General features: G+C 37.4%; 1 long non-coding RNA gene across 1 annotated transcript; it reads right to left on the bottom strand.

Moving 5' to 3' along the window:
* Window positions 1-11,683: 11,683 nt before the first annotated feature.
* On the bottom strand, window positions 11,684-60,145 carry LOC123379844. Its single transcript, XR_006584758.1, has 5 exons — window positions 60,090-60,145; window positions 26,073-26,198; window positions 15,215-15,361; window positions 14,011-14,106; window positions 11,684-12,262 (listed from the first exon to the last, which is right to left on the bottom strand). It is a non-coding gene; the product is annotated as an uncharacterized LOC123379844 (long non-coding RNA).
* Window positions 60,146-72,089: the final 11,944 nt, after the last annotated feature.

The following is a 72,089-nucleotide window of genomic DNA, read 5'->3' as shown; positions in this document are numbered from 1 at the left end:
CTTTCATTTCTACCCATTCACGGGGTGAAAACTTAAGCTTATCTTTCTTGTCCTACTCAGTACCCAGGACTGTGCTCATTTATCTGTTAATTCAACTTACATTTATTGAGTGCCTCCTAAGTGCTGGGAATATGACATGACCCAGACAGAAACAGTCACCACTTACATGAAGTTTATAGTTCAACAGGGAAGAAGATATTAATAAAATAATCAGATGTGCAAGAAGCATTATGAAAGAGGAGGTGGTGTGCCTTAACACAGTCTTCTATGAGGAGATGATGTTTAAGCTGACATGTGAAGGATGACGAGGCATTATCCAGAAGAAAGAAAGAAAAATAGGGGTTGGGATGAGGGGTAAGTTTCCAGCAAAGAAATGAGGGCTAAGTTTTCTAGGGGAAAAGAAGAGGGGCACTTCCAAGGAAGTAAAAGAAGAAGACAGGAAGGAAAGATGTGAAGGAAAGAGATCAAGCTAGGCCCCCTCGTTCCAACAGTGGAAAGCCTTCGAAGATCTTCACAGTGGAAGAAGGCAAGCTTAATAAGAGATAATCGCCATACTCCAGGTAGAAGATGGCAGAATTGTGCAGCGCTGGAAATAGATCTGCAGATGAATGGAAAAATGAGAGAGAGATTTAAGTAAACAATGAAAATGGATGATTTTGTGGGGGATGATGAGTCTGCTTTGGAGAAGTAGGTGATGAATGATCATCAATGTAAGATGTCAAAACTATAAGTCACAGTGACCCTTTCAATCCTACATCAAGGACAGATTGCCTAAAAAACAAGTCCATACTCCTTAATATATCTATGCCAAGTTTTCTCAGCACTATTGCTATTTGGCACCAGATAATTCTTTGTTATGGGGATATGTCCTGTGCACTGTAGAATGATTAGCAGGATCCCTGGCCTCTACCCACTGGAAGCTAGAAGCAGCCTCCTCACCCCAAGTTGTGACCACCCAAAATGTCTCCAGACATTGCCAAATTTCCTTGGGGGTAACATTACCCTGTTGAGGACCATTAACCTGTGCTGATACCCCTTACCTATCCAACTTCTATCACCCTTTCCCCAACACATCCCCTTCCCCCATATCATCACATTCTTCTCTCTATTTCCTACATATGTCAAAAGACAGCAAGAAATTTTGTTTAATAATGTTTTGGGCATCATACAGACCTGGGTTATTCTAGCCCTCCAATTCACTAACTGTAGGAACTGAAATAAGTTACTTAACCATTTTTGGTTCTTCGCATGTAAAGCAAGGATAATATCAGTTCCTCCTCAAGAAGTCATTCTGAAGATTGTCACAGTCCAGTGATACATGCAAAGCATAATACATTTTCAGTTCTCAATGCATTTTAACACTATGAAAATATGTTTATTCCACACTTCATGTCTTCATCCATGGCATTTGAATGGTCTGAAGTGATATCTATCTTCCTTGACTTCCATACACCCATCCAATTCAAATGTGACTTATCTTTCAAGACCTTCATTGGCATTTCCTCCCCATGGAAGACTTATATCAATTATTTTAATATACACTGATCAGTACCATTTCCAAACTCTATTGGAACTCATATTATGTAATTTAAAACTTTAGTACATATTAACATATTTTCTATTTGTTTTGTCTATGCAAGTTTTCAAACCTCCTAATACATACAAATTCCATGATGTTACAGAGATGATATATTGTTGTGGGCAACAATAGATGTTGAATTGATGCCAATAGACTGAAGTCTCCCACATGTGGGAGGAAAGTCAACTTCTCATTATAGCTAAGTAGCCACAGGAGTACCCTATGCAAGAGCGGCTGGATGGGTAAGATCAACTTATTCCTTCTGATCTTTTTCATGCACATGGATGCCAATCTGCATGAAATATAAATGAATTCTCTGCAAGAGTGAGCTTGTCTAGGAGGCTGACATTTTCTCCTGTGTTTGACAAGATTGAGAGTTCCAGAAACTCAGGGCGAATAAATGGCATTGCCACATACCTTCACAGGAGGTTCTGGCTGCGAGCTAGGATCTCACCTGGCTTTGAACTCAGCATGAACCCAACTCTCAGATCCACTGTAGAAATCAAGACTTTAAAATTATTCTTATTCTTATTCTTTGACCTTGACTTTACCAAGTCACAGAACAGACTTAAGCGAAATGGAAGTATTGACCATGTAACCATCTAAACCATGAGGCTGACTTAGAAAATGTGGCTTCTGTTGATATCCATATCAAGAGTCTTGCTGTATCTATTATTAGCTGACCTCACTTACAGTAGGTGCTCAATAAGTGTTTATAGAAATAGATTCTCTCACTCTGTATCTATGTGGCTTTGGATAAGATATTCTAACTTTAATTTTCCTATCTATAGATGTTGAGTTGACTCAGCATCAAAGGGTTTCAAACTAAGTGTCTAGCATTTCATAGAGGTATCCCAAGGTCTACTCAGGGAGTTGGAGACTGATCAGGAGACATTAAGTAACCCAAACTCTGAACTTGACATTCTCAATTCAGCCAGAACATCAGCTTTTTGTTATTGTTGCTGTTTTATAGTTTTGTTCTCTGCGTAAGGTTTCATTTGAATAAAGGAGTCAGCTTCTTAAAATAAACAAAAGCTTTCAAATCACTGACCTAGACAATCTTTAAGGTCCTTCCAACTGTGTTATGTGATCTATGATCTTCATTATGGATAAACAAGAAAATTGAGGGGAAAAACACTTTGAGAGGGATTCGGGTTATATTCAGGAAAGAGTTTAACTGGGAAGTATAAGGGCTCTTGATGGAATAAGGAAATTAGGCAATTCCTCTTGACTAAATAATTTAAAATTTGGCCAAGAGCTATTGTTGTAAATAGACATTCTAGGGAGAAAGATCAATTTCACTTAACAAACAAACATTAATACCACATTGAATATAATCCTGTATTGGGCACTTTAGAAGAAATAATTGTGACTCAGACATGGTTCCTGTCCTCAGGGTGTTCACAATCCAAAATGGGAGCTAAGGCATCTAAAACAATTAACTGAGATAAAAATAGGAAATTATGAATGTCATCTAAGATACATGGGGGAAGTACAGAGGAACAGAGGAGTTTTAAGATATATCCAAGATGGAATAATTAATTTTGATGAGAAACATCACAAAAATACTTCACTGAGAAGTGTTTTTTCCAGCACAAGAGAAACTTGGAAATACAGATGTGGAGGAAAGGTCAGGCAGGTGGAGAAAATAGCAGGAAGACAGTTTGTTGAGGGAAGAACTTAGTCCTCATTTCTGCTCTGCACCAAATATTTCCAGTTTTTTGTTTGGTCATCAGGTATCAATATCCTTCCCAGGTTCCTTAGAGGTAGCCATGTCACTTTCTTCAACCACAGAGATTTAAGTAAAAGCAAGATTTGCTACATTTTATTTCTCCTACCTTGGCAATAGTGGAGTGTGAAGTTGGCGGCTTCCTCACACTGGTTCCCTGCCAAATATGCAGAGCCAAGGCCCTCAGCCAATCTTTAATAGACACAAGCCATTGTTGCTTTAAGGAACTAAAATTTAGGGATTGTTTGTTATCACAGTGCAACAGGCAGAATTCTAAGATGGCCTCCAAGATTCCTGCCCCTGGTATCCACATCTTTGTGTAATCCCCTCCCCTTGTGTAGTGACCCACTTCTAACCAATAGAATGTGGCAAAAGTGATGGGGGATAAAATCACTCCTGTCATTACATTACGTGATGTAAGACTCCATCTTGAACAGATTCTCCCTTTGGCTTTGAAGAAGAAAGCTTCCATGGTATGAGAAGGTCACATGATAAAGGGCTCTTTAGAAACTAACAGTGACCTCTGGCTGACAGCAACAGGAAAGACAGGAACCCCTTCACCTACAATTGCAAGGAACTGAATTCTTCCAGTATCCATGCAAGTTTGGAAGATTCCCCCAAGCTCCAGAAAGAATGGCAGTCGAGCCTACACTTAGACTATACCCTTTGAGACTCTGTGAAGAAGATCCAATTAAGCTATGCCCAGATTCCTGACCCACAGAAACTGTGAGATAATAAATATACATCACTTTCATTTCTGTTACATTCCTGGTAATTTGTTATACAGCAACAGAAAAATAAAGCACAAAACATAAACTAACCTCTTCTGATACAAAAGTGATGGGAATTAAGTCTAGAAAAATATTTGAGATCTCTTCTTCAGAAGTCCTTAGAGGCTACTGAGTCTGATCTTTTCTGTGGACACAGAGAGCCTTTGAAGGTGTTTGAAAAGAGGGACAGCTTGGTTAGAACAGTGCATTCAGAGACGTGATTTGCAGGCATATGGAAGAAACATAAATTTGAACAAAGATGGCCATTTATAATTTTTAAGATATCTAGGAATCAGGTATATAGAGAATATCAAGTTCTCTTATCAAATTATTCACATGTAGAAAGTAACCTGTTCAAAGGAATAATGTTGGCATTCTTTCCTGTATCAAATATGATGCTGTTTCTACCTGTAATTCTACTTTAGCGTGATTAAAATACCTCAAGTCAGCCCCTGGAGTTAAAATGACAAATGTACCCAGTCGCACGCCTCCATCTTGTCACCAGGGGACTGTTCCATTTGTTAATAGGCATTGCTTTTTGCCAGAATCTCATTTTCAGCCCAGAGTAAATTGCCTTTCATCTACACCAGAATTTGAAGCATGTACAAAAGTGGTTTATGTTTTATTTACCGCTTGGTCTGTCAGGGAGATGGGTTTAAGAGAGCTTAGATTCACTTTCTCAAGGTGTGGGCCGCAATAAGAAACTGTACTACAGGCTTTTATTTTCCATGCTATAATGCTCATGGGGATAAAACTATTTGGCTTATGGGTATCCCAATACAAGTACTTCCAGATATGTATCCAAACATGAGACTTTTTATTTTGTGAAAAAGAAAGAAAATCCTCTTCAAAGAAGTATAATCTGGCTGGTCTTGAGTTTCCAGGACTTTAGCGGTCACTCTTCCCTTTGAAACATTAGAGTAGACATCTATTGTTCTTGAGCCCATTGTTCATTCTTCCTACTTCATGTTTCTTCTGGAAAGACACCCACAACCCCACTTCTAGTCTATATGGCTTGGGTGGGTCATTATCACTAACTTGAGGGTCACTTGGATCTAAGCTGAAAAGTATCTTCCTCCTGAGACCAACTTAAACCAGGCCAAACAGGGGGAATATCTTTGAGGAAAGTACTAGAAAAGGAGCTCCTTCTCCTCAGCTTATTTGAACATAAAAGAATGTGAACCCAGAGCTGCTGTGGCCATCTTACTGCTATACGAGTCTGCAAAACTGGTTAATAGAGGGAGGATGGCAGCTTCTCAGGTCCTCATGACAGTGTTTGAGCCTTGAACTCCAGCAGAGCCTGAAGTCAGTTGTACCCTTATGTTCAGCTGTTTTTATCTGAGCCAATAATTTCCCTTTTGGTATAATCAACTGCTAGTTGGGTTTTCGTATACTTACAACTAAGCCATCATCCCACAGGTTTCCAGAGGTTCATTTTTCTACCAGAATCTTTCTTCTCACATCCCAAATGATTTCTGCTTTTTCTGAGGAATGCACACTGGGCATTTGTCCCTTCTGTTGATGAACTTTGTTTTTATCCACAGTTGTTTCAGCATTATGTGTATCAGCTCTTTTCCTCTCAGATACATGTCTAATCCCAGTTGCTCCTGCTATCCCAGAACCCTTTCTTCCAAATGTGCACATATAACATCCCATAATTCTCCAAAGAGAACAATCCAGGCAATAAGCCATCATAGTAGTTGATGGTGTTATCTCCCAAGGTCTGCCCCGGAATAGTCAATTCACAGATCACAGACACTCAAGTGTGCTAGGGTAAGACAGACTAAAGACTGCCATTTTGTACTCTGCTTCACTGATTAAAATCACAAGAGTACTACCAGATTACCTTGTGCTCTATTGGCAGAAACTGATTTAAAAAAAAAAGCAACAAAAACCCTTATTAATTGGTACTTCACCAATAGGGAACTAAACAGTTATACATAAAGAGTTGGGAAGCTAAATGAATCATCTGCCTATCATCTATTTATCTATCTATCTGTCTGCATGTATGTGTGTATGCATGTGTATAAATAGTGACAAGAGATGCTGAAGAGAAAAAACTGTTAGCTGTCTTCCCAAAAAGCCCTCCTACCCCTTCCTTGCTGACAGAAACCCTCTACACACATAGTTGAAAATGCCAGATCCTTAAATTCTTAGCTTCCTCTACAGGAAGCAAAGTTTATCTGGCTAATCTAGTCAACGGAGCCTGAGAAGAACTGGGAGCTCTGAGAAATGTTCCCTCTCTTCTCTTAAAGAAAGAAGAGAACTGAAGAGAAACTACACCATTTCTGTAAATGGAACCCATTGTGAGATTATGAAGCTTAGAGCTGCAGCAGCCAACTGGCAGTCCTGTCGTGACTGAGTTAAAAAGGAAAGCCATCACACAGCAGAGGCAGAGACAAGAGGAGAGAATTTGGTCCTAATGACATTAATGACTCAACAGGATTGATATGGAACTACTCTGGCTCTGGACTTCTTAGGTGAAATAGGAAACATCTCTATTGTTTGAGCCATGTGTAAGTCTATTCTCTGCGGCTTGAAAGCGCCTTTGCTGATGGAAATGAAAAAGGCCAATCAGAGATATTGAGAGACCAATCTGAAATGCAAAAGAAAAAAATGTGTGTAGAGAAAAAAAGTTTATCCTCAAAGTCAGGCCAACTATGGAGGAGCATAAATATATGGCAAATGGATTTAATGCAAAGTGCTATAAAGAAAGGAACTAGGGGTGTTCTTATAGAATACCAGATTTGGAATGAGACTATCTGAAATTAGGTCCTATTCTTTCCAGTTACAGTGGAGTATTGGGCAAGAGACATAACCACTTCAGGATCTTTATTTAACTTTTAAAACAGAGGGAATAACACCAACATTAACTTTTTTTTTTTTTTTTTTTTTTTTTTTGGTATTTTCAGTGGCAGTCGTGATTGTGGTGTGTATATGGGTATTTGTGTGGGGACCAGATGAAAAATACAAGTGAAAATACTTTTAAAGATGAATCTCAAATACATGTGAGAGTGATGAGAAGGCAAGGGACATTGTCTTCGTCATACTGTCCTCATTATCACCATGTGTTACAGATTGCTGGTACTCTATCCAGAACCCCTTACCTTGCATGTGCATCCATCCTGTAGCTACCAAGAATCTAGGCTGGTAATGGCTCACAGCTGCCCCCTGCTCTAGGTCCTAGCTGACAGGACCTGCCTTCCCAGAAAAGTCATGCTTTTTCTGCAGGTAGCCTACAGCCAGAGACTGCCTCAGAGAGGAGGTCCAAGTGGTCACCTTACTCTATGGTACAATTCACACTCCAGAGCTCTCCATGGGAGCAAGGTGAAGCTAGACCCCAGGTGAAAACCACATCTTTGCCTGGCTTCTTCCCTTTTCCTGCCCTGCTTACCTCGCTCCTTTATATGCTCCTGCTGGAAGCACAGCCTCTGCAAATCCCCATTGCAGGCTCTAGTTTTAGTAAATTTGCCCTATGACACCTCTCAAATACATCCAGAGATGGCTCTTAGAAATTAGGGAGGAAAGAGGTGGAGAACAAATGTCTTCAAGTTACAGAGGGAAGTTTAGAGGGTTCCTAAAATTGATAGAGAACAAAAGACAAATGTGCAACTGTATCCTTTAAAAGTTAGAAAAAAATGAGTAATTGAAGAAATAAAAATAATAATACAAGTATTAAACACTGGGAGGAAACAAGAGGCTAAGAAGAAAGACTAGTGGAACAAATTAATCTTTGATTCTTACATAATGGAGTAAAAAGATATTTCCTACTATTAATGAATCAAGAAATGCGTACAATTTAGACAAGAGTACCCTCAGAAAAAAAGAAAAACAGTAAAGAGAGGTTTCCTCCAAGAAATGTGATAAGGAACAGAAAAAAGGCAAGCAGGGACTATAGCCTTTCATCCTTAACTTCCATTTACTAGTTGGTATTTTGCTTTATACCTGCACCTGTGTGTCCAAACACACCACACACACGCACACACAAGCAGCAGCCATTTACTTCTGGAATTGACTGCAGTATATCTCTTAATCAATATATATAATAATATTGGTTAAAATTTTAAAAGATTCAGGTCTTGAGCTAAAAGCTCTATACAGTCTGTTTGAATACCCAGAGACACCCCATGTTGTTACTGTAATCCCCATATCAAAGGCTGGAAGACCGAGTGTCATAGAAGTTAAATAACTTTCCCAAGTTCATGAAACTAGCTTTTCAGGTTAGAAATGAGACTCAAAACTGAAAACCCACACCATTAACTTGTGGGCAACACTGCCTCCCAGATCATTCACAATGTCCAAGCTTGTCTGGGGAAAGGCCTACCCTGAAAGCTAACATCACTTGGACTCTGCCCAATGATTTTATCTGCAGTGATGGTGTTCATTTCTTGAGATGTAATAGTGAAAAAAGAATGAGTTTTAAAACAGTTCATGCACACCCAAATGTCAGTATGCAAATACTTTGCTGTGTTTGAATTCATACAATAGGAATGAACTCTTTTAGTGGATGAATTGAGTACTTTGCTATTTTCCATTAGTCGCTGAATTCCTGGCTTTTCAAATCTGTTTCACAGCCTTGGTTAGCTTGCATATAGACTATTGAGTGGTTTCATGTAAGCATCAAATAATACTCTGAAAAATCTTAAATCATTATCTATTGAATAATACTAAACATACATCATGTGAATTTTTCCAATTAGTTACCTGTGTGTGTGTACATTTTAAAAAAGCAAATTTTGTCCCTATTATATCCTACTAAAGGGTTATTTTTTGCTTTAGAAAGAACTACCAGTATCCCCCAAATAAATCTTGTCATTCTTTTTGTACATTCATTTTCATTTTTCTCTAGCTGAGAGGCCATAAAAACCATCCAGCTCAACATTAGAAATTGAAAATGATGCTGGAGCATGATAATGGCTAAGAATAAGAGGAGACTATCCTGGAATCATAGTTGTTTCTTGCAAACAAGCCAAAAATTAAAAAAAAAGATAATTTACTGCTGTGTGAAGGCCCACAGCTAGCTTAGTTGATGTATTTTTTTTTTTTTTTTACTTTTCTGAGAAAAAAATGAACAACTGAATATTTGAGTATTTTCTAGCCCCTCTCTGTGGAGAATCTGGACATGGTCTTCTTCACGATGTATAGAAGAATGGCTCCAACTATGAGTTTTCATGAGGTAAATAAACAGGGTGCATTCAGCACATGCAACCTCAGTACCAACCCATCCCAGTCAGGCATTCTGAGAGCACCCAAAGGTCCCTGATGATCTGTCCCTGCCTTCCAGCCTGACCTCATCTCCTACTTCTCTTTTCTTGCTCACTGGGCTTTAGACACACACACTTTTTTTTCCCTCAAATCCCAAGCTGTCTACTGCTTTTGCTACTGCTTTCCTCCAGCTTGAAGAGCTCTGAGTTCTTGGCATGTTCTGGGTAAATTTTAAATGTCAACTCCTCAGAGAGACTTCTCAGGACTCCTCTCCGAGGTATCTAGGCTCCTCTCCAACACATATTCTCTTATCTCAATTCCTATCTCACTCCTATAACATGGACTGTGGGAGGGGAGTCTGAGACCTGGCCCAGTTAAATGTCTGCAGTGAAAGTGCTGTGTGGCTTGTAGCAAGATTTCACTTGTAAATTGGTGTCTTGGATTATGAGATCCAAACTTGTCTATCCCCACACAGTTTACTGTTTACTCTGATATGGCTTACCAGTTCCCTGTCTTCATCAGCATAGATTTCCAGGAAATTTTATCCAGAAAGATAAAAGTTGCAAATAATTTAATTGTGAATTTTAAGATGTTTCTGAAAGACCCATCAACTCTTCATAGGAAAATGGGTGACTATTCCTCAAGACTTTCAGCCCCTTGCCTCAAAATCCTGCCCTCTTGTGTTTACTAATTCTAAACTGTTGAATCATGATCCTCATCCAATCCTAACAACACCTCCCTATTCCCTTGAAGGATGCTCCTTAAACCAGACTTCAAGGTCTCAACAAATACCCTGACTACTCTTGGCTTCCAAGATGCAATCAAGACTTTCTAGGTAGGTAGTGTTTTCTCTTACCATGGTAGTTGACAATCTCAGTTTTGACTAATCAGCAGGTTGTTCTGATGAATTTGGGAGAGTCTGCTATATGGTTTACACTAAATCTTTCCTGTCCTTAGGGTTTCTATAAATTAAGGAGGTTGGACTCGATAATCACTCAGAGACCATCCAGCTTTGATATTCTTTAAGACCTTTTGGGAAGATAATCCCTTTCCCTCTTGGTGGTCTCTTTCTAAGCTTGCAGCTTCTTAAAGAAAAGGACAATTGCCTCCTGTGGTTGTCAGAAAGTAGATTCAGGTCAGGTTCTTGGGGTGGCAGGGAGTTCAATGGTTGAGTTTTCAAAAGCTAGCTTTATACTTTCCTTCTGCTTGTCACCTCCAGGAGAGAGGAGGTGGCCATTGTTTGCTTTTGTCTTGCTACACAAAAAAGGACCTGAGTGGGAGGGTAGAAAGAGGCGCTGCCTCCTTGGCCAAGAGCTACACTTGATGCCTGAATGGAGCTTCCTCCTAGGGATACCACTTCTCATCCCCATGGGGGAGACCCTTGGCTGCAGCCACAGCAGCGAGGAGCTAATTGTCTCCAGTGCTCCCCTGGCTGCTCAAACAGAATCACAAAGCCTTGTGAAGGTGAGAGCTGAACTGACCCCATGTCTCTTTGAACAATGCTAAGATGGATGATGAATGGGTATTTGGGAAACATAACAACTACAATGATTTATATTCATGATGGGCTAATCCCAGAGGGACTTCTGGAATGGGCATAAAGCATAGTTCTTTGATCTTTCATAGTGTGAACTGAGTGAAAATGATTTGAAAAGCCGTTCCCTATGAAGTCCAGAGACAAGAGGCTTGGGCTCTGTATAAAGAGAATTTGCTTTTCAATCAAACCTAAGATTTGGAAGGTTGAAAGAAGGGCAAAGTAAGTACTCAAATGTAATTAAACCATTTGGGGGGGGGGGGTGAAAAAAAAACACCTTTGAATTTGAAAATGAATGTTTTTGTTGTCATTACTATTATTATGGGAAATTTAAATTAGGTAACTAAATATATTTTAAGTTGCACAAGCACTTGTTTGGTTATCTGATTCAATCATTGTGAAATCCAGTTTGGGAGTTTAGGTACTTGGTTTCTTTGAGGCTAATACAATATAATCCTAGCTCCATGTTCCCACCACTAACCCCATTCCTCTATTCAATTTTTCCCCTTATCTCTTAATGTGTCCCCTTGGTATATTTCTAGATGTGACAGGTGTATTAACTATTCTTTCAGTTCCTGTCACAGGAGGAATCAAGTCAAGAGCTCCTTTCATCTGTAAAATGGGAGTACAAGTAGTTGCTCCCCAGAGATTTCTGAAGATTCAGTTAAAGAATGGGTGTGAGTGATCCTAATATAATGCTTTACAGAGTCACACTCACTGAATGTTTTCTTTATCCCTCCCTCCTTTTTTCTTTACCTGAATGAAAGATAATCCAGAATCCACCACATAGAGGAAGGCTTGACAGAGTTCCCTTTGCTACATTGGTGGCAATCTGCCTTTCTATGTTCACCAAAAGATCACACACCTTCACCTATTTACAAAGAGTATGTGCATTTATAAGGGGGGGCGGAGGTGGAGGGAAGCAGTGCATCAAAATCAAATTATCCAGTGTGATTACTTTTTCTCCCACTCTGAAAAAAATAGAGTTTTCATTTAGCCTGTTTTCACTCAGCCAGCATCTTGAGCATTGTTGCAAATTAACACAGTTGACAATAGGAAAGAAATGCACAGCCAAGGCTCTGAATACTCTCATTACATATCTCTCAACAATTAAGTGCATTAATTAAGCCCCTGTATCAGAGGGGATGTTGGTGAAGTGGCTCATATTCAGTCACATCTTTCCGTGCTTCCTGTTGGCACAAGGTTTTGGATAACTCTTCATCGCACGTCAAAGGGTTTGGGATAATTACCAACAACATGGTCCTGGATTATTCTGCATGAGTGACTGTCAAAATCCCAGATGTTTTTCTTTGACTTCTCTTTGCAGCAAGAAGGACTACAGTATAGTAGTGTACAGTTTAGTTTCAGAGATCAGAAAAACCTGGGCTCACATCTTGGCTGACCCATTTATCAGATCTCTGATATCTCCATGTCTGTTTCTTCATCTGTCATAAAAGAGCAATAGAAGTATCAACTCAGTGAGGTTGTTGTGATGATTAACTGATCTAATTAAGAGAAGACACCTAGCTCAGGGCTTGTTATGTAGTAAGTGCTCAATAAACCCTAGATCATAGAAGTAGCAGTAGTGAGAGTAGTAATAGCAGTATAGTTTTTACAATAGAGGCCTTGTGGTCTATCAATAGAGCAAGGGGCTGGTAAACAGAAAATTTGGGCTCTGATCCTGATTGACTCCTATTAGCTCTTTCGACCTCCTTATGTCAACTCTCCTTTGCTGTGCACAATTGTGCAAAATTGTTTTAAGAATTAACTGTGATAATAGATGCAAAGGGACTTCGTAAACTATAGAAATGTACACGATTAATGCCATTACAAAGCCATCTGTGAAAGTCATTGTTTTTTTCCAAGACTATCAAGAGCATAATTGCCAAAGCACCTAAAAAGTATAAGTTTCTGTGGAGAGGGGAAAGCTTTTAAGCCAACATGTGAAGGAAGAGCCCAAGGAAAGCTTTGCAGGTGGAGGGGAAGCATCTTCCAAGTCTATAAAACAGGAAAAAGCTTGGCAAACTGGAGAAAGGAGTGATATTTAGTGTGGCAGGGGCTTGGTTCAAGATGAATGGCTTAGGTCTGGGCAGGAGACACAAATCCAGTATATTTGTTCACTCACGCATTCATTTAGCACATATTTACTATCTACTTCGTGTCAGGTACTGCTCTTGACCAGATAGTGAAGATTGCCCAAGGTGACTGCCCTACTCATTCAAATAAGGAATTAGACAATTAAAAAATATATATATATTATATATTATATATATATTTATATATATTTATTTAGATATTTAAATATATTTCTCTATATTGTATATAATATATAATAATTATAATATTACATATAATATATATTATATAATAAATATATATTTTTAATTGTCTAATTATATATTATATCTAATACATAATTGTCTAATTATATATATATTATGTATATATATATATATATATACATAAAAACTTAAGATATATTAGCATATAATTAGTGTTAAACTGAGATCATCTAATGAATATGTCTCAGTCCATTCAGGCTGCTAGAAGAGAATACCATAGATTGAGTGGGTTATACACAACAGACATTTATTCCCCGCAGTTCTGGAGGCTGAGAAGATCAACATGCTGGCAGGTTCAGTGTCTGGCAAGAGCTTGCTACCTGTTCTGAGACAGTTGTCTTCTTCCTGTGTCCTCCTGTGGTGAAAGGGGTGAGGAAGATTTCCAGTTCTTTTTTTATAAAGGCATGAATTACCTCACAAATGTCCCCAATTCCAAATACCACCATACTGGGGATTAGATTTCAACATATAAATTTCAGGGTAGGGCACAAACATTCAGTCCAAAACAGGAAATGTGAATAGAAAAGAGAAGGGAACTAACTACATTTTGAGATCAAGCATAGGAAAAAAAGCCAACATAGGAGACAAAGAAGTGTTCTGAGGGCTAAGAAAATAATTAGAATGATGCCATAGATCTATTTAAAAAAAAAAGTCAAGGAATGAGTGATCATTCCTTGTACATGTACAACCACTCTGCCTAACTCCAGGGACTGGAACATCAGGAATAGATACTTTTTTGTTTTTCTGGGACACTGCATGGTTATTTCCACTTTCCTATTTCCATTAGCAGATTGACTTCCTCTGGTGACTCCTGGCTACCAACTTAGAACTTAGGTTTGCAAGGCCTTTACCTGTGTCTCCTGCCACCTCCATTCAGCTCCATTTCTATGTGAGATTTAGTTCCAGTGCTGCTATCAGACACAGCTTCTCACCGTCGTAGTTCAGAACTTCTGGGAGAGAGAATCCAATTGTTTGTCTCAGACCAGGTGTTGGCTTCTGCTCTATCCATCTGTGACCAACATAAGGCTAGTCTCATAAAGTACCTAGTGCTATCTAGCTAACTCCTCCCCCTTCTGCAGGGCTGTGGATAGGAAGAGCAAATAATTTTGAAGAATTGAGTATGACCTGGGCAGGTATCCCAATATGAGCTACTCTAACACATAGCTCATAGAGTGGAGTAGCTACTCTACTCTAATGTACTGTGTTACACGACATTCTCTCAAATTATTAGTGGATGCACAAATTATTAGTGGATTAGTTTCTACTAACCTGCTCATGATTGCTGTTGCCAGACAAATCACACTGAAACATGATGTTACATTCTCGGCACCATATCAAGGGATGACAGATGCAAATACCTACTCAAATACTGAAGGCAACACACATGAAGTAAAGTAGTGCAAAAGCAAGACAACAGAGAATGGTGGAGACTGTGGCAAAGGGATAAGCCATTCACTTCCAAATGATGACTGTTATGCAGGAGTGTGGGCTTGGTATGTGCCAGATGTTCTGCTATTTCAAAACATTTCAAGAAATGTAGATTATAATGCCAAAAAATGCCTTTAAAAAATATTGCCAAATAACAGCAACAAAAAAAGCAACCTGACCACAGCTATAAAGGGCAGACAAAATAAGTCTGCAGGTGGAATCCAGCCCATAGGCTATCTGTTTGACACCTTTGCTCTATCCAATTACGAAATTTTTCAAATGTTACTGTTATTATTATTGTTATATAAACTAAGACATTGTTCTGGGAATCATCCCAAATATTCTAAATGTGAAATCTACTTCATTTTATCTTCACCAGAACCCTAAGATAGACGTAGATATCCTTTTAACACTAGAGGGCAAAGAGGATTCGAAATGTGAGGTAACTTGTCCAAGGTCACCCATTTAGTTAACAAATTTGATTTATGATGAAGCAGGAATCTAAGCTATGCCTATTCCTCTCCAGAACCTATGCTTGTTACCAAATTAGTTAGGTGTCATTACATAACATTTATGATACCTTCCCTAAGACTTTAGGATTTTCTTAATCATAACGCTGAAGCTTACACAATCTTCAAGTTCTTTTCAGGTTCAAAGTGGTCATGTCAGTCATTGGACCCTCCATCTAATAAGCAGCTCTCAGTGCCAGCCCCATCATTTAAGGATCCCCTAGAATCCTCCTCATGGGGAAGTCTTCCAAGTAATTTCGAGCACCTGTGATTTCAAAAATGAAACATTTTAAGTATGACAATCACCACAAAATCCCTAGTTCCTTCATTTATTCTTTTCAAACGATGATTGGGGGGGGGGCGAGTGTCTATGAAAGAGGGGGTGGGGATTGTGGCATGAAATGGGAAGGAAGTGATTCATATACACGTGTATGTATGATTCAGACAGAAGCTGACAGATGCTTAGAAAATCCTTCAGCAAATGGACAAAATCATAGACTCCCAAGCACATTTGTTTAAAAAAGCTAAAGCTCTGCATATCAGAGACTCAAGAAAATACGTCAACAGGAAATGTAGTGGTAAAGTTCAGAAGACTTGTCCTCCCCAGAGCTGGCCAATCTGCCCTTTGTCCTGATTCTGTGATGCTGGCTCCAATTTTGCCTCTGATGTAGCCCATCAGTAATTAAATCACTGTCCTGGCTCTCTGTTGCTAAAAAGGACTGGGTTTTAAAATAGAACTGTTCTGGGCAGTCTTGTGGGTCTGAGCTTTTCATCCATTTCCGATAAGCTTTCTGCCACCTACTGCTCCCTCTCTTATAGTTTATTAAATGGGGAGTTCCATTCTTTGGAGCTCCTTGGTACAACTCACAGCACTGAGTCATGTAGGGGAGCTAAAACACATTCCTACATTCCTAGGATGTTTGGACCAAGAAGGAATGAGTTCAACCTTTTCACTGGACAAATGTGTAAACTGAGGCCCAGTTAAATATATGATGGCCACATTTGCAACAGTGACAAAAAGAACCTACACCCAGTCTTCCTAATTTTTCCAACTGCCTCACCCATAAATAAAGAGGCAAAGACTCTTACTGCAACACGATCCTTCACAAATGCTCTGTTTTTCTTTAAGCCAACAAAAATTAATCATTAGACTATTTACTATGTGCTTGGATAAGAATGTTACAGTGATGCCATTATCTCATTCAGTCTTCTCAAAAAATGCTCATGTTTCCACTTTGCAGATGAACAATCTGAAGTCCAGGGTGGCTCAGTAACACATCTAAAGACAGAGCCAAGATTTGAACCTAGGTCTCTTAGATGCTCAGGCTGTCCTCTTATCCATACACCATGTCAAGGCTGACATTTTTTGTCTCTCTGCTTGTTCAGAGTGACATAGAGCCTTGCTATAAAAGTGTGGTTCCCCCGACCGGCAGAACCAGCATCTCTTGGGAGACTGTTAGAAATACAAAACCTCAAGACCCCACATCAGGCTACTGAACCAGACTCTACATTTTCATAAGATGGCCAGCAAAGGCACAGTCAACACAATGACATTTCAGAAGCTTTGGCCTAGGGGCTTTTGTAGTTAGAAACGTTTTTCAAGAGCATTTGGTTCAATACTCTGATTTCCTGGAAAATACACTGAGGCTTTTATAAAGAGGGACTAACTGGGCCCACCTTCTAGATCCTTGAATAGTCGATTCAATGCATTTTCTATGGATAATAATACTGAGTGAGGGATGAAGATTGGAGTGTTTTCCCTGCATACCCTCTCCACCTTGCCACCTTCACCCCTACCTCAGATACTAGGTAAGGGACAGAGTGCTATAGTTCATCATCTCAGAAACTGTTCTTCCAAAAGAGACCAATGGAACTGTATGTAGTTCAGGGTCATTGTCATATTCCATTTCTCAGGTTCTTTTTAAATTCAGGCCCAGCTAAGAAGATTTTAAAAAACCTATATTCAGAACGTTGATATTTTTCCTCTTGTTAAATTGAGCTGTGGGAGGTATCATATGCTGAACTAGTACATTTCAAAAGACAAAAACCCTAATGTTTTAAGGAGTGGTTTTCCCCATTAACATGTTGCTAAGCAACATTTTTACAATATCAGCAGCTCTATAACTACAAGCTGAATGAATGTCTGGAAACGGAGAAAGAATCAGAGGAGCAAAGGAAGAGAATTTATCGCCTCTGTTACTGAACATGTTAATTCCTTTGTTACTAGAGTTTCAGTGATCTCAAATATGTTAAAGCAGATATAATGGACACTTTCTCCCAGTTTAGTTAACAATAATCATGTGATATTCATGAGAATTATACCTTAATTTTAATAATATATTTCTTTTAATTTTTATATTGAGAAAACCTGAAATACATGCAAAAATAGAATAGTATAATGAAATTCCATATATCCATGAACCAGCTTCAACAATTTTCAACTTATGGCCAATCTTGTTTTATTTATTTCTCCTCTTACTTCCCGCTTATTTGAAGCAAATCTGACACATCAGACCATTTCATCTGTAAATATTTCTGTATTTGTCTTGGAAAGGCAAGGTCTCTCTCTCTCTCTGTCTCTGTCTCTCTCCCTCTTTTAAGCAAAATCACAATATCATTGTCACATCTCAATCAGATGTTAAAATAATCATTATTTAATGTTAACAAATATCCAATGTTCCTATTTTGATTTCACGGTGTTTTTCTTTTTACCATTTCAGTGAGGACACCAGCAAGGTCCATATGTTGACTGGTTAATATGTGCCTTAATGTGCCTTAAATTCATTTTAATCTATAAGCTCCTCTCCATCTTTTTTCTTTTCCTTTAATTTAATAAAGAAACCAGATTGTTTGCCCTGTAGAGACTCCTGAAGTCTGTACCTTGCTGCTTGTATCTTTGAGCTTCTGGCAAATTGTTTGGATCTAAAGGCTTGTTCAGACTGAGGATCGATTTTTTTTTTTTTTTGGCAAGACTAATTCATAAGTGATATTATATCACTGTATCAGAAAGCATGTAAGGTCTGGTTGCCTTTTTGTGATATTAGCAGACTTTTATGATATATAACGTGATCCTTTAATTCATTACAGATTGCAAAATAATGGTCTTCATTTATTAGCTGTAATATTTCTACATAGAGAAGTTTGCCATCACCATCCATTTGTATACCAAGTGATGTGGTTCATATAGAAAAGGCAGGAGAAATGCCTCATTCTTACGGGCTCTTTACCAGTTGTCAAAATAATGGGTTGATTCACTAGCACCTGCCAGTGGTGACCAGATAGGATTTATTTGTTTTGCTATCATCACAGATAAGATATTGTTCGGTTATTTGCAGCTATTATCTTTGTTTGTGTTTAAATGTCCTATATTTGGCCAGTAAGAACTTCTTCAAGTTGGCTAGAGTCCTTTATTAGTGTTACCATGTGGGGAGAGACAAAACAAAACAAAACAAAACAAAAACCTGGGCATGATGTTTTCTTTGGATGACTTAACAATATTTTTCTATTTCTTCTATGGATGTCTGATCTTTGCAGATGTTCAGTCTTTACCATGGTCAATTTTGATAAGCTATATTCTTCTTTAAAATTACCCATTTCACTTAGGTTTTCAAACTTAATTGCATAGAGTGGTGCAAAATCATCTATGATGACTTTAAAGTTCCTGTGTTTTGAAGATTATGTTTTCTTTGTCATTTCTAATTTTATATACATGTATGTTTTCTTTGTTCCCTACTTAAGTAAGCTGGTAGTTTGTCTATATTTATTTTTTTCTTTTTAAAAAACAGCTTTGGACTTACTAATCCCACTCATGCTCAGTTTTCTAACTGAATTTCTTCTGTTTTCTTTTGCTTTGCTTTTTCTTTTCTATCTTTTGAATTTAGTCTTTAACTTATATACTTTCAGAACTTAATTTTTAATGTTAATGTTAAATGTCAAATTTTCTCTGATTTTAGCTGTGTACCACAGATTCTGATTTTGCACATGTGTGGTCAGTACTGTGAATTTTCAAGAAATTCTGTGATCCAAGAATTTTTTTAGTAAGGGGGCTTTTTTTTTTTTTTTTTTTTTTTTTTTTAATTTCTAGGTAAAGGGACTTCATGGTTTTGCTTTTTTTTTTTAATTTTTTTTTCAACGTTTATTTATTTTTGGGACAGAGAGAGACAGAGCGTGAACGGGGGAGGGGCAGAGAGAGAGGGAGACACAGAATCGGAAACAGGCTCCAGGCTCCGAGCCATCAGTCCAGAGCCTGACGCAGGGCTCGAACTCACGGACCGCGAGATCGTGACCTGGCTGAAGTCGGACACGTAACCGACTGCGCCACCCAGGCGCCCCAGGTTTTGCTTTTTTATAGTTTGTTTAGTGCATGGGAGCTAGAGGATGTTCTTCATGTTATTTCTATTCCTTGGAATTTATTAAGCTTCTCTTTGTGGCCTGTAAAATGATCAATTTTTGTGAACATTACATGTGCTCTTGAAAAGAAGATATATTCTCTAGTATGTGAGTTCATAGTTCAGTATCTTAAGATCTATTCTATTGACTATGTTCTTTAAATCTTTTAAGTTCCTACCCACTTTCAGATTGTGTCATTTGTCTTAGACTGAGAAATATGTTAAAAATCTTTTATAATTAGTGTGTCTATGTCAATTTCTCTTTGCATCTTTTTTTGTTTCTGCTTAATGAAAATATTGCTGTGTTACTAAGTATATAAATACTAATAACTGGCACACCTTCATTATGAATCATAGCCTCTAGCATTATAAGGTTTCCTACTTTTTCTATGATGCCTTTTCTTTATATTTTGCTCTGCCGGGATAACAATATCATGATCTTCTCTTTCTTTTTTTATTTGCATTTGCTGAGTTCAAATTTTTCCCTGAGTCCCTTTATTTTAGATATGTATGTTGCATGTAGCCACATTTCCCTTTGCTAATCTGTCATAAAATTGTTTTTTGTTTTGTTTTGGTTCGTTTGTTTGTTTGTTGCCTTAATAAGTTGGTAAGTCCAGTTACATTTATTTATGTGATTGATAGGTTTGGCTGAAATAAGTATTTTACCTGCATAGATTTTTTTTTTAATCTGATCTATTTTGCTTTCTTTGTATATATATTTTTGTTTCATGAAAACGTGCATTCTTATTTTGTTGACTACTTACGGGCTTTTGCTGCTGTACCTTTATGTAATACCCCTAGGCCTTTTTTATTCCTTTTAGTTATTTTCTATTAGTTCTCAACAATGAGCAATATTGAGTTAGCTAGTAACTTCTTTCTCTCCCTTCACTTTTGTCTAGCATCTAATGAGAAGTACCATTCTTTTACTTCTAATTAATAACATATTTTTCATACACTCACAACATTCTCTCCCCATTTGTGGAGTTATAATGTATTTACAATGTCAAAGTATACTATACTCTCTCCCTTATAACCATCATTTATTATTAGTTCCATAAAAATACATATTTAATGCTCACCATAAGACTTTATACAAATGCCTTTCTAGGCATTTTGGTTATGTAAAATTTATTTGCTATTACGTTTCAAAGCAAAGCTCCATGGAAACAATGTGTCCTGAGTTTATTAAGGCCAAAACAGAATGTTTGTGACCTCTATACTTGAAAGTGAGTTTGGCTGTATATGAAGTCTATGCCTTAACTTTTCAGTCTCTGAGAATCTTGAAAATGTTATTCCATTGTCTTTTAACATAAAGTTTTTCTATTGGAAAATCTGAAACAAATTTGAGTTTCTTTCATGAGTGGACATGTATCCAAAGGATTGCCTTTTCATTTCTTTTTTTTTTTCCTTTTCTTTTTTTTTGGGGGGGGGGTCAAGTTCAGTAGATGTAGACGACTAGAAAACAAGATGAGCTAGAAGAAGACTAAGATATCTTGTTAGTCACAGTGTTGATTTCCCAAGTTCACAGTGTGTCTTTTTAATATGTAGTCTCAAATTTTGCTTTTATTTCAAGAAAATGTCCTATGTAGTTTTTTAGTTTTTGTTCTGTTTCATTGCTTCAGAGATCTTTTTAAAATTTCTTTTAATGTTTATTTTTGAGAGAGAGAGAAAGAGAGAGAGACAAAGCACAAGTGGGGGAGGGGAAGAGAGAGGGAGAAAGAGAGTCAGAAGCAGGCTCCAGGCTCCAGGCTGTCAGCACAGAACCCGACAAGGGACTTGAACTCACCAACCATGAGGTTATGACCTGAGCTGAAATCAAGACGTGGACACTTAACTGACTAGCCAACCAGGTGCTCCTCATAGATCTTATATTGTTCCCATGTTAGATATTCTTTGCTTATCTCCTATATATCCCATTTTCTTTCAAGTTTTTTTTTCTTTAATCCTTTTCAAAATTTTCATAATTTTCTTCAACTTTCAATTTCCATTAAGCTATCTCTGCTCTATTTATTTGTTCTTATATGCCTTCTAGTTTAGTCTTCATTTCTGAAATAATTTTTTTACTTATAAGTCTTTCCTATATTGTATCACATTTCTGATTTTTTAAATTTTTATTCTGATTTATGTAGTTTTTTTATTAACTTGTTTTATTATTTATTGTTTTACATTTGCATCCGAATTAGTTAGCATATAGTGCAACAATGATTTCAGGAGTAGATTCCTTAGTGCCCCTTACCCATTTAGCCCATCTGTCCTCCCACGTCCACTCTAGTAACCCTCTGTTTGTTCTCCATATTTATGAGTCTCTTCTGTTTTGTCCCCCTCCATGATTTGTGTAGTTTTTATAATTATTGTGTCACTTTATTTCTTTTAGCTGAGTGTAGAGATGTTTTTCTTCTCCTTTGTCTCCTTTACCCTCAAAATTTTGTATGGGATTTGAACACAATTATTTTCCTATTGTTGACTTCCACGTAAGATTAGTTTTTGCAGCTTTATTGATCTAGAGCTGATGTTTTTTCAGCACACAGGTGCACCTGCACCCACAAATGAGCATACACATCCATATAACCTTCTATTTTCCAAATATCCCTCCTCTATGGTTCTTCCCCAATTTTATCTGAACCTTCTTTTTCTTGTGTTCCCATTAAACCTATTCTAATCCATTTGCATTCCACCCCTAGTAATTTTCCTCAGTCCCAGAAGGGAGCTTCAGTTGGGCAGTTTTGAGAATTATGGGGGCTCATTAGGTTTTGGTGCCCTTTGACCTTACCCTCAGGCCCTTGTGCTCATTCTTGAACTGGAATGTGCAAAGAATACTTTCATGTCTTCTGTTCTTCTTAAATTAATCTACCATGCTTTCCAGTGATTTCCTACTTGTGGTTTTAGAATTCTCCTGTTCCCAGTTACATCCAACACTCCATTACTTCCTTCTGAACAGAAACTAATATGACACACACAGGATTGGTAGCTCTTGGTGGTTTGTCTCCAGTCTTCCACATTTTGTGTTTATTGTGCATATTATTGATGAATGTTCAGTGTTTCTATAGACTTGTTTGGTGATATTCTTAAAAGCACATGGTCATTATAATTTTCATCATGAAAATTTAAAATTGTCTAACAGGGGCGCCTGGGTGGTTCAGTTGGTTAAGCGTCCGACTTCAGCTCAGGTCACGATCTCGCAGTCCATGAGTTCGAGCCCCGCGTCAGGCTCTGGGCTGATGGCTCAGAGCCTGGAGCCTGCTTCCGATTCTGTGTCTTCCTCTCTCTCTGCCCCTCCCCCGTTCATGCTCTGTCTCTCTCTGTCTCAAAAATAAATAAACGTTAAAAAAAAATTTTTTTAATAAAATTGTCTAACAATACAATGTCTGATCATTTTTTCTACGTTGGCAATAGATCCTGATATGGAATCGAAAGGTTGTAGGGATCTTAAGAATCATGTTGTTCCTCTACATTTTATCTTCCTGTAAGTGCTTTCATACCTAATGACTTGTCAGCCTCTGGGAAACTCATTCTATTGACAATAGTCTATATTGATTAAAAGAAACTTTTTAGGTTGAAATTAAATTTGGGTCATTATTTCACACTCTAGGATAACTGTAGGAATGTTTTTCTGTCTGGTTCACTTGAGGAAAGCATATTAAGAATAACAAAACAACAATTAAGAGTGTAATATAAATGAAAGAATCTAATTCTCATGTGCATTAATTAGTGTTATAATTTTCTGGCAATATCTGTATCTTAACTCGGGTGAGATTCATCTTAAATACAGAATAAGATAGCCAAAAACTACCGAGCATTTGCAATTTGTTATTCACTGTCCTAAGCATCTTATGTTTTAACTAATTTGGCTCATAAAATATTTTTTAAGACAGTCCATTATTATTCCCATTTTACTCGTATGGAAACTGAAGTGCAGAGAATGTAAATAACTTGCCCAAGATCACACATAGTAGAGACAATTCAAGTAATCTGAACTCAAGTAATCTTATTCCACAACTCACTATCTCTATTATTATGTAAATATTTTTGCTGGGAGTGTATTTTTATAGAGAGGATCAGAGTCTTCTGCTTATACCAATACGTTAGTTATAAACAAACCCTGCTTCTCAGTCACCCATGTTTTGTTATAATTATAAATATTATTCTATTAGTTCCCATAAGTCAAGGATCAGAGAGAACCGTTTATGGATATACAATATTATTGTCCTCTAACAGTCATTGTGTTTACTTCAAAAAGCATTGTTTCTACAAAGTAGAGAGGATGCTTATCCTTCAGAAGTTGTTGTTCATTACTCTATAATGTCTTTAGCAACTAATCCTTTTTTGCTGCTATGAAAGCTACTAACAGTTATTGTTTAAAAACTTACTATTTTTCTGAAAGCATTAAGTTCTTTAGATCAATTATGCCATTTAATCTTTATAATAACACATTGAGGCAAGTAGTATTATTACCCTAATTTTCCCAAGAGGAAACTGAATTCATACAAGTTTTTAAAAGTGCCCCATATCAGAGTGTCCGGTGGCTCAGTCAGTTAAGTATCCAACTGACTCCTGATTTCAGCTCAGGTCATGATTTCATGGCTCATGAGTTCAAGCCCTGCATGGAGCTCTGCACTGACAGTGTGGAGCCTGCTTATGATTCTCTCTCCCTCTCTCTCCACCCCTCCCCTGCTCTCTCTTCTCTCTCTCAAAATAAACAAATAACAAAAACGTAAAAATTGTCCCATATCATGTTCCTAATAAATCAGTTTGAACCTCAGCCTGTTGGGTTCCAGATTCATATCTCTTAACACTTACCTTAAACTGACCTATGTTGTATTAAGTGGTGGTGTGTTTGTGATGGCACAGTATTGGCCTTATTTTCAAATGAAAATACTGTCCCATACAACTGATGCCTTCACTCAAAGTCACAGAGCACCAAGAGGAAGTAGATGCATTTTGATGTTTAGAGATTTACTGCAACTTTGCCTTCCAGAGTACAACAGCTCAGTAAATATTTATTTAAAAAACATGAAAACATTTTTTTAGGTTAAGAAAAAATACCCTTCAAACAGGATATCAAAGAGATGTATACACTCTCATATTTCTTGTAGCATTATTCACAGTAGCCAAGATACAGAAACAACTTAAGTATACACCAATGGACAAATGGATAAAGATTTTGTGTACACACACGCACACACACACACTGGAATATTATTCAGCCATGAGAAAGAAGGGCATTCTGACATTTACAAGAAAATGGATGGATCCTGAGTACATTATGCTAAGTGAGAGAAGTCAGAGAAAGGCATGGACTGTATGATATCACTTATATGTGGAATCTAAAAAAGAAAAAAACAAATTCATAAAAGCAATAAAATGGTGGTTATCAGGAAATAGAGAGTGTGTGTGGCAGGGGGATAATACAGTTCTTATTTAAGGTATAAACTTGCAACAAGTAATAAATTTGTTCTAGAGATATAATGCATGTATAGCCAATATGGACAACAAAATTGTATTAAAATCATCAAACTTGCTAAGAGACTAGAACTTTAAGTGTTCCAGCCACTAAACAGAAAAATAAATAAATATTTAACAGGACCGAGGTGCTAATTATTACTATAATAGCTGTTATAATATATAAATGTATCAAATTGACATGCTGTACACCTTAAATTTCTAAAATATTATATGCCAAATATATTTTTATTGAAAAATAAAACGAGGGGCGCCTGGTGGCTCAGTCGGTTTAGTGTCCGACTTCAGCTCAGGTCACGATCTCACGGTCCGTGAGTTCGAGCCCCGCGTGGGACTCTGGGCTGATGGCCCAGAGCCTGGAGCCTGCTTCCGATTCTGTGTCTCCCTCTCTCTCTGCTCCTCCCCCGTTCATGCTCTGTCTCTGTCTCAAAAATAAATAAACGTTAAAAAAATTTTTTTTTAAATAAAAAAAAAGAAGAAGAAAAAGAAAACGAGAAAAAATAGTCTTCTCGATCATAGGATTTTATCACTTTTTGACTCTTCTCCCTTTATATCCAATGTCAGTGCATTTATCCAACTTAGCCAAAGGGCAGAGACTTTAAAAGCAGAAGGTTTCAAAATCAAATGCTTATAAAGGCCGCCAGGAGAACACAAAATGAGTGCCAACAGGCTGAGTGAATACTTCAACCAACACTCTGGAAAAGGGGAAGCTACCATTTGGCTCTAGCCTATTGTTGCAGAATGAAACTTTGAACACATGTAAATGGAACTTAGACATGAGCCTTGGTCTTATCAAAGCTTGCAATTTCTCATGAGAAACTAGAAATCTGGCTTTGATTATTAAATCATCAGACTTTTAGATGATTGACAACAAAATTAAAAAAAAAAAAACATTCCAATTCTGTGTTGGCTAACAAAGAGCTCTGCAATCTCATGTGTTGCTGGTTCTTGGCATATCCCTGAAGGAAATATCTATGAATGCCTTTAGAGTCAGCAGAAGAGAGAAAGCAGGGTGAGAAGACAGCGGTATAAACAGAAGTTCTCATTCTTTTAATGTACTTCTATGTACCAGGCCTTGTTCTGGCTGGTTAGGATGTAACAGGGAATAAACCAGGTAACATTCCTTACCTTGGCGAAGCGCAGAGCCTAGGATGGCGAGCAGGCATATAAACAGAAATTACGACACAGTGAGGCCAGTCTTCGGAAGAGCAAGTTCTGGGTGTCGTGGAAACTCAAGGGGCAGAGAACTCAGACCTGGAGAGAGTAGCATCCCAGCTGAGACTTAAAAGACTAAGTAAAATTACTCATATTAAGTACATGCAGGGCATGCGGCTCCTTTCATCACATTCTGTGTGTAATTTGATGATGGTGGGGGTGGACAGGATGGGGACACACCTTTTACAAATAACAAAACTTCGGTTCCTTGCTCAGGATTACATAGCTAGTAAGTGGCCAAGCCAGGATTCAGATTAGATGCAAGGGCATCTAACTCCAAAATCCAAGCACTTTCATAATGATAATAGGGTTTATCTTTACTGAGCACTTATCAGGTGCCAGACACTGTTTTAAGTGTTCTACATGGGTTGATTCCTCATTTATTTCTCATGACAATCTTATCAGATACTGTTATCATTTCTATTTTCTGGAAGAGACCACTCCAGATAAGACTTAGAAAGGGTCAGCACTTTTCTCATAGCATTGGAGCAAGGGAGGACTGCTCTTAACCATGGGGCAGGCAGACGGTGTGCAGGTCAAGGGTGGTGAGTGTTCAGGTAGGAGCCTCATATATGCAGATATGGAGGTAAGAAAGAATATGACCCATAGGAGAGACTTTTTAAAATTTAGCATGCCCAGACCTCACAAAAGAAAGTTACGAAACAATTTGATATTCACCTTGGGTACAAAATGATAGTTTATAAGGCTTGATACGCTTTTTTGTTTCTAGTAAGGGCTTGGAGAGCTTCACTGTTGGATAGAAACAGCTGAGCGGACACCAGCTCCAGCTTAATTCCATCTGCTGATGTGCCTCGGAAAATTATCTTTCTGTCCCTGATGGGCAGGATTGTGGAGTACCAAAATACTTGTAAATTAGAGTCTGGTTCTTAAGAGTTCAGGTTAGCAAAGGCATGATTCCTAACAAAGAGGCTCTTGAATTTTGGCTAATTCCATTTGTCTAGTGCTTCCTATCACCCCACCTCCTTCTCCAGAGAACATTTAGTCTCCCAAATTTGAAAGCACCATTGTAGAAGGCAGGGTTTCATCCAGGAAATTTTGAAACATAATGCTCCAGCTCCAATTGACAACACCAGGAGCTTGACAGCATGTGGTCCATTTGGGGATTTTTTTTCTTCTTTATGCAGCATTTTAAAAATGTAAGAGAGAACAAGCCCAGTGGAGAGGGAGGGGGAAGAAGAAAGCCTATTTCTCCTTGCATAATAAAGGCAAGACTCAAGAAGACTTGTTTAAAAGGATAAAGCAGACTTTCCCCATTATGTACAGTTTTCATTTTTTTAAGAGCTACATGTGATCTTTCCATAAAGATAAGAAAACAGACAGGTGGTTGTCAACCAGGGGTCAGATAACCAGGCATCTAGTCCTACCTGTGCCTCTGACCTGCTTGATAATGTTTAGAAAGTCAGTTCACCTCTAACGGCCCCAGATTTCTTATTTTGTATTCTATTCAGCTGTGCCTTTGGGGGGGAGCTGAATTTATATCTGATTCTTTGTTGTTGCCCTCCACCCCAGTGTGTACATCGCTGAACCAGTATCTCTAAGGTCAACAACCTCAAATATTCAGTGATTCCACAATATTAGCAAAGAAGAAATAGTCTAAGGCTGTTTGCAGGAAAAAAAAATTTAGATCACAAGGGAAAAAATTTCTATAAAACATTGAATTTCTGGCCATAGTACACACTGAACATTCAATTAATTAACTTCTTATCTAGCTGCTTGGCGTGGAGCCTTTATTTATAAACCAATTTCTCCTGGAGGTAGAGTGAATCGAAGGCTCAATTTTAATCATGAAAAACTTGAGTATTCCTAGTTATAAATTCTCAACTGAGTTTCAGGAAGGCAGTATGTCTTCCTAAGTAATAGGGAGCCGAGTTGAAGAAACGGGAGGTGACAGAGCTGGGTAGGGTCTGCGTAACCCATGTTGATTGTCTCCAATTAAGCAACTTATCTTCCCAGCTGCTACTTTTTGCCTGAGGATACATGAATGGTGTGTCTCATTATCCAATTTCTATGAAGCCATGGGTGAAGTATGAACGCTCAAACTATGTGCCAGGCACTGTGAGAATCCCCTTACTTCAGTGAACTCATTTAACCTGCATAATAATCTTATCAAGAAGGTACTATTAGTTGTCACATTTTATAGGTAATGGTATCAAAAGTTTGAGAAGCTAAATAACTTTCTCCAGATGAATAATGAAGTGGTAAAGCCATTTATTCTCTTATTCAATAAATATTTAGTGAGTACTTTCTATGTGCTTAGACACCCTTTCTGGCACTTGGAATACACTGGTGAATAAAATTCACAATGATCCCTATCCTTGAATAGGGGAATAGATACACCACAATCAGCAAACATACCAAATAAGCAAATCAAATGGCATATTAGAAGGTGAGAAGTGCTGTTAAAAAAAAAAAAAAAGAAAAAAATAGATTAAAGATGGTCTAGCAGTGCTGAAAGAAGCCAAAGGGTAAATCAATTGCTGTCACTGTAGAATAACCCTGAGGGAACTAGGGGAAAATAAAACAAACAAACAAACAAACAAACAACAAAAACAGCGAAAGGTAGCCTCTTCAAACCCTCCTGCTCCCAGAATCTAAGCTCCCTTGAAAGTAAAGCACAAGGCCTTGGATACAAATAATTTATTTAGAAGATGACCTCAGGAAGCAGGCATGAGGAAGTAGGAAAAATGAGATGGGAAAGGAATTTTTTAAAAAAGCCAAAAATGGATGCATTGTAAAGGTTGTTGATTTTAGGCAATAGGTATTGGATTCTTTCTTTGAGAAATATTCAGAATTCCTCCTAGAATTTATTATATGAAGGCCAGGAGGCTTGAGTATTTACCCAATTCTATTGGTTGAGAGTTTCCTGCAGGGGTCGTTATTTCACCTGAATTTCTGTGCTGCACCTGTAGACAGGCCAAGTCCTCTGGCTTGGGAGAAAGCCCTGAGGGGTAAAAGCTGAAAGGCAATGACAAGCCCTCAAGGCAGAACACTGCCATTATGCATGGCACTGTACCCCACACTGCAGCTAAAATAAAAGGTGACGGGTCAAGGACAGATGAGGCAAGGTACCCGAAGGATCTGCTATCCCTACCTTCCATTCACTCTCAAGACATTATTTGGGAATATCTAAGCGAAGTCAATGGCAAGGAAGTCTACAGAATGTAGTTTACAGTGTCCCCTGACCAACATCAACAAGCAGAATTTCAGAGTAGATTTTGGGCTGAGAGCCATTAGGTAAATAACAAGCACAATATTCAAGTGGAGACGCTGAGTAGACCATTGGATATAAAGATCAAGAGGGAGTCTCAGTGGAGATATACATCAGAACATAGATGGTGTTTGAAGCCAAGATGGCATGATAGCAACAAAGAAGCTTGGAGAGATAGAAAGAGTGGACTGTATGTACAATGACCATCCCGTCATTAAGTGAGGAGGAACCAGCAAAGGATATTCAGGAGTGGTCAGGGAAGTGGAAGAAAAACAGAGAGAGTTGTGTCCTGGAGTAGGTGGGAAGTTGGATGTAACTAGGCTGTGTTTTGCCAAGCCATGGAAAGGGAGATAAGAAACAAGAAACTGATTATAACAACTGATAAGGGACAAAGAGGAGAATGAGGGCATCAAGGCAAAGAGAGTTAGGGAGAATTTTGTAGACTCATGGATTGAAGGACCTAGGAGGGTTAAAGGGTTATGGGGTCAGCATTAGAGGCAGTGAGATAGAAAGAGAAAAGGGATTGTCAGGGAGAAAGGTGTATGCAATGAAAATGATGGAGGGTGTGAAGTGATTGTTCATTAAATTGAACTTAGGAATTCCTCCAGAAATCAATTCATTACATTTTACTTTGGTTTGGATTTTCCTAATAATTGCCTCAGTTCTGATCTATGCCTACTCTGCACATTTAGACTCAATATAAATTAACAAAGCTACTAACACACCTTTATAAAGCAATATTAGATTGGAAGATACAGGACAGAAAACTCATTTATTTTGTTGTGCATCAAGATTGAGGGAATTTCACACTGATGTTTACCTATGTCCTTCTTATTGCCTCTAAGTGACCTTTAAAAAGTCCCAGGGGAATTCTGTGGTTCCCAGTTGATGTATGATTTTACAGTGGGTTCAAAATGTTTCCTTTAAAGAGGAAGCCAATTTCAAGGCTCCAAAAGAATGAACATACTGCTGCTTTTGATACTTCAGGGACGCATCGTTCTGTTGCAAACTGGTGTTAAGTTAAAGATGAAAAAGCAGATTTTGTTGTTTTCCTCCCAGCTTTCATTGCAACAGTCTCCTCTCTGGTTTCTCCTTTGGTAGCGTATTCCCTGTGGTAGCCCATCAATCTTGCAACGTCTTAAGGGGCAGTTTTACCATGTAATTTCCTTCTTCTGAAGCTTCCAATAGTTCCCAGTGATTTAAGGGTAAAATTCAAATGTCTTCGTTTGGTACTTAAGGCGATTCATGACTTAATTCTAGTCTTTTCTCTTTATATCATTACTCAAATTCTTTCCAAATTTCACCCAAACTAAGTATTTACCATTCTCAATGTATGACCGATATTCACCTAATTTGATGACTACTCATATTTTTTTCCATCTGCCAAGAAGGCTGTTTTCTCTGCCTCTTTAAATATCTAATTTCAATGCACCTTTTGAGAGTCAGTGAAAGTTTTACCTCCTCCCTATGCTTGTATGATCATCTCAGCTGGAAGATGATCATCTCATCATCTCTCCTCAGACGGCCCTTTGTTATTCACACCATATTGCTTCTGTGATATATGATTTAGGGATAAACTCCATTATTTATAGGTCACAGACTTTCTGTAAAATCAAGGCCACTTTACATGTACCCCAAACCTTGAGAAAGAGGGAAGAAATGGATTGGTACTGGCCAAAAGTCATGAGCAGGGGATGTGAGGAATCCAAGTCCCAGCAAGAAAGGATGGTAGGTCCATGATGATCCTGAACAGCTCAAAGGCTCACTAGGTAAAGATCTCTTTCCTAAGTATGGAAGCTATTTATTTAAGTCAACAATACCATGAAATAAATAGCATATTTTAGACAGAAAGGTAGCAGAGAAACAAATATGAAGATTAAACTATGAATAGGTGGAGGGTCGGGTGGGGTGCTAGGGATCCACAAAACCATCTTCAGTTTTAGCCTTCTAGTGAATCATCAGAGAAGGCTAACAAGAATTCAGATAAATTGTCACATTCACAATATCAGTGTATTATAGCAAAACAATACGGATTAAAATTAGTAAAGGTAAAAGGCACATAGGACAGAGTACAGGAGTAACCAGGTACAAGCTCCTAGCTATTTTATCCCAGTGGAGGCACACAGACAGACCACAATTAATTCTCCCAGCACAATATGTGAAAACATGCACAAAGCATTGCCAGCCAGAGAAGCTCACCTGAGCGTTGGTATCCAGAGTGGAAGTCATTCACACTGGCATGGGGCAGCTGTGTGAATGACCTTAGCTAACTCATCACCACCTCCTTAGAGGCCAAATATCATGACCCAGAGCCACAGGTGAATAAAAATAGACATTCATCATAAATTACATTGTTGGTGTAAACTCTATGGCATGACCGAAGTCCCCATGTATCTAAGGACTCTTATCAGGCAAGATAATCCAAGGGTTCAGAGTCTGTCTTTTAGGAACTAATCAAGGATTGCCCAGGAGCAGCCCAGGTCTGCCAAGTTAACCCTGTAATACACAGGTAAGATTTCATTTCCCTTGTCATAAAACAAAGATGTTGGATAAAGGCATTGGTTCCTAAGGTTTGTGGGCATAGGTGCAGGTAGGTTGGGAGTTTGTAGATCAGGATTCCCAATGCACTAGGTCTACAGTGAAATTGTGGCCATTGTAATTTTTAAGAATTCCTTCTCTTGATTCTGACATTTACTCTTTGGTCTAGGACCACTGGACATAGTGAGGTAGTTAGAAGTCCAACTTCTGGAATTAGATGACCTCATTTTGAATCTTATCTCTGCTACTTACTAGCTGTTTAACTTTAGGCAAGCCTCTCTGTCTCAGTTTCCTCATCTGTAAAATGAGGATAATAATAGTATATGTCATTTAAGATTTTTCTTTTTATTAAGGAGTAATACATATTTAGAGCAGTGCCTGGTCTAGAGTAAGAACTGTATAAAAATCTATTATTATTATTATTATTATCACCAAAAGATTTCCTACCCTAGTATTCTAGCATTCTGGAAATCATAAGTACAGCAGAAATGGACTCCAGAGATTCTTTCCCCTCATACAATTAATGTTTTCCATTTTGCTTTTTTCTGCCAATTATGCTCAGAATTGGAGAGCCGGATAACAAGAGGTGATGGCCAGAATCCTTATGGTTAAGCACTTGCTTAGCAACCATTGATCATGACTAGCACCTGAAAGCACTGCTCATCTTTTGCAATTGATGCCTCACTATAATTTAACATGTGGTAATACACTCTTATAAGATCACTGGTCTCATGAATTAAAAACCAGCTAATAGGGGCTCCTGGGTGGCTCAGTCGGTTAAGCGTCCGACTTTGGCTCAGGTCATGATCTCGCAGTCTGTGAGTTCAAGCCCTGCATTGGGCTCTGTGCTGACCGCTCAGAGCCTGGAGCCTGTTTCGGATTCTGTGTCTCCCTCTCTTTTCTGACCCTCCCCCATTCATGCTCTGTCTCTCTCTGTCTCAAAAATAAATAAACGTTAAAAAAACTTTAAAAAAATAAAAACCAGCTAATAGTTCTGGTTCAAAGAAATCTTCTCTTGACCAAAAACCAATTCAATATTTTAGATTTGAGTAGCTATTCAAATGCAAGGTAACCTATGGACAACGTATAGAAATGGGTTAGCATTAACTCACGAGTGGTAGAGCTGACATGTTGCCTGATAGACATTAGATGGATTGGTCCATACACACAAAAGAGGTCTCATTCTCACATAGCATCCCCATGACATTTTGGACTTCTTAAAGAAGTAATTTCCAAAACTTTTTTATTGACATTCATATCAATGAAAATTTTATTCATAAATGTACATGCTTATACTCTGGCATATGTATATTCATAAATTATATATGAGCATTTCTATTTTAATATATCATGTTCTGTAAAAATTTTTCAAAGTTTTAGGTGGTAAAATAAACATCATTAAAAGAGATTATAAAATAATTTAAAGTAAGATTGAATCATATATTATTTATTATTGGTATAAAATGTGATAGGATACTTCATTATTTCTTTAAAACAACTAGTTTAACCTTTTGTAGTAAACCAATTTCAAGCTTTGGTTACAAGGTTCAGGTCAAATTTCTATTTATGTCTATAGTTTAAGAGCTGAAAAAGATCCTCACAAAGACATGATTCTCCATAACTTTACTGACTGAGAGAACAGTTCAAATCATACCACCTGAATTTATTCTGGTTTATCTACACAGAGGCAGAGGCTATCTATAATCAGTGTTTTACTTTTTTAATGTTTATTTATTTTGAGAAAGAGAGCACATGTGCAGGTGTGAGTGTAGGAGGGACAGAGAGAGAAAGAGAAAGAAAGAATCCCAAACGTGAGCATGGAGCCTGATACAGGGCTGGATGCCACAACCGTGAGATCATGACCTGAGTGGAAATCAAGAGTCGGACACTCAACCGACTGAGTCACCCAGGTGCCCCATGTAATCAGTGTTTTTAGAATATCAGTTTATTTCCAGAAACAGTCTCTAATAATGAATATCAAAAATCCCTCTTGATATCTATCCCTCATGTCAAATACCTATGAGTAACAATTCACATGGTCCCTGTTGCTTTCAATCCCCAGTGAACACAAATCTAGGTTCTTCTTAAAACTTGGTTTTGACCACATCACTTTCCTTTACTGTATGGTAGACAAGTCTGGACAACATAATACCAGCCTAAGATTCTTTTCATTCTATAGTGGAGAAAAAAAGGGAATAAACTTCTAGAGGTGCATAGCACTTGGCAAAAGACAGCATATTCTCATATAAACAAGTACATATGCCAACCTGGAAAGCAGACGGGACTACCTGGCTGAAAACCCCTAAATTATCAATTTTCATGTTCTGGGTAGTGATTCTCAAAGTGTGCTCCTGGGACCAGCAGCATCAGCATCACCTGGAAACCTTGTAGAAGTGCAAATTCTCAGGCCTCACTCCAGACCTACTGAGTATCTGAGGTGTGACCAAGCCATCTGTCTTTCAACAAGCCCTCTAGGTGATGCTTATGCATATTAAAGTTTCAGAAATATTGGGTCAGAATGTCTTCATATTCTTTATGCTTATTTTTAAAATTCCTGCTATTTGTGATGGCTCCCCACTATCAATGGCTATTCTTTTAAGGTACCATTTATACATAGGTCAAAGCTCATAGCTAGAGATGGAAGACAATTGCATTTAAAGCTTCCCAGGTAGAGGCACCAGTGGCTCAGTTGGTTAAGTATCTGACTTTGAGTCAGGTCATGATCTGTTGGTTTTGAAGTTTGGGCCCACATCGGGCTCTGTGTTGACAGCTCAGAGCCTGGAGCCTGCTTTTGGTTCTGTGTCTCCCTTTCTCTCTGCCTCTCCCCCACTCACGCTCTATCTCTGTCTCTCAAAAAACAAACAAAATAAAATAAAATAAAATAAAATAAAATAAAATAAAATAAAATAAAATAAAGCTCACCAGGCAATTCTCAATATGAATGCAAGGTAAGAGAAGAAGGTCACGTTAAATTATCTGGGCAGAGCAAACATGAAAAGATGTATGGGAATGGTGAATATTCAGGCAAGGAATAACAAAAATTTAAGCATTATTTCAAGGTCCTCCATTTTGACTATTATCATGTCAAATAGGAAAGTTAAACACTAGAATGATATTGGCAAATTGGAGCATTCTTGAAAGTATCAGAACATATTTTTAAGACATTTTCTAAAGTATAGTCTTTGAGATAGTAATTCTGTGGAATGTATTATTGAGATTCAATAATCATGTAAGCTCAGGAAACACAGTTGAACAGATCTCATGACTATTTCATGGTAGGACTTCTTAAAGCCTTTCATACTGTTAATCTCCTACAGAAAGATTCTAGCATACAGTATTTCCCAAACTTTTCCCCTAAGAATTCCTTCATCTAGGTACACCTATCAGCGGCTTCAGGGATATTACAATTTCATGTGAAACGCTTTGGAAATGCTGCCTTGTGACTGTCAAGAATTTATTGTATAAGTAGCAGAGTAGACTTTTATTTTATTTTTATTTTTATTTTATTTTATTTTATTTTATTTTATTTTATTTTATTTTATTTTATTTTATTTTATTTTATTTATTTATTTTGGGGCTGTTCAGCTTCTACTTCTACTAACACTCTGATTTCCTTTTGAGTAGTTGTATCTCCCTCTTAAGGGAAGTCTCAGTAGACACGTAAACTAAGATGCCTATTTTACAAAATGGAGCTAACTAGATTCCAGGAAAGAAATAAGCCTTGAGGCCTAAGGCATCCATTGTGCACAATTATTTCTCCCCCATGCATGTAGAATGGTACTAGTTATGCACCATTCTTGAAAAAATTGAGAAAATGGTCACATAAATCATTTTCTCTGTTCTATGATTTCAAATGTAGTACCTTGCTTGAGATAGGCTGCCATGGTTAAGGACTTCTTTGGGATGGCTATTGCCAAATCCATACTCTTATCATCCAGGTTAAGTTTGGTGGTAGGCATATGCCCAAAATTCCCAAAATTCAAGGAATTGGTTCCTCTCTCCCAGGACTTTGAATCTTGAAAAACAGGCAGAATATGAATTGGTTTCTGCATATGGCCACTCCTTACCCTCTAGACTTCCCATTGGTCCTTTGTGTTGTCTAGGTTTTTTAAATAAGTGTGTTTGTGTTTGAAGTAACCAGATTAGGTTTCTCTTGCTTCTAATCCATGATATCACCCTAATACCAGTAGCTTTCTATATAACCAACAATTTGGGGGCTTTTTATAAAGGGCAAGACAGAAAAAGAAAGACCAAGGTACAATGGGTAGAACAATAAACTTTGAGACATGGTTGGAATTTGACACTACACTTAAATCCACCTTGATATGCTGAAGCTCCATTCTTGCCTCTCAACAAACAAAGTTCTTAGCCTCTTTGCCTGCTTTTCACTGGTGGAAAGAGGCAAATACAATTTATTACTAAATTCACAACTGAGTCCCTGGATGAAAGAACTGTATGAAGACATAGAATGCCATATGCTTCAGATGTAGAAGGCTTTAGGGAAGGGACAAAATCAATCTTCAACAAGTGGAAAAAGAAAAGAAAAATTAAAGTGAAAACATGTACAGAAGACAGATGGCAGTGTATTCATCATGTTGATTCTTTTAAGAGTGGCCACTTGATCTAGGAGAGAATGAGGAAGGCTTGCAGCAAAAGATGTGCAAAAGTACATAGAACATTTATTTGGATTTTTTAAGCAGACTACCTGCTCTTTTTATAAGTAATTATTTGTGCCTTAGCAATGAAAGGCAGTTATACTGTCAGCAGGGAAGGTCTCAATTATACCCCCATCTTGGTATTGAATATGAGGTTCTCCTTAGAAGCCAAAAAAGAAAAAAAAAAAGAAAAAATTAAAAAAATTACAAATGTTCCCAACCAGATGTTCACTTTGAAATCTAATGGAGATCTCCCAATTATCCTTCTTTCACTAATGAAACTATAGAGTGCTAGCATGTGGTTTCACAAGCAGGAGGTCATGCAGAAAGTACCAGAGTGCTAGAAACATTTCCACAATGAGCACAATATTGAAGCTGTGATGGGGAGGTTGACTGGGAACAGACGCCCTAGACTCATCTATGATTTCTTCGGATTTCATCACCACACCAGTTCAAGAGTTTCTACACTGCCCCAGATAAATTACAAATTATCCCCCCAAATCATATTTGACTTACTTTGGTATTTTCTACACCATGAGGGAAAAAAATGTATTGATCATGTTTTTTTAAAACCAGAGTATGTGCTTTCCTTTCAAGAGATAGTCTCTGAAGATGAATATGGAAAATTTTCCCTTGCAGATTCTGATTACACACATACAAAACAGCACCTCGTATTGCTGGGGGAGAAAAGAGCGATACATTTCAAATTAATGTTCTCAGAATAGGTTTTAAGATTCTAAAAGGTGGTTTTCTCAAGTTAAATAACAATTGATTTTAAAAAGCATATTAGCTGAGGAGTAACAACCAATTAATTTATCTAGATCTGCTATAGAATGCTTAACCTACAGTACTTTTCTGTTATCAATTATGTTTGGAAATAATATAAGTTTTAAAAATTGCATGTGGATTAGGAAATGACACAGATTTTAGATCTGACAGAGGAGATTCTTGTGACTTACTGAAAGAATATTTTGAAAGTTTATGAGCACCTCAACTTTTGGTAAAATGGGATCTTTACTCAAAACGTTAAAGATACTTCAGAAGTATGTTTGTTGTTTGTGTGCTTTTTGTTTTATTTTGTTTTGTTCTTTTCTTTTGGGGGGTGTGTGTCTGTGCATACGTGTGGTAGATGTGGAGGGGATAAAAGAGACACAACACCATAAATGAATACTCAACATGAAAGTAGCAAGAGTAAGATTCACTTATATTGACTTATAACAAGTTTGGACAAATGAACATACATTGATTCTTAAATCCATATTGTGTTGGTTAGACTTGGCCAAGGAAACAATGATATGAAAGCTAAGCATTACGAAGAAGAGCCTGGCAGATCAGGGTCCAGGAAAAACAGAGGGTGATATCTGATACTTAGAGAGCTATCATAGTAGTCCCAAGATCTGATAATAGAGGCAGGTATGGGACAGATGGCAGCTAACTTTGCAAGGAAGACTATAGTAGTAAGAGGCATTCACTCCAGAGGCAGGAGTTCCCAGACACTTCCAAAAGAATGTGTTCTTTGTAATGGCAACATTTTTGTTCACCTGACATGACAGTATTGTCTATATAGCATTTGTTAATAAAGAAAATATATCCACCTACTGCTGGGCTATATGCCCAGTGCATGGTGGAATGTCTTAAATATATATAGTAGGCACTTAATTAATGTGAATACAAATACTAATATAAATTCAATACATAAATGTGTATTCTTCTCAGCAATATGCACTGAGATTGGAAAACAGTAGTATGAACACATCTGGGACAATTATTTGACTTACAGACAATGATTCCTGTGCATATGGATTTAATTAATCCTTGAAAGTCTTCTACAGCTCATTTTGTACCTGCCTCTTAATGGTATCTACAGTTCATAAATTAGGAGCCATGATCTTAAAGGAGTGATCAATAGAACAGTCACGCTTACCATTTCCAGGTCTAGAACCTGACATACCTTTACCATTGCCTTTTTGGAAACTTCAATTCCTCAAGTAAGTTGCTTGATATGCTATAGGCCTCAGTTTCCCCATCTATAAAATAATAACAGTTATACCAACTATGGCTTTAAGAACACAATGACAATGTATGTAAAGTGCTTAGCACAGTAGCTGGCATAAGGTAAGGGCTCTTTAACATAGCTGTTATTTTAATTCTTTTTCCTCCTTGGAGAATGAGGCTTTTAGGAGAGAGTGACTGAGGGACAGATCTGGGTGGCCCTTTAGGGCTCATTCCCCGTCCATCCTTTTTGGGGAGTTTTGCAGAGTGAGCTCAGCACATCTGAGTTAGCTCCCGAGATTTCATCTTTCTAACAAGGACACTTCTCTAACCAGAAAGCTTCCATGATAACACAGTTGCAGTGATGTGCCAGTAAAGTAGTTTTCAAAAAAAACAAAACAGTCCCCACTTTGTATTATTTGTCAATTTCTGATGTGTAAACACTCTCACCATGGCCAATACCAAGCTAACAATGTGAAGTCATGAAGGCACCACTGGGAAGAGGTGAGTGCAATCAGCTTTTATGAGGCAGTGTAAGCCTCCTCCAGTCTACTACTGGATGTTCACTGTCCCTCTGACTCCTTAAATATATACAGTATTATACCATGGCCCCTCTCCACTGGAATGCTATCCATGATGCTTTCAGAACAGTTATGGCTGGCCTAAGCCTTGGAAATTAGACTTCAAGAGACTGTATACACTCTACTATTTAAGTCTTCCCCCAATAAATCCTATATTATATTTGCACTGCTTGGTGCTAGTGGCATGTGACCATGACCTCTTTACATGGCAAAAGTAACGCCTGACCCAAAGAACATTAGAGTTTCAAACATCAAAGTCATATGCATGGAGGTGGTAGAGATGAAGCATCTCAGTCACTACAAGCAGATGAACATTCACTTTACTTTTCCCAAGCTTAGACCTTACAATCTGGAAGCTTATAAAACATTTCTACAGGAGAATCTGGTTTCCTGCTATCAATCACTTTGGTATCTTGGTTTCCCATATTGAAAATGACCTCTAATAGGATTCCTAAGGACACATCCAGCTGTGACACTCCTTCATGCTGACCCATATTCAAAACATTACCCAAGCCTGTTAAACCCTTTCCCCAAAGAGCAGCTTTATTTCAAACACAGAAAAAAGCATACAGAAAACTATAAAGGGTGAGGCATAGAACGAATATTTTTTGTTGTTCTTATCACTGATTAAACGCATTTGGGAAGAATGGCTGATCAAGAAAAATTATTAGCTTTTTGTACAAACTTGAAATGCAGACTAGTAAAAAACTGCCAAACGCAGAATTTTGTTGTGCATAAATCTATACCTTAGCAGATATTCATTAAATGGGTCTCTCACTGTTAGCAAGTATGTTCCACCTTGGCACACACAACTTTCAATTCATTTAACTCAGTGGGTTTTTTGTTTGTTTGTTTGTTTGTTTGTTTGTTAGTGCTTATTTATTTTTGAGAGAGAGAGAGCAAGCGAGAGACGGGCAGAGAGAGAAGGAGACACAAAATCCGAAGCAGGCTCCAGGCTCTGAGCGGTCAGCACAGAGCCTGACGGTCAGCACAGAGCCTGACGTGGGGCTTGAACTCTCAAACCGTGAGACCATGACCTGAGCTAAAGTCAGACGCTTAACTGACTGAGCCACCCAGGCACCCTTAACTCAATGTTTTCTTTTGCTTCAAGTGATTGCCTTTGGCTATGGGCTTATTTGAAACAGGCTTAGGGGCATGTTTCTCCTCTGATTTAACTCAACATATATTCCAAGTTTCCTAACAGGTTAGATTTCCTCTCCTCTCCTTTGGACTCTGTCTCCAGGTCCATTCCTTTCCATTGTATTCTCAAATGTCCATCAGGGGATTAAGACAATGGAGGACTGTGGGGAACAGGATGTAGACAACCCAGCTTTAAACAGACAAAGCTAATCGGATTATCAGAAACCCTTCCGAGAAAATATGGTTTGAAACTAAATGATCTCTAACGCCCTGACCAGCTCATAATCTGTTTATCTCCATACTGAAGAAGATGTAATAGACACAGAAAGGATCCTGTACAATCTGCCTCTCTAGGTAACTACACGTAAGGTACAACAGTACCCTAGGTACAAGGGTAAGAAAGACAGCTAGATTAGATGTTTAATAAGGGCTGGGTTTTGCCTTTCTATGTGGTATCTTATTCAGTCTTCATTGTAGTCCATACAAGCTAATATTCCCCCATTACTGGTGAGGATGCTGAAGGCTACATATTTGCCCAAATTTTTGCAGCTTACCAATGTCAGGCTTGCAAATGGCACCCCGATCTGAAAGCAGCGTCTGTGTTCTCAACCATTCTATGCATGACTCCATTCTGCACCTCCAAAGCTATGGAAATTCCATCAGGGGTGTCAAATCAGATGCTACTTTCCACAGCTTGAATAGACTATACTGTTATATTAATCCTTATCTGTGATTGACCCTCAAAAAACACTCATCAAATTCAGTCTTATATTTCTTCAATGCCCTTCTCTTTCCTAGGATTAAAAAAAAATTGTAGACCAAGGAAGTTTATGTATTTTCAACGTAAATACATAGGAGAGCCATTTTTTCTTCAAAGACTTGGAAGAATATTGTAGTGCAAATAATTGGTCCTAATTTTTTGTTCCCTTAGGTTATGTTCTTGTGGATTATGTATATTGCTTTATGTTCCATCCAAAGAATAGGCTACAACAATGCTGAGATATCACATTTTCTGGATGGATGAATGCTTATAACATTGTCCTTCACTTCTAATGACAATAGTGACTGTTTACTGGATATATTTCCCCTATATTATCTATTTTACCCTATATTATCTATATTTCCCCTATATTATCTATTTTACCACAATCCTATGGGGTAGCTGCTATAATTGTACCCATGTCAGATGAGGAAAAAACATAATTCCAGCTTTGTCACACACAACAAACTGATCTTGCCAGGACTGGAAACTTAGTTCTCTTATTCCAGATCCCATTCTTGTACTGTACTCCATCACTCATAACTCCATATTTGAAATACTCACCCACTTGCAACTATGTAATTAGTTTTATTTCCACTGGATTATTTTTCTCATTCCCTTCTTTCAAGCTTTCATTATAGTTTTCTGGGCGGGTCTACAAAAATAGTGAAGCTTAGATATGCTTAAATTGACCAGGTTCTTCTACCTTAACCCCCCAGAACTAAATTATATTTTTTTTTTCTGGAGGGAGGTCATATAAAACAGGAACAGAACTTTCCTGATTAGAACAAAGTGAGCCTAGGGTTGAATCCTGTTATAGCCCAACACCTTGGAATAGAATGTCTTCCACAGTCAAGCTGTTCTGTCTTTAAGGGGCTGGCTAAACTACTTGAAAGTCATCAAGGGAAAAAAGTTATTCCTATTTCAGATAAAATGGGGACAAAATGATAGTTGCTGAACTACAGACAGCTTGGCTGAAGACTTTAGCTGCATAGTTATTTGTTGATTGGTCACAATGTTTTCTATTTTCTTTTATGTATTAATCTGCATGTAATAACACACATAATTTTTTTAAAGATTTCATTATTTTTAAAAAATTTTATTCTCTATTTTTTAAATGTTTATTTATTTATTTTGGGGGGAGGGGGCGAGAGAACATGAGCAGAGGAGGGGCAGTGAGAGAGAATCCCAAGTAGGCTCCACACTCAGCAGGGAGCCTGACACAGGCCTGGATCCCACAACCGTGAGATCACGACCTACGTCCGTATCCAGAATCAGACACTTAACCAACAGAGCCACCCAGGAGCTCCTTAAGATTTTATTTTTAAGTAAGCTCTACACACAACTTGGGGCTTGAACTTAAAACCCTGAGATCAAGAGCTGCATGCTTTTTCAACTGAGCCAGCCAGGTGCTCCAGTATACATAATCCTTACTGACTATTTATGCTATTCAGCATGCCACAGAATTTCTGTAAGGTAACTCAATTAATCCTTATTTAAAAAAAAATGAGGTAGATACTATTAGTATTCCCATTTTACAGACAAGGAAACTGTGACAGGCCATATAGCCAAAAAGTTCTTGGGCAAAGATAGAAATAGTAAGAAATACTCACTTCATTCTCTTACTCTTAATTCCCATATCTGAAACATGAAATTAATAACATAATCTCAGTAGGATCCTGGGTATTATGAGATCGACAAAATAAATCTATTATATCTGCAGTTTCAAGAAGCTTAAAGCCTAATTTTAGACAGAAGCTTTTCACATGCTAAAAAATAGATAAAGATAAATTTCACTATAAAATAGAAAGTGAAGTAAAATGTGATTAGAAATCAAAAAGCATGGAAAAGACAAGAGGCACTGACTACTAATTTCCCCTCCTTGAGATATAAGGGCTCTTGAGTCCTATAGTAAGGGAATCTGAGCTTTGCTCAGTTTAGAGTTTCCCCCAAGTAATTGATGGATGGGGTTGAGGTGAGGAGCTTTTCTGAATTCCATGTAGGGTAATGGACCCCTAGATAAGAGATAGGAAAACAGCCTGCAATAATTAAGCTTCTATTCTTTTTGAAAATTATTTCTGAAGCTAGAAAGAAAGAAAGAAAGAAAGAAAGAAAGAAAGAAAGAAAGAAAGAAAGAAAGAAAGAAAGAAAGAAAGAAAGAAAGAAAGAAAGAAGTGGAGGGGAGACAGGGGCAGAGGGGGATGGAAAGGAGAAAGGAAAAAGGAAAAGTAAATAAAAGGGAAAAGAAAAGAAAGTATGTTTCTGATAAAGTTCAGAAATTCTGATAAAGATCAGGAAGAGAGTGAGTTGACATGGGAGAAGAGATTTGAACTTGACTATGAAGAGTGTGTTTGGGACCAGTAAGGCAGAAAGGGGTGGTGGAGAGCATTCCGGTTATAAAAAAGCACAGATTTCCATTTCTATTTATTCCTTTGGAACATGGTTTGTTCCAACTGGTTGTGCCTCGCTAATGATGCCACATTGCACATGTCTTAATTAACAAGCATATAGAATAATTCCATCACTGCCTCCTGATGAGAGTCCAGAAAATAAGCCGAGGAGATTCAAGAGAGTAAAAGACATAGACCGCCATCTCCTAAACTGATGTTGTCAGCATGTGGCTGAGGGTGACAAAAAGTCATTATTCTCCTATTACTGGGCTTCTGGGATCAATTAATTCAATATTTCACAGACCTCCTAGACTAGAGACAGGAGGTAAGCTGCAATTAATTATCTATTCTTTTCAGAGATCACTTCTAAAGCTCAGTAGCTGAACTAAAAAAAAATAAAAGGGAATTGTAATAAAAGAAAGAAAAGGTGCTTCTGATAAAGCTTATGATTGTAGTTAACTGGAAACTGGATCGACAGTAGAAAACTGAAGAGGAGGGCAAAACCTACTCAGAAAAATCAGCCCCCTGTTCCCTCAGCTCTGCATTAGGTGTCCAAGGCCAGGATTTCAACTTGGTGCTAACACTAACTCACTGAAATTTTTGAAGGTATTGCACTGCATCAGTTTGCTTAATTGCAAAGTGAATTCTGTGAGTTTGTTTCCAAACCCTCATGGATTGTTCTGAGGATAAAATGAGATCATGGCTATGGACTTTGAAAGCTTTGGTAGGCTGGTCATACTAATGCAAGAGATAAAAGAACAGCCTGGATATTTCAGGGTATACACTGGAAATGTGCTTTTTAACTAACATTTATTCCTTCAATTACCCTCTTATCATTTGGTTAGTGATTGTCTAGTTTATCCCTTATTTTGTCTATGTCTGTTCAAGCAAAATTAAGTGGAGCCACAGAGACACTCACTACTCAGAGATTTTTTTTTTTCATTTATCACTTATATATAACACCCAGTGCTCATCACAACAGGTGCCCTCCTTAATGCCCATCATCTTCAACACCCCATCAACCCTGTTTGTTCTCTGTATTTAAAAGTCTCATTGTTTGCCTTCCTCTCTGTTTTTATCTTATTTTTCTTCCCCTTCCCCTATGATCATCTGTTAAGTTGCTCAAGTTCCATATATGAGTGAAATAGTGGGTATCTGTCAATCTCTCATTGGCTTATTTCGCTTAATACCCTCCAATTCCACCCACATTGTTGCAAATGACAAGATTTCATTCTTTTTAATCACCAGCTACTCAGAGATTCTAAGTAGATTCTGGGTTGATAGGTTCGGCAGGCATTGTCAATTTATGGAGAATGTGGAAGCCACATGTAAGTGTAGCCTTCACCTGCTGTCTAATATGGGCACAAAATTGAGGTAGTAAAGGCCTACATGCCAGCTATATATAGCTGCTTTATCTCCATTAAGTAAGTCATACTATTCAGACAATTATATATTTCAAATTAATACCACTTAGGGAATTTGCTGTCTTCTATGAATTCTATCTCCCTTCACTTTCCACCTAAATTTGCAATAATTCTACTTCATGTCTTGTCTTACAAACCACACCAATCTCCTCTACTCTGCCTGTGCTCTGTACTCTCCTAACTGCCTGTGTTTGAGTTCTTTCATTAATATTAACAATTAACATTTACTGAGTGGTTATCGTTTGCCAGGTTTTTTTCATAATTGCTTTACATGTACTAACTCATTTAATTCTTGTAAATGCAGTAAAATACCACAATGACTCCCATTTTACAAAGAGCTGAGGCTTACACATATTATACAACTTGCTGCAGGAATGCTGACACTTACTGACACTAGTAAGTGTCAGTCCAGAATTCCCTTCCTGCCATGTCCAGTCGTCCAATCCTATTTAACTACCACTTGCTCAATAAAGCCTTTCTTGATGTTCCCAGTCCCAAGAATCCTTTCCTTCTGGTGACCGCTACAGCAATCTATCTGTTCTACTTCCTTGACACTTACCCCACTTAATCTTTAAATGCAGATTAGTTTGAGAATATTCATAAGGAGTGAACCATTCTAGGCACTGGGTATTCAAAGGTGAATAAGACATAGTGTCTGCCACTGAGTAACTTATAGTCAAATAGAATAGATATTCAAAAGATATAAGAATATGGTATAGTATTTAATAATTCATACATACACACAATGCAGCTAAAATCCCTGGAAAGAACAGTTGGAAGAATAGGTCATCTGAGCTGAATATTGACCAAAAGGAAATATAGACAATTCCTAGGTTTCTGGCTGGAGCAGTTGGGTCAAAGACGGTATCATTCACACATACATGGCATCCAGTAGGATAAGATAGGGCTGGGTTATAAGTTTATTTGGGGATGTGTTAGGTGTTTGGTATTTATGGGACATTTAAATGTGACCATCCATTTGATATTTGGACATGGTCAGGTAAGAAGTCTAAGGAAGTTCTAGAGGTTTAAGAGTTAAAATTTGAGGGACAGAAGTGGGTGGCTTCATCCAATCACCAGAAGAAGGTAAAAGCAGTATTATTGATTTTTGTTTAACACATTTCTCCTTTTGTTGAAGATATAAACTCCATGACCTAACTCCTTCCACCAAGAGTTTCTTCTCTGCCTCCTCACAAGGGCTTGGCTGTTCCTCTGCTTTACGTGGATGTTGGGACTACAGGGTAAAATCAGTGAAGGATGGCAGTGAAACATTAACTTTTAAGGGTCAGGTAGAGGGAAGTGAACCCCTAAAGGACAGACAAGGCAGGGCCAGTGGAGGATGAAGTAAGCCAGTAGAGTGTGGTCATGGAAACAAAGGCAGAGAGCAACTCAAGAAGAAAAAAGTAGTCGATGAACTACTGTGAAATGGCAAGACTGGTAAGAGTTTAATACTGGATGTTGTGTGGGAATGCAGTAAGTGATGGAAATAGGAAGTAACAATAACAGTAAAAAGAATATAATCATAATTAAAAATAATAAAAATGTCAGAAATCATATTACAGAGTTCAAAGCATGATAGAGTTAAAATATTTATATTTCCCCCTTTTCTGATAATGTGGTAAGTTGCATTAATTGATTTTAAATTTTTAACCAATTTCACTGAAGTTTTTGGGATGTTTGTGCGTGAGAGAGAGAGAGAGCATTTATAGACCGATTCTAAAATGTTATAGAAATTCAAAGATACAAGAAAAACCAAAACTATTTAAAAAGAAGAACAAAGTTGGAAGACTTACCAAGTATCATGATTTATTACAAAGTAATAGTAATAATGATCATGCTACATCAGCATAAGGATAGAAATAAAGAGACCAATGTAATTAATAAAATGGAAGAAAAAGAGTTCAGAAACAGACCTTTTATACATATGATATATGTATAGATGATAGATGATATATGTATAGATGATATATGTATAGATGATAGATGACAAAGGGGACAGATACTACAGTGAAGTAGAGAAACCAGAGTCTTTTCAGTAAATTATGCTAAATAAATTGGATATCCATATGGAAAAAGTATATCTCAAGTCCTATTTCATACTGTATGCAAAAATTAACCTAGGTAGAATGTTCACCTAAAGAGAAAAAGTAAAACACTAAGTTTTTATGAGATCGTAGGAAATTATCTTTATGATCTTGAGGCAGGTGGGGGGAAGAGTTCTTATACAAGACTATTTCAGACTTTAAGAACTCCTCTCATCATAAAACGAAACAAAACACCATAGAAAGACTGAAAAGTCCAACAGTAATGTGGGAGACTATGTCTGCAATACATTTATCTAACAAGAGCTCACAACCAGAATACATAAACTCCTAAACATCAATAGAAAAACAGAAAAATGGCCAAACAGACACTTCCCCAAAGAGGATATTCAAATGGATGAAAAGGAGCTCAAATCCATTATTAAAGAAATGTAAATTAACACTACAATGAGATACCAGAAAGGCTAAAATGAAGAACAAAACAAAGCAAAAAAAAAAAACAAAAACAAAAATAGCAAGTATTGGCAGGGATGTACAACAGTAGCAACACTCATACAGTGTTCATCCAACATAACCACTTTGGTAATACATACATATATTTAAAGTATAAAGTACATGTCCTACTACCCTCCTAAATACTTGCTCTACAAAACACCTAACAATGTGCACCAAAGGACACGCGAGATTATTCACAGCAGCATGAATCTTAATAGCCAAAAGTGAAAACAACTCAAATGCCAAATGTCCATCAACAGTAGAATGGATAAACAAAGTATGCCGTATTCATACAATGGGTAATATCCAGAAATAAAAATGAACTATTACTATACCCAGGGATCAATCTCAAATACAATATCAAGCAAAAGCAGCTAGATATGAAAGAACACCTTCTGTGTATTTCCATTTTTTATAAAGTTCAAAAACAGGTAAAACTAAAACCTCATGAAAATTAAAATTGAAATATAGGGATAATGACTCAAATTGGGCTTGAAGTGGGTTTCTGTGACTATTCTGCATTCTGATCTGGTTGCTGGTTTCATGAGTGTATTCATGGTGTACAAATCATGATGATGTCTACTTTTGATCTATGCACTTTTCTGTATGTATATTTCCAATTAGTTAACAGAAAAAAAAAATGTTGGATTTGATGAACTTGCCTAGGTAAAGGAGAGTGAAGACCTTGACAACCCACAATATTTATAGCCTAAGCAGAGGAGGAGACATTCAGTGAAAGGCATCAGGAAGAGACAAAGATCTACGATCCAGGTCTAATTCATTTTGGCTTTCAGCTACAGAACCCATAGCAGTGTCTTCATTCAATTATTCATGTACCAATTCAACAAACACTTTGGAGCACGACCCTGTGCCAATTACTGTGCCAAACTCTAGGCATAGAACAGTTACCAAAAGGAAGTAAATGCTGCTTTTAAGGAGGCATGTGCTTTGTACATTGTACATTAAATTATTTTGAGTGAACAAATTAGTGAATGAATACAAAGCAACATTTGAAGTTGGAAGTCCTGTTAATTGGTAAACTCCTCCTTTTGATTTACAAGCTATGGACATAACCACAGGCTTGCTGAAGCCAGATATAAATGTCTATGTTTCTGCACTGGAATTGGATTTTGTGATTCCTGATTCCCTTATAGGGTTATCAAATGCTTGTTTACCCAATTTTTCAAATTCTATCTGGTTTTGTTCTTTATGGCATCTTCAAAATATAAAATATTAAATTTCTCTCTGCAATAAAGTAGAAAAAAACAGAATTCAAACTAAATATTATATAGTAGCTCTCTGTATTCCTCTCTCCATAGAAAGCTCAATATCAAGATGAAAGCGAATGAAGTTGTGCTACATGAATACAAATATGGATAATTACAATAAAGTCTGAGACACCCATTTTTTTTACCAGTTATATTTTTACCTATTCATTTGACAAGAAAAACATTTCCCAAGCTTGTGATGACTTAAGAACTCCCTCAAAATGTTTTTCCAGAGTATTCAAGATAGAAATGTGTTAGCATTTGTGTTTGTGTGTTCATACAGGAACAGTAATCTACACAAGTCTTGCTCGGAGGATAAAGAAATACACAATGATGGTTCAGTAATTAGCATCTTCATTATGCTTTGTGCTTTACAAATTATCCTACCACCTTTAGAGCACATCCAGCATGATTCTATCCTTTTTTTCTTAATGTTTATTTATTTATTTTGAGAGGGAGAGTGTGTGTATGCAAGCGAAAGAGCACGAGTGGGGGAGGGGCAGAAATAGAGGGGGAGAGAGAGGATCCCAAGCAGGCTCCATCTCACGGGGCTGTGAGATCATGACCTGATCCAAAATCAAGAGTCAGATGCTTGACCAAATGAGCCACTCAGGTGCGCCTCTTTCATTTCTTACATGATGCCATGAGAATGGTTTTTTATCTGTATTTTACACACACACAAACACAGCACACAAAGGCCCACCATTGAGACACGTGCGGTACCTAGCCCCAGGTTGCCTAAGTGTCACAAACACCACTAGAATCCACAATTTTCAGTCTCTAAATCCAGAGTTTTTTCTACTTGCCCCGTATAGTACAAAATCTGTCTCAAGTTGGATTTTCTGGAAAGCAAATTCTGAAACAATGAAATGTGCAGTATATTTATTGAGGGAGTACCCTTGCAATTAACACTTGTGAAAGCGAAGGGAAGAAAACAGGTTTCTACAGAGAGAGAAAATGAGCTTGGCCAGCCCACAGGGGAGTCAGGAAATAAAATGGCCTGCATTCTTCCAAAATGGCCAGGCTTTTAAAAACCCAGCCTCAATCAGTCATTGGATGTGAGCCATCTAGGAAGGTGGGCCACCTGGGAAGACCATGAGATTGGATGGGGTGACTCTCTACAGCTGATGCAATCCTTGAAGTTGCTGCCAGCTGAAGGCTGTTTACTGACAAGCATTTTTGGTAGCCTGGGCGAACAGCTTCCTTGAAGGCAAAACTGAATAGCACATTTTTCTTTTGTCACCAATCTTACCAATGATCGCTTAAGTCAATCAATATTTTTCTGGTCTTCCTAACTTTCCAACAAGGATATCCTGTTGCTTCCTAAATACTATGGAACTTGTTTGTGGGAACATGTCTCTGGACCACAAATTAACATGGAAATACGGACCTATGGTTATCATTTTTACTCTTCCTTTTAAGCCAAAAGTAGCCAGAGATAGAAAAACTCTCATTTTAATACACAGAAAGTGACCCTTTCTCAATCATACATGGGACAGGCTTCCCGGCTTTTTTATATTTTGTTAGACAGTGAGTAAGTGTAATGGACATTCAAATGTGAAGGCATTTTGGAGAACTTATATCCATGATCATACGATAGAGTAATCTCCCTTAAATTAACTGTGGTACATTTAGTAGTTAGTCTCAATTAATGTCATCTCCCCAAAACCTTATTATAGTTTCAACCTGTAGTACCTCTGTATCCAGCATGCTTTATACATTTCCCTGTGGAGAGGAATAACTTTGTTTTGTCTTAAACGTGTCTGTAACTTCTGCCAGAAAACACTGGCTGCCATCATGATTATCAGCCTCGTCATTATAACAACAGTTATTAAAGTTTTCTATTTTCTAAGATTTCACATGTTTACCTCATCCAGCTTTCACAACAATAGTACCACTAAATAAATATGGTAGAAAGACAACATATATTAGAATGGTCTAGAACCTTTGGAAGTATGGTAGGGGCAACAAGAAGATTTTGACTCACCCCAGGATAGACATTAGTCACACACCCCCCCACCCCAACCTGACCATAGAGTTTTTGCTGTGCTTGGGTAAAAACTGCTTAGCGCATGTTACTTAACATCATGTTATTGGTTGGTTGGTAATACAGAAAACATCAACTCTAATAAGTATGTTTAAAAAGAATTTTTAATATGCCACCAGAGAGAAACTGGAAAACAAGAAACAGCAAATCACCTGCTTTTAGAGAAAGGAAAAGATCTTGAGTGATAAAGTTGATAAAGTAGAAAGTGAAACCATAACCTACTGGTGAAATAAAACCATTCAACCAGAAGTGAGCACTAGCACATAGGAAAGCTCCCTCAAATAGTGGTATTTGGTGGAATACTGGTTAGTGTTCTTAAAGAGTGAGAGATTTATCTATTAGCTGATTCCTTTACCGCTATTTGGGGCACTGACTTTTCAAAAGTACCTGTGAATTCTAAATATCTGCCTTGTTTCTTTTCTCTAAGCATCTGGGTAACTGAATTTACCCAATACCAAATTTACCCAGTTTAACCCAATACCAAAGAGGTATTATTGGCAATAAAACTGCTCTATTCTGGAACCTTTTATTATTCCTTGTTTTGGGGTTCTGCTTGGCAGAAAACCATTGCGACTTTAATAGGAAAATAAGGAACTCTGCACAAAACTTGGAAATAATTTTCATAATTAATACAGAGGAAAAAAATGGAAAGGGAGCTAACATTAATGGAGGACCTTGAATGTGCCAGGCACTAGGGCAGTTCTTGGCATACATTGCCAGTTATAAAATCTCTGTGAAGAATGCACTGTCATTCCTAGTTTCAAACGAAGGTGCTGGGCTTCAAAGAAGTTGAATGCTACATTAATGACTGAGTGAATAGGAAGTAGGCACTTCCCTAATCCTCTCTCAAAACGTACGTATAATGGCTGGGCCCCAAATTCTTCTGATCCCCAAACCAGGATCTTCTTGATGCTCTACATATCTGAGGAAGCAAAGACACTGAACCCAAATTTCTTCATCTTTTCCCCACATTTCTCAGTCTCTCAAACAAATTCCACATCATCAAAGGTCCCTTCTGTTCTCAAAGCACAGTGTCCATAAATCTCCATTTTTCTCCAACTATTACTTCAATGAGTTGCTTGACATTTCCATTATCTCAAAGGTCTCTTCCAGCTATAAAGTAAGGAACAATAACCCCAAGACTATACAGTTTTATTAGTAATTTCGTGTCAGAATATATATATATATATATATATATATATATATATGTATATGTATATATACACATACACATATATAAACAAATATATATCTTCTCCTTGGAAAAGTCTAAGCTATTTTTTCTTAAAGTATTGCTTCTGTTCATTCTTTCTCCCCTCTTCTTCTGGGGCCCCAATTCTACTTATGTTAAGTCTTTTCACTGTGTCTCCATATCCCTTATGTTGTTGTGTTTTGTTTTGTTTTTTGCACTGGCATCCTTTTGTCTGTGTTTCAGGCTAGGTATTTTCTTCTTTCTTGCGCTTCTCTACACTGCTAAATGTACAGTTAAACTTATCCCCTGAGATACTAATTTGAAATATTGTTGTTTCCATTGATTCTTTTTTGGAGATATTTATTCCTTTTGTAAATATCAGTTTTCTATGGAAATTTCCCATCTTGTCCTTTAATATCTTGAGCATATTAGAGTTATTTGAAATTCATCATTCTTAATATCTGAATTTCTTGTGGTCCTGTTATGTTCTCATAGTCCTTGGTCAATATTTATCTGTTCGACACCCAGTGATTTTTTTTTTATTTGATTGCCCACTGCTTTAGTAGCTCTCCAATATCTTTAAGCAGAATTTTTGGGTATAACTTTTCCAGTATTCTTAGTGGAAATGTTCATTTCAAACAAGAACACTGCTGGAAGTAGAAATCTCCACATAGAAATCTGAATCTATTTTATACTGGAGGAATAAATCAGTATAACACAGTAGGTGAAAGCTCAGACTCCAGAGTCTGATTGCCCCAGGTTTGCATCTGAGTGGCACCATTTATTAACTGTCACTGAGCAAGTAAGTTGGACTTTTTGAGCCATTTTATCTAACTATAAAATGGGAAAATTGAGGCACCTTTCTCAAATGATTGTTATGGGGATGAAATGGGACAGTACCCATATAATGTTCAAACTAGTGAATAGCATACAGTTAGTGCTCAATAAATATAAGTTGTTATCACAACCACTTAAATACTACTAATTACTGCCAACATTTCTACCACTTTTACTACCATGAAAAACATAAAAATTCAAGTATATTTACATGCTTCATTTGTATGCTACAGGAACTCTGTAAGATATATAATATGATACTGACTTACACCCATTTTCAATCTCAGAGAGAGTGAGCTTCAGACCATCGAAGTGATTAGTAAAGAGATCACACAACTAAGAAGTAGCCAATCTGACAGTCACACACTGGTTCCTCTGAACCCAAATTTTGAGTTGTTTTTATAAAATCATTTATAGGGTCTCCTGGGTGGCTCAATTGGTTGAGTGTCCAACTCTTGATTTCAGCTCAGGTCATGATCTCCTGGTTCCTGACTTTTGATTTCGGCTCAGGTCATGATCTCCTGGTTCATGAATCAAGCCCTGTGTCAGGTTCTGCTTTGTCAGTGCAGAGCCTGCTTGGGATTCTTTCTGCCCCTTTTCTGCATGTGCTCGCTCTCTCTCTCAAAAAATAAATATATTTTTTTTAAATAATGAAACAAAATCATTTATAGGACAGTTATAATGTTTAGGGTCTGTCTGGCTAAATGTCCTAATTTAAGGGACATATATCATATTTAAATTCAAGACTTAAAGTTTATCTAATCTTATACCATAATTTTATACATGGGGAAACCAAGTCTCAGAGGGGAAAGGTTTTGGTCTAGTTCATACAGCTAGAAATGGGCAGAACTGTAGAAAGAACAAAATCCCAGGTTTTTCTCTACTTCAGTTCACTCTTTCTGTGTCAAAAATATTTGCCTAGCAATAGCTATGATTTTGACCCTGAAACATCATTAATAATAGCAATACATTCTCCCTCTCCACAAAGTAGCCAAGTAACAGACAGATGATCTTATTCCTACTGCTAATGCCCCATTATTGTATTATACCAGCATTAGCATTGTGTCATAAAATTTAAAAATTTAAGGTAGCATCATCTGCTCAGCCAGAAGGTGAAATCAAGATGGATGTTTATGATGTGTTCAATTTAATTACTGGCTTATTGTGTGTGGTTTGGTTTTGTAAATCAATTCAGTAATACCAGTTTCTCATTAGTCTTAGAGGTGTGGGGTTTTTTTCCCCAAGTCCATGGAGTATGCAGTAACTATCCATGGAGGAAATAACAACATCAACCTTTTTTAGAAATACCTACTGATTTACAACAATATGTATGGACCTAAAGGGTATTATGCTAAGTGAAATAAGTCAGACAGAGAAAGCCAAATACAAGATGATTTCATGTATAGATGGAATCTAAAAAACAAAACAAGAAAATGAAACAGAAACAGATCCATAGATAGAACAAACTAGTGGTTGCCAGAGGGGAAGGGGGAGGGAATGGGTGAAATAGGTTAAGGGGATTAACAAGTACATATTTCCAGTTATAAAATAAATAAGTCACATAGATGTAACGCACAACTTAGGGAATATAGTCAATAATAGTGTAATAATTTTGTATGATGACAGATGGTAACTAGACCTATTGCAATCATTTCATAATGTATAAAAATATTATAAATTTTAATGTATAATTATAATATATAAAAATAATGTAAAAATAACATGTACAGCCTGTATTCTTATATAAAATATATGAATGCATTTTTTAGAATGTATAAAAAATATGTAGTCTTCAATGATTTCTGTCTTGATTCTGCTGCCATCTTACCCTTTTTTAAACAATTTCCTTTACTTCCTCTTTTTCCTCTCCTAATCGAGCACATCTAAGTGTACACACCTGTGGAGTGAATCATGTTAGCGAATTCCAACTAAATAGTCCCTTTTCTTCCCAACAGCATTCTTTCCCCAAGTTCAACCTGCAACTTAGTGTGTGAATGAACCAAGGCCACCCTGACCTTTGATTTGTCACCTCTCCTACCTTCAACATTCTTCACGGCTTTAATCCATGGACTATAAATTTAGGAAAGACTATTTTTGGTGCCTCGTATCTTCTCTCTGTTCTCTTCCACTTCCAGTCCCTACCTTACTTTTTAATACTTTCTCCAAGAATTCCAACACTGTTGTAATCATCACATCCAACATCACGTAAGGAACAGACCGGATCAACCAGCTCACCCTAAATTGAAGATTTGAAGTGTTTCTTTGAAGTAAGATTTGGATTTGCCAAGAGAACCAGAGACTGAAAAGCTTATACCCCAAGACTGAGTAACTGACTTTTTTGGGGTAGAGGTAGGTATTTCAGTTAGATGGTCCTTCTTAGTTTTCCTCAAATCACATTTAATTTGCCTCCACAAAAGTGTGACTAATGTCATATCAAAGAGGAAAGTTTCTATTTTATCAGTTGCAGAAACAGTAAGCCCACTATGTACCCTAGCCCTAAATATTCTGTGGAAAGAATACATTTCCTTTATCTGGGGAGAAATACACTTGGTCCCAAAGGGCACAAATTTCTCAAGGTAAAATCTAACAAAGGATGAACTGAGGAACTGGAAATAAAAGCTAGGTTATTATCTGTAAGACCTCTTAAAAATAAAAATAACAGCTTTTTTGAGATTTAATTCACATACTATACAGTTTACCCATTTAAAATGTATACTCCAATGGCTTTTAGCATATTTACCAGGTTATGCAATCATCATCCTAATCTTATTAGAACTTTTTCATCAACCCATAAATATTGTACCCATTAGTAGTCACTCCCCAATTCACAATCCATGAAAAATTAGCCCCTGATGGCAGTTCTAGAGGTGATCCCTGTATGTGTCATATTTGTCGACTTACTTTAAAGGTCCTAAAGCCTGAGAAAGAACTCTTGCCAAGTGCTCCAACAATGGCAATCTTGGCCTACCACAGGGCTGTATTGAACACTCGTAGTTGAAACTACAGGTACATCGAATTACCTGCTAGGCGGCATGTGGTCATTCAGTGTGGCTCTCCAAGTCCAGAGAGCAGCTCAGTGTCAAAGCGCAGCCTACAACCCAGGGTTTCTGATTCCAGTCCTGAGGCTTTTTCCACTATCATACTGACTTCTTTGGGATAAACTCCAAAAGGTGCTGGAAATAGTTTCTACCCCAGATCCAACATCAAATTCCTCTTGAACATCCTGAACAATGCCTAATATTTCTTTCCCAGAAAACCTCACTTTTGCACATGTAGAAAAGAGGCAGAAATGCACAACAGAGTACAATAAATTACATCCTGGGCATCCATAGAAAAGTGGAAGGCTTGTGTCCAAGAGGGATAAAGGAACAACTAGAAATCCTGGGGAGGCCCAAACCTCATTTGTGACTTCCCACATTGAGTGAGATCGGCACCTGAGGTAGGTGTGAGCTGAATTATTTCCAGGATTAATTGCTCTGGGCTTTAGTGACAGATTTCAGTGCTACAGTGACTTCAACCAGGTAGAAAAAACAGTCCTTATTGGTCTTTCTTGCTAAAAATTGCTGAGTCAGCTCTCAAATTCTGTCAGTCTGAGACCAACATAGCATAATTTGAAAAGAAGAGTATAGAAGTAAAAGTTTAGGTCATAGGGCACTGTTAGAGAAAAGTGATGGACCTACAAAGGGAAGTAGGGCAGATGTGCCTTTTCTGTTGTAATAACAGGAAGCTCTGTGGTGACTTTTGCATTTAAAAAAGTCTGTTTTGTCCAATTCCTTGAAAATATCTCACCTGAGGCAGAGAGTATAGCAGAAAAGGCATAATCATGGGTATATGAAACAACAAACAAAAATCTGTTCCAATCATCGTGACCTTGGAAAAACAATTTCTTCTATATAAGTTAATTTACTCTTCTGATTATATTACGCATTATATAACTGTTTTGAACAGTAGATGGTAAGAGGTATGTAGAGTTGTGTAACAGTGCCTAGAACATAGCAAATAGCTATTATTATGAATACTATTCAACTCTCTCCTCCCCTCCACAATTTATCCTCATGTTCTCTCCCCACAATCTTATTGCCAAAGATACTGAAAACTTAGTTTGAGTCAATGACATAGTGATTAAAAGGGAGCTAATATTTACTCCTCCCAATGACATTTAAAAACATCTAAGGGCATTGAAAGATATAATGAAGCTTTTATCCAATGGTGGAATTCTGGCAATAAGTCAATCACGAGAAGATATTTCGGGATGTGTGATGGCCCTTGAAATTACTATACCAAAGAGAATACCTCTTTATTTGATGTGTAAGAGGTACATCAAAGACATACGGTAAAAATGTTTGTTATAGACGTCAGCTGTCATGTGGGATACCTCATAATAGGCCTTCATAATGACAGAGTTCTGACCATATCCATGTTGGTCAGGAGTTTTCAGCAGACTCGGGGTAAGTTGTTTAACTTTGTGAGCTTCTGTCTCTCTGTCTGTCACATGGGTTTAACTGGCTCTTTCCCCGAATAAGGGGGGATGTGCAATTCTCTGTCCAGTTCTGGGTGGGAAGACGGGGCTTACAGGATATAGGAGATAGAGTAAAAGAAGAACAGAAAGATATCCAGGGGTGAAGTTGGGATCAGGAAAAATAAACAGTGCTACCACAGAAGGTCTAGAGAAATTCTCAAAGGCTGAAGTGCATTTGATGGGCTCAGGAGGCACTTCCTATATATAGAAAATAAACTGTTAAAGGGGCGCCTGGGTGGCACAGTCGGTTAAGCGTCCGACTTCAGCCAGGTCACGATCTTGCGGTCCGTGAGTTCGAGCCCCGCGTCAGGCTCTGGGCTGATGGCTCAGAGCCTGGAGCCTGCTTCCGATTCTGTGTCTCCCTCTCTTTCTGCCCCTCCCCCGTTCATGCTCTGTCTCTCTCTGTCCCAAAAATAAATAAACGTTGAAAAAAAAAAAAGAAAATAAACTGTTATGGACACTAAAGTAACTGTCACAAGAACTCCATCTTGCCTGATCATCTCACAGAGTTGTTCTGCAATCCAAATAAAATAATCTGCATGATAACAATTTGAATGTCAGAAGTATTATTATTGCAACTTTATGAAAAAACTGACTTTTTATACCAGAGGAAAAATATGTCCTGACCATTAAAGGATAAATTAGATTTCACAGCTAGTTCAGAATTTAAAGTTAACATAAAGACAAACAAATAAGTTATTATATGGTTACCGGTCAGCAATATGGGCATAGGGAAAGAACACCGTAGTTACAGGTAAGAGTCAGATATTGGAGTTCTGGCCGTGCACTTAGCAACTATGTGACCTCAGGCAAGAAGTGTAACCTTAGTTGCATCATCTGAGGAAAAAATAGGGATAATTATGCCTGTCTTAGTGCATTAATGGATTTTTGTTAGGATATAGAGATTGCAACATGAAAGCACTTCGTAAATGGAAATGTGATATAAAAATTGTAATAATAGGTAAAACTTAGCCTTTTCTGAATTTCACCAGCATTAAACTCACCAGAAATTCTTGCCATGGCATTATACATCTTTCTGATAAATCTGTCCCACGGCCACCCCTAAACAGTTAAACACGCACACATGCACACACACACACAGATTTCAAGCTGTCTTTATAAAGTCAGATGTGTCCTCAGAGAACAAGTGGATGAAACACACAAGTGGGCTGGACCTCACCCATTAGAACCATTTCTATGAAATATATACAAGGAGCTTTGTTATTCTCCTGGAAATTAATAGGTTCCTTTGAGCAGAACTGGGATGGGGTACTTTGCCCCCCAGTCAGCAGCAGCCTGACTGGATGACTTCACCTCCTAAGGCTATAATTGCACTGAAAGCAACTCGCATCAAGCCAGTTTCAGAAGGATTGCTTCTTTCTCTATTATCTTTTTTTCTTCTTAAGAACAGGCTCTCCTCAGCTGACATTCTGCAGTAGGAGGAAGACAAGTGACATCCAAGGGCTCATAGCCAAGTGTTTGATTGGAACATTGATACTGAATGTGTCTTCTCAGAGCTTCTGGTGCCCAAATTACCCACGCCCCCACCCTTTTGGCATATGGGCATTTTGCAGTGAAAACCAAGTTGGCATCTGGGCTCATCCTTAATGATCTATCTTATAGCAACATTTAGGGCTGTATTTAAATGTCCCAGATATATTAATAATAAAAAAATGCAGTAAAATTAAACCCCAAGTTAAATCAGGTTTTATTTATTTTAATTGTTTTTATTAATATGGATAAATTTAGAGTCAGGCAGAAAATACAGGCACTTGGTCCTTTACTGGATTAGGGCTTAATTTTATTTTTATTTTCATTGTGTGTTTTTTAATTTGCACAATTAATGCATGCAAGAGTATAAAACTCAGATAATATAAAAAACAAAGGAAAGGAGGAAGCTTTACTTACTATACTGCTATTTGAGATATAAGAAAACATTTTTTTACAAGAAACATGAATAAACTTACATAAGAAATTACAATTGAAGTTAGAAGCAAAAAATGAAATATAATCAGACTTACAACCAGACAGGGAAAGAACATTCCTTAGTAAATCAGCTCAATTTCAGTACTCTCACTAATTAGTGTAAAGAGAGCTTTCAACAAAATTACTAATTAGATTTTTATGAATAATTAGTAATAGGTAAAGTAGAAAAGTACAAAAGGTATAACCGAATAGAGTTAAAGAGAGGTCTATTATTTTTGCCAGGCATCTACAGCAAATGTGTAGATGTAAACTATGATTGGGACACCTGGGTTGCTCAGTCAGTTAAGCATCTGACTTCGTTTCAGGTTATGATCTCACAGTTTGTGGGTTTGAGCCCCACGTCAGGCTCTGTGCTGACATCTCAGAGCCTGGAGCCTGCTTCAGAATCTGTGTCTCCCTCTCTCTCTGTCCCTCCCCTGCTCGCTCATTCATTCTCTCTCTCTCTCTCTCTCTCTCTCTCTCTCTCTCTCTCTCTCTCTCTCAATAATAAACATTAAAAAAAACCTAAAAAAAGTAAACTATGATATTTCCTACTAGATCTATCCAATGTTCATTGCATCATTAGTAAAGTTCATTTAATTTAGGTGTTTATATATACATATTTTATCTTTAGTTTAAATATTAGAAACGTTTTTTTCTTGCAGTATCAGTGTTCAATAAATCGCAGAAAGAATGCCTCGTTTTATTCTTTTTTATTTTTGAGGGGTAGGTTGGCAGGGGATATCAATCACCTTTGCAAACCTAGCCTCAAAATCCATGTTCAAGGTGAATGCTCTATGTGTTCATCCACCTTTATGAACTGATTGATCTGTTGTAAATCAATTTTTTTTCCTACCTGAGACTGATCAGATTTTTACTCCATTTACATGTCAGGTTTAGACGTACTTTCCTTGTCTTCATTTATATTCTGAAACAAGGATGACAATTAATAAGATCTCTTTGCTCTTTTTAAATTATTGAATGAATTTGACATATATCATTGTGTAAGTTTAAGATGTACAGTGTGTGACTTTGATACATTTATATACTATAATATGATGGCCACTTATTATCAGATTGCATATTTATAGTACAATATTGTCTATATTCACTACACTGTGATTAGATCTCTATGGCTAATTTACTAATTGTTGCAGGTTGTTCTCTTAAACAACATCAATTTTTTCCCTTCACTTGCATCCCTTCATAATCATCATTTTACTCCCTATTTTTTACAAGTTTGACTTTTTAAGATTCTACATATAAATGATATCATACAGTATTTGTCTTTCTCTGTCTGAGTTATATCACTTACCATAATGTGTTTGAGATATACCCATGGCAGGATATCTTCCTTTCTCATGGTGGAATAATATTCTATTATGCATATAGATCACATATTTTTTTTTCCATTCATCCATTGATGAACATTTCAGTTGTTTCCATGGCTTGCCTATTGTGAACATGCTGCAATAAACATGGGAGGGTACATATCGCTTCAAATTCCTGTTTTCATTTCCTTTCCTTTCACTCCCATTTCCAGAAATGGAATTGATGGATCATACAACAAATCAATTTGTATCTTTTTTTGGAAACTCGATATTGTCTTCCATAGGGGTTGGATCAATTTACATTGCCACCAACACTGTCTTTTCACCACATCCTCCCAGCACCTGCTGTCTTTTGTCTTGTTGATGATAGCCATTCAAACAGGTATGAGGTGATATCTCTATGTGGTTTGAATTTGCATTCCTTTGATGTTTAGTAATGTTGAACTTCTTTTCATGTGTTTGTTGCTGTCTGCTTTCAAACTATACTGCAAAGCCATTGTAATGAAAATAGTACCATATGGGCACAAAAAATATATATACATAGACCAATGAAGCAGAATAGAGAGCCCAGAAATAAAGCCTAGCAGATACAGTAAACTAATACTTGACAAGAAAGCCAAGAATACACAATGGGGATGGGGTGCCTGGGTGGCTCAATCGATCAAGTGTCACACTTTGGTTCAGTTCATGATCTCACAGTTCATAGGTTTGAGCCCTGCATGGGGCTTTGTGCTAACAGCTCAGAGCCTGGAGTCTGCTTTGGATTTTGTCCTCTTTCTCTGCACTTCCCCTGCTCATGCTCTGTCTCTCAAAAATAAACATTAAAAAAAAAAAAGAATAGACAATAGGGAAAGGACAGTCTCTTCAACAAATTGTACTGAAACACTGGAGAAATATATGCATAACAATTAAATTATACTTCTAGCTTAACACTATTCACAAAAATTAACTCAAAATGCATCAAAGACTTAAACATAAGACCTGACACCATAAAACTCCTAGAAGAAAGCATACAAAAGAAGATCCTCAATATTGGTCTTGGAAACATTTTTTTTTAAATGACACCAAAAAATATAAACAAGAAAAGCAAACATCAGCAAATGGGACTACATCAAACTCAAAAGCTTCTGCACAGCAAAAGAAATAATTAGCAAAATGAAAAGATAATGGAAGAATTTTGTAAACCATATTTCATATAAGGGTAATATCCAAAAAAAGAATTTCCTTGTTTTTATCTATACCACTTAGCTCAGGATTCAAGGTAGAAGTTTAGTTCCATGGATAGCACCCCAAACAAGGGGTGTTGTTAACCCTATAAAGTAAAGAATGATCCACATTCTCAAGGACCTTACAATAAAGTCAGATAAAGTAAAATGATCCACATTCTCAAGGACCTTACAATATTCTTTCAGAGAACACAATGAATCATGAAAAAATAAGAAAAAGAAAGAAGAAAGAAAGAAAGAAAGAAAGAAAGAAAGAAAGAAAGAAAGAAAGAAAATCAACCTATAATTATAATTTTATAAAATAAAAGGGGACACAGGGGAATTGATAATAATCCAATAACTTGGGTTTTATTCAAGCTACTTCCTCTCCCTGAGCAGCAGTTCTCCCATTTTTACATAAAGAAATTAGATTACACCAAAGATTTCCAGGTTGTTATATTCTCAATCTAGTGAAATTTTAAAAATCAAATTTTGATGACCAAGATAGGATTCTTAGCCTTCAGTTTTGACAAGTAAGGGAATTGAAAATAATTTTTACCTATCAGCATTGTTTCCTTAAAAAAAAGACATTTTAACACCAAAAAAAACAACACCCACAATCACAGAATAAAGAACAGCACTTACCAAAGTAGGAGACTGCATTTATTTATTCAAAAGACATGTATTGAATGCTTGTTGTGTGCTATGCTGTTCTTGGTGGTAAGGTAATACCATGGTGAGAAAGCAGACAAGTCTTAATGGAGATCCCATGCAGGAGCCTAAGGAGTGGCAACTTTTGCAATCTACCCAATGTACTGATTTATTTATTCATTTAACCAGGAACTAGTGGAAACATCATGCAAACACTCATTCTTGGACTAGAATTTGGAAAGCACTGCTCCAGAAAATCAATAGTTCCAAGATCCTATGGTTAATAAGGTCCAGAGTCTCTATCATAAATAATTAGTCAGAACTGGGAGTTACTAATGTTGGTTAGAAAAATTTTAACCCAATAAAAGAATCTAAGAGAACACGGAAAGCATTTTATTGTATTTTGATTTTAGGTTGGTGGGAAATTAGGTAATTAAGAAATCTTCAATTTTCCTTGGGATTCATTATTTTCCACTCACTGGCCAAAACAGTAATACAATTAAGATATCATTATCATCACCATTATGCTCATTATATTGCCCTCTCTGGTAATGCAGAATGGGGGATCACATCCAAACTTCCATAGGATACTGATAGAAAGGGATGACATAGCATTTCCAGGAGATAAGAGAAAATTTAATTTTCTTAATTTGGGTACTTTCTTTGTCTTAGAAGTTATGATTATAAAGCCACTGGAGGGGCACCTGGGTGATTCAGTTGGTTGAGGTTCTGACTCTTAATTTCAGCTCAGGTCATGGTCCCAGGGTTGTGGGATTTAATTCCTCATTGGGCTCTGCACTTAGCATGGAGCCTGATAAAGATTCTCTCTCTCTTTCCCGTTGCCCCTCTACCCTGCTCACACTCTCTCTCTCTTAGAATAAAAATAGATAGATGGATGGATAGGTGATAGAAAGATAGGTAGGTAGGTAGGTAGGTAGGTAGGTAGGTAGGTAGATAGATGATAGAAGAAAGAAAGAAAGAAAGAAAGAAAGAAAGAAAGAAAGAAAGAAAGAAAGAAAGAAAGAAAGAAAGAAAGAAAGAAAGAAAATAATGACACTGGTACTAGCTTGTCTAGGTTTTCTCCAGATTTAAACAAGATAAGTGAATATCAGATTGCAATCATTGGCTGACCAATGTTGTCATTTGTCCATGTAACGAAAGCCCTGAGAAGTTCATTTTGGGCATTCTTGATAGTTATTTACAATGAAGAAGAGGGAGCCAAAGATCTTCCATGACTTTTACAGAATCATTCCCTTACCAATGAGATAGACAAGATGGAGTTCTTGTCATTTCTCCTAAAATTTTGGCTGAATCAGACCAACATCCAGGATAAACTGCTTGAAGGTAAATTAAAATGAGTATAACTGGAGAAGACACTCAAGCCTACTGAGTTGACAAGGATAGGGGGGAGGAAATGGAAGTGGACTTGTAGCATAAGTCAGTATAGATGGGGCACAAATCATGTCAGCACTGAGTCATGAGAGGGATGACTAAAAGACACCCAGTTGTCATGGAGAAGCACAAAGAGAATGAGAAAGTAATAATGATGCTTAAGTACAAGAATATCATAACTAGGAAAACCATTGCATTGACTCAAGGAACATGAAGACCTTTGTTCTACTTATGATTCTATTGATAATTCACGGTATGACACTGGAAAAATCACCTGCTTTCTTTCTGATTCAGTTTATCTCTGCTGTAGGCACTGGGTAAGTTAAGTTATCCTGTTCTGTGGGATATATCTGTGTGCACTCAGGAAGCAATACAGTTGATGGTTGAAAGTAAAGATAACTGTAGTCAAACAGACCAGGGTTCAAATCATGGACCTACGACTCACCAGCCACATAGCTAAGTCATGCTATTTACTTTCTGCCTAATTATCTTAACTGGCAAAATGGGAAAAAGAACAATATAAACATCATATGGTTTTGTGAGGATTAAAAAAATATCCCTGTAAAGCTCTTAGTTTAATATCAGACACACAATACTATTATTACTGTGGCCACTGCACACTGGACTTTTTGGATCATATCCTCACCTGGCAGAAGCTACAGCAAAGATTAAGGATCTCCAGGCCCTTTTGCTTATCATGTGCCTACACAATATAACAAACCTACTAGCCTAACGGAAGGAAGTGAACTCTCAGAGTTATCAGATATGAAAAATAGCGGCCAATGCATTTTCCCTTATGCTTGTTGTTACATACATCAAAAACTTTGTGTGTGTGTGTGTGTGTGTGTGTCCACCCACAAACTAGAAATCACACTCAGTTTGCTACCTTGTTTCTGTTCCCCTGTGCTTCCAGGCTTCAACCTGGTTGAAGCAAAAGAGATGTTAAATGCCACAGGGCTAGGGAAAACAGACAAAGACAACTTCTGTTTCTCTTGAGTAGTAATCCTTTCTGGCAGAAATGTGAGTCAGTTCAAATGTCTTTCCTCTGGAAAGACAGGTCGTTTTCACCATATTGAGTACTGCATTACATTTTCACAAAGTACAAGAAATTTAATTTAACAAATATTTATAACATACCAATCATAATTCAGGCACAGTGTTTGCACTGTGCAAGGAACAGGAGTTTATGAGATAAATAAGACATTTGCCCCTGTTCTCACTTCCCCTTACTACTCTCTACTTAAACAAACATGCGTGCACACATGCACATGTACGTGCATTTAGAGAATTGAAAAAGTATAACATATGAAGTGGTTCTTCAAGTCCCCCCACCCCCACCAGCAGTATCAGCATCACCTAGGAATCTTTTAGAAATGCAAATATTAAGGACCTATTCCTGATCTTTAGAATCAAAAACTATGGGGGTAGTTCCCAGAAATCACTGTTTTAACAAGCCCTCTTGGGATTCTGATGCACACTCAAGTTTGAGAAAACTTCTCAAGCAGAACTTTACATTGAGCGTCTCTTGCAAGAGAAAAGTCATCAAATCACAAAGGACAAGAACAAGAGAAGAAAGGAATAGACAAAAAAAATACCCCAAAATAACCAATTAACTAAATGGCAATAAATACATACCCATCAATAATTACTTTAAATATAAATGGACTAAATGTTCCAATAAAAAGACAAAGGGTAGATGAATGGATAAAAATATAAGACCCATCTATATGCTGGCTACAAGAGACTTACTTCATATCTAAAGACACACTTCAGATCTTAAGATAAACAGACTAAAAGTGAAGAGATGGAAAAAGATATTACATGCACGTATTTACAAGTGTTATATCTTATTGTTGGACTGATTCTGATCCCTTTATCTTTATGTAATGACCTTTGTCTCTTGTTATAACTTTTATTTTATCTGATATAATTATTGCTACCCCAGCTTTCTTTTTGTTTCCATTTTATATATGCTTGTGTATCCTTAACTAATCATTGTAGATATAGTCAATTTTACAATTTTTTGCAACCTTCATACTAGCTTTCTAGGTGGTTGATCCATTATGTATACTATACGTTTGCCTTCACCAGTGAGATTTTTTTCGTGTGTGTGTGTGTGTGTGTGTGTGTGTGTGTGTGCCTTCTCTTTGCTACTTAAAGAAATGCCTTTAATATTTCCTGTAAAGCCATTTTAGTGGTGATGAACTCCTTTAGCTTTTGCTTATCTGGGAAACTTTATCTCTTCTTCAATTTGAAGGATAATGTTACCAAGTAGAGTACTGTTTTATAAAAAACAATTTTTTTTTCCTTTCAGCACTTTGAATATGTTATGTCACTCCCTCCTGGCTTACAAATTTTCTGCTGAAAAATCAACTGATAGCCATATGGGCATTTCTTCAGACATAACCAATTACTTTTTTCTTGGTGCTTTTACGATTCTTTATCTTTTTTATATTTTAATTTTAATGTGTCTTGGTGTAGATTTCTTTGGGTTCATTGATTAGGACTTCCTGTGCTTCATAACTGTATGTCTGTAAACTTCCAGGTTAAGAGAGTTTTTAGCTATTATATCTTCAAATAACTTTTCTGCCCTTTCTCTCTCTCTTTGCCATCAGAGATCCCCTGTAATGTGAATGTTGGTATACTTGATGTTGTCCCACAGGACACTTAAGCTATTCTCATTTTTAAAAAATTCTTTTTCTTTTTCTTTTTTTCTTGCTCTTCTGTGAGTTTGAGTGATTTCCACTACCCTGTCTTCCAGATCACTAATCCATCCTTTTGTATCATCTAGTCTGCTATTTATTCCTTCTAGTGCATTTTCCATTTCTATTATTGTATTATTCAGCTCTGATTGGGACTTTCTCTTTTTTTAAGTTTATTTATTTTGAGAGAGAGAGAGAGAAAGAGAGAGCATGAGCAGAGGAGGGGCAGAGAGAGAGAGTGAGAGAGAGAGAATCCCAAGCAGGTGGCAGGTGCAATGGCAGTGCAGAGCCTGACATGGGGTTCGAACTCACAAACCCGTGAGACCATGACCAGAGTCAAAATCCAGAGCTGGATGCTTAACCCACTGAGCCACCCAGATGCCTCTGATTGGGTTTCTTATATTTTCTATGTCTTTGTTATCTCTTTTCTGTTTTTTATGTTTTCTATTTCTGTTGTGTTCTTCCATTCTCCTCTTGACTTCAGTAAGCCTCTCTATGACCATTACTTTGAATTCTCTATTGAGTAGATTGCTTATCTTCATTTTGTTTAACTCTTTTTCTGAGGACTTGTCTTGTTCTTTCATTTAGAACATATTCTCCTGTCTCCTCATTTTGCCTAACTCTCTGTGTTTGTTTCCATGTATTAGGTAGTTCAGCTACATATCCAAGCCTTGAAGGAATGACCTTATATTGGAGTTGTGCTCAGGGCCCAGAAGCACAGTTCTCCCACCCTCCAGGTCTAGGTGTTCCAAGGGAGTCCCTTATGTGGGCTGTATGCATCATCCAATTGTGGTGGGGCTGTGACTACTACAGGCACACTGGTGTGTAGGGTTATAATCTTCTCAGCTGTGAGTACCATCCAAGGCACATGGGGTGCAGAGTTCTCATCAGGACAAGCTCCCTGGTTGTTAGCAGTCTAGAGGGAAGATTCCCAAAATGGATCCCACCAGTGCCTGGCTCAGTAGGATGAGATAGCAAAAATGGCTGCTGCCAGTGTCTCAGTCCCCAGGGATAGTCCCAGCTATGTCCCACCTCTCCAGCAGGCACTCCAAGTTTAGTAAGTGGGTCTCCTTCACCTATGGTCTCTGTGTTCTTTGATTTTGTTTTTGTACTGGTTTCTGAGTTGAGTGAGTCTCTATGTTAGCCTTTTAAGAGCAGGTTTTACTTTCCCTACAGTTCTACAGTTTTCCTGGACATATTCTTTATTGGTTTTCAAAGTCAGTTGCTTTAGGGATTCATCTCTCCTGTGCAGAATCTAAGGATTGGGGTATCTGATGTGAAGCTCAAATCTCTCACTCCTCAGAGAAAAGTCCATACCTCTGAGATCCTTTGCTACTACAGAACTCCACGCCTGAGGTGTGGCTTTTTTTTTTTCTTAACAAGGATTTTATCTTTGCCTCTTCTACCTGTCTCATTGCTGTCCCTTGTTGTGGTGTCTCTGCACATCCAGTTTCTAGGTCCCCTTCAGAGGGAATTATTCCATATGTACTTGTAGATTTGTTGTGTCCAGGAGAGAGGGTAAACTCAGGATCTTCCTATGTTGCCATCTTGAACCTTCTCCCACTACTTCTTCCACTCTTGATATATCCTTCCATGCAGAGAGAATTTTAATATGTATGATACTCCTAGATGTTTCTTCTCATTTAATGGGTGCACCAACACCAAGAGTAAATGGAGTGACTCATATAACAGATAATTTGAGAAAAGAAGTTATGCATGCTCCTTTCAACTGTTCCCTTTTTTTCTCTCATAAGTGCAGTGCCCACAGGAAGTAGGTATTCATTCTCTTCCAATCTTACATTCCACAATTTGAATCATGGGATATAGTTAGGAAGTTCATGGGCTCTTAAGCTACGATATATCTTCCACTCTAATCTTAACAAATGTGTGACTGTTTACTTCCATTTGCCTTACTTTTTGTTTTCTGACTGTCAGAATCTAGGAAGGAAAGAGGGGTCCTATTTATTAGACTCTTTTGAAGACTCTAAAACACGATGTGTCAAAAGTCAAAAAAAGAAAAAAAAATGGGTTTGCCCTTTGCCCCAGGTATTCTCTTCTACCTATACTAAGAAAACAATCAATAATGTCACAAATTTTGATAAAAAGTATCCATCACTGTTTAAAAATGTAAGTATTATTTTAAAGTTAAATATCCAATAAGTGGAGATTATGCTATCTCAAATGTAATAAAATGGGGTACAACTCCAAATCATTTTTTTTTCAAATAAAACTGATGACACTGGAAAATTTTTATGGAACAGTGTTTAGTGAAAGAAGACATCACTCAAATACTATAAATACACACACACACACACACACACACACATACACACACACACACACACACACACACGTTAAAAAAGATCCTAAATCTAAATGTTAATCTTCTAGGAAAAAAACTAACTTTATTTCTCTTTCCCAAAAGGGAAAATCTGGAAGAGATGACTATCGTGGCCATGTAGACAGTATCTCATGCTTAAAGTGATTGGAAAATGGCATTATATTGAGGGGAGGGTGTCAGGAAAGGTTGAATTAATCTGGTTCTACTGTCTACCTATTATGCTTACTATGTCCTTTCCTTGGCCTCAGCTTCTGCATCTGTAAAAACAAGCATCTGGAATCAATGATCTCCAAGACCTCTTCTTACTCCAACATATTAGGATTCCATGATTTCATCACTACAAATTTTATGTTGAGTGGTTGAGTCATTCTAGCCAATTAAGCTAGAAGGCTGATAATTCTTCAATGAATAGGAGGAGTTAATTTACCTAGTTAGGTCACTATAACACTCAAACACATTTAATGGTGCAGTGGTACAGTAATACTTCTAAACATTTTCCAAGTTACTCAGACAATCTACAGAAATCATCTAGACTTCCGTACTTACAATTTCCTTTTTCTGTTGATCTCATCTTTTTTGCTTGTTTGTTTTTTAACTCCTCCTTCTGAAAATGGAGAAAGGAAAATATGTTGGTCTTAAAAAAAATTATCATTTGAAAGCCTCAATGACTGTCAAGAAAAAGGTCTCATCAAATATTTGTTCCTGCAGATACAAAGGCACTTAAAAAGCCACAAAAAAAAAGCACATAAAGAGAGAAAATTGGTATCATTTTATATTTGTTTTTAAAATGGGGGAAATAATTATTCCTATTCAGTTGCTCATTGAAGTGCCATCATCCTTAATTTTTTATTGTTTCTTCTTCTGACATAACTCAGCAAAATGATTTAGTGTGTTTCTCTCTCTCTCTCTCTCTGCCTGATAATTTCATAAGCTCTAGTTGTTTCTGAAGGATAATGATTCAACTCAGGTTTGGTGCCTGCTGGATCCTGTCTCCCTGAAATTGGACATTACTCTAATGATAACCTCAGCCCATACCTTCCAGATAAAAGAGGGACTTTGAAAAAATAGAAACAGCATGACTCTTTATTTTTCCAGAGGTGAAGTCTCATATTTCACCTTTTTTTAATTAAGCAATAAGTTAGATGTCAAGAGCAATTACAGCCTTGAAGGTCAAAGCTTGCTTAATTAAAAAATTGGAAGGGCCTCTCCTTGTTCAACTATTTTGAAAGCACTAGAGACCTTTCACATCCACCTGAAGAGTCAAAGGAAATGAAGTCAAGGCCAAATAGGCTAATACTTTGCCTTGGAATTCAGATTCTTGTTGCCTCCTGATGGGCTGCATTGGCCTCCACAAAAGCCTGTAAATCTGATACACAAATTGAAGTATGGCATTATGACCCAAATCCACAAACAGGTAATATTCTAAGAGTGCCATTGAGTGGCAGAGAATTTTAGCATTTATTAGGTTTTAGCAGATGGGAAGCAAATGTTCCAAATACTAGATCTTCAATGGGTCCTTTTTCCTCAGTATATCTTCATTTCTTCAGATGTGACCCTAGAAATGCCATTATTAGAATCCTTTGTGGAGTTTGATACAATGTAGTCTCTATGACCTTACCCCAAGTAATGAATCAGAATCTCTAGGAATGGGTTCCTGGAATCTGCATTTTTTAGGTCCTCTAGGTGATTCTTATGCACACTAAAATTTGAGAAGCTATAAATCTGGTCCATTTTCCTCATTTTATCAATGAGAAACTAAGATTCAGAGAAGAGAAGCATCTCTGCTAATCACTTTAGAGATAGAATTACAATCTATGTCCTATCATTTCACATTCAGATCCTTTTCCACCAACCAACCAGATTACCTAGATAAACCCATGTGACCAGTTTTTCCTAAAGTTAGTATAATAGATACTATGCACACTTTCCCCAAAGGATTCTTCAAACAATTTGTCATAATGACTAATAATATTCCTATATTCAGTTTAAAAGGTATGAGCCATCTTATAACATAATAACATAATCCTGAATGCCATTCCTCCCAACCCATTCTTAATTCTTTTGCATCTTCTTGCAAATATATTTCTATCATTAACATTTGATGATGCATTGGATTTTAGCAATCTGAGATATTCCTGAATTTAGAGGTCATTCTCTAAACATGCCTACAATGATGCTCCTTTTGTAATTCAATCCATGCTGTCCAAACAACACAAACACCAAGATGTAACTGATCTTATAAACCCATGCAACATAGAACTGCAGAAAGAGTATAGATCTAAGAATCAGAATATTTGGTTTCAAATACTTTTTCAGTCACAAATTCACTGTAGACCAGTTATTTCCTTCTGGACCTATTTATTCATTTGTGAAAAGAAGGGACAGTTCTTTAAAAGAGTCCCTTCAAGAATTTACCCAAGGGATACAGGAGTGCTGATACATAGAGGCACTTGTACCCCAATGTTTATAACAGCACTTTCAACAATAGCCAATTATGGAAAGAGCCTAAATATCCATCAACTGATGAATGGATAAAGATGTGGTTCATATATACAATGGAATACTCCTTGGCAATGAGAAAGAATGAAATCTGACCATTTGTAGCAACGTGGATGGAACTGGAGAGTGTTATGCTAAGTGAAATAAATGAGGCGGAGAAAGATACTATATGTTTTCACTCATATGTGGATCCTGAGGAACTTAACAAAAGACCATGGGGAGGGGGAGGAGAGGGGGGAAAGTTACAGAGAGGGAAGGAGGCAAACCATAAGAGACTCTTAAATACTGAGAACAAACTGAGGATTTATGGGGAGTGAGGGAGAGGAGCAAGTGGGTGATGGGCATTGAGGAGGGCACCTGTTGGGATGGGCACTGGGTGTTGTATGGAAACCAATTTGACAATAAATTATAATAAAAAAAAATAGTCCCTTTCAATTGCTTTAATTCTGTGAAGAAAAGCAGGAAAACTAGGACCCTGTGCTGTCACTAACTCACATTGTTCTTGAGGAATGTGAACAATCAGGAGATGCCAATATCTCTAATTATATCAAGATGCCAAAGTAACAATGGTCAGTGTGTACTATTATTTAGCTGGGGAGGAGCTCCAGGAACTGTTGAGTTCCCTGTGGTTAAAGAGGAAGAAATGAATGAGCTCCTGCCAGAGGTGTTAATGAGGTCCCAGCATTTGTGTGAGAGGGCAGAAGAGATTTCAGGGAAAAAATATCTCTAGAGGAT

This window comes from Felis catus, chromosome A1 (genome assembly GCF_018350175.1).
Source record: "Felis catus isolate Fca126 chromosome A1, F.catus_Fca126_mat1.0, whole genome shotgun sequence".
In the NCBI taxonomy this organism is placed as follows: Eukaryota; Metazoa; Chordata; class Mammalia; order Carnivora; family Felidae; genus Felis; species Felis catus.
The sequence above is the reverse complement of the archived record's forward strand: the minus strand, read 5'-3'. Positions and strand labels throughout refer to the sequence as shown.